The sequence below is a fragment of the Salmo salar genome, chromosome 03 (genome assembly GCF_965601325.2).
Source record: "Salmo salar chromosome 03, fSalSal1, whole genome shotgun sequence".
NCBI classification, from domain to species: domain Eukaryota; kingdom Metazoa; phylum Chordata; class Actinopteri; order Salmoniformes; family Salmonidae; genus Salmo; species Salmo salar.
The window spans coordinates 11,318,825-11,390,913 of record NC_138293.1 but is presented as its reverse complement, the minus strand read 5'-3'; the positions used below and the strand labels follow the sequence as shown (position 1 = coordinate 11,390,913).

General features: G+C 45.0%; 4 protein-coding genes across 6 annotated transcripts in view; 2 read left to right on the top strand and 2 right to left on the bottom strand.

The window, feature by feature from the left end:
* Positions 1 to 40,248: 40,248 nt before the first annotated feature.
* Positions 40,249 to 46,251, top strand: LOC106598276 (uncharacterized). Of its 2 annotated transcripts, none has more exons than XM_014189330.3 (7): positions 40,249 to 40,363; positions 41,170 to 41,372; positions 41,494 to 41,598; positions 41,684 to 41,779; positions 41,893 to 42,003; positions 42,646 to 42,769; positions 42,930 to 46,251. In XM_014189330.3, the coding sequence occupies exons 1-7, from the start codon at positions 40,333 to 40,335 to the stop codon at positions 45,743 to 45,745; spliced, it is 3,486 nt and encodes a 1,161-aa protein (XP_014044805.3). In that variant the 5' UTR covers positions 40,249 to 40,332; the 3' UTR covers positions 45,746 to 46,251. The 2 variants fall into 2 exon arrangements, with proteins under 2 accessions (XP_014044805.3, XP_014044801.3); XM_014189326.3 differs by having other exon boundaries at positions 42,876 to 46,251.
* A 339-nt stretch (positions 46,252 to 46,590) lies between these two features.
* On the bottom strand, positions 46,591 to 57,858 carry zgc:110366 (oxidoreductase ZK1290.5). Its single transcript, NM_001173792.1, is given in 8 exon segments — positions 46,591 to 47,214; positions 47,695 to 47,793; positions 48,203 to 48,262; positions 55,417 to 55,508; positions 55,621 to 55,992; positions 56,020 to 56,512; positions 56,542 to 57,039; positions 57,722 to 57,858. Coding segments are annotated over 2 exon segments (348 nt in total). The 5' UTR covers positions 57,795 to 57,858; the 3' UTR covers positions 46,591 to 47,214; positions 47,695 to 47,793; positions 48,203 to 48,262; positions 55,417 to 55,508; positions 55,621 to 55,992; positions 56,020 to 56,512; positions 56,542 to 56,764.
* A 145-nt stretch (positions 57,859 to 58,003) lies between these two features.
* Positions 58,004 to 64,400, top strand: extl2 (exostosin-like glycosyltransferase 2). Its single transcript, NM_001173745.1, is given in 6 exon segments — positions 58,004 to 58,110; positions 58,669 to 59,123; positions 59,603 to 59,673; positions 60,677 to 60,792; positions 62,613 to 63,069; positions 63,346 to 64,400. Coding segments are annotated over 5 exon segments (1,047 nt in total). The 5' UTR covers positions 58,004 to 58,105; the 3' UTR covers positions 63,013 to 63,069; positions 63,346 to 64,400.
* A 5,454-nt stretch (positions 64,401 to 69,854) lies between these two features.
* The window catches only part of LOC106598299 (vascular cell adhesion protein 1), an 11,076-nt gene continuing 8,841 nt past the window's right edge, over positions 69,855 to 72,089 (bottom strand). For both annotated transcript variants that reach the window (XM_014189350.3, XM_014189354.3), the window contains one exon: positions 69,855 to 72,089. This exon is cut by the window's right edge and continues 10 nt beyond it. In XM_014189350.3, the coding sequence (XP_014044825.3) occupies positions 71,963 to 72,089 (127 nt within the window). In that variant the 3' untranslated portion in view covers positions 69,855 to 71,962.

The window sequence follows — 72,089 nt, the reverse complement described above, 5'->3', positions numbered from 1 at the left end:
CCTTGCAGAAGGAATACTCAGTGCATTGTCTTCTACCTCAACATTCTCAAAAATGGAACTAGCCAAATCCACCACATCTCCTAGCTTGTGTAATAAAGATAATCTAACGTTTTACCTAATGATATATAAGGAGGGCATTTGCACAACATGTTTCACAACAGCACACAACAAAATTCCAGAGACATATTGAGCAACCAACTGATACCAATCACGACCACACCTAGAGACAGATGGCTGACTTAAGCCCTAGCCACACGAACTGACCACTGGTGTAAAGAACAACATTCCATGAATATCGCAAAGCACCCAGACACGAATTACCAGAAATACACACACACACACACTTAGGTGTGTTGGACTCCGAGGACAAAGGACACTGCCAAGGGCCAATGGGAAGTCGACACCACCTGGAGAGTGGACCGTCCCTCCACTCATCGACCAGTCAGGAGAGCGGACCTACTAGACTCAACGTCAACACACTGTTATTTCATTGTATAAATTGGATGTACACTATGTTTCGGGGCTCTCTCTTCTGCTAGTTCCCTAAGAGCTAAACGAAGGAGTCCGTGCACGCTCAGCCAAATATCTTTGTCTCATAATAAACTGCCTTACTATAAACTGAATCCACCTGGTACAGCGTCTTGACTTGGTCTCCTTCTCAAGTAATTGATCATCAACAAAATTGGTAGCAGAGGATGGTTTCAAACTCCTGAATTCGGTCCATTAATGGTTGATGTAAGAGGAGACAAGTCCAGGACTATCTTGTAAGGACGGGTGACCTGTCCGCAGGAGTCATCGGCGATTCTGCTTGCCCCGGGAAACTGATCAACGAGCTCGATTAAAAGAAAGGTAAGCAGAGCCTGTTAAAACAAAATCTGCATATTGTATTATAGTCTTTATACAAAATTTGATCAGTAGTACTGGGCGTGAGTATGAATTACTGTTAATATTGTATAAAATTGTATAAACAAATGTCAAGGCTGAGTACAAGGATATTTGGTGTTTAAATGACTGGATTGTGATATCAAGTCGCGTAGGTATACTGGGACTAGTCAAAGTAGCGCTCGACTAGGTAGCGTCAGTAACACTGGGATTGAACACGATTAGAACCAAGTAGCGTTGGTAAAACTGGGATTGGTTACGATTAATCAAGTAGCGTCAGTAAGATTGGGATTGGGTAGGATGAGCCGAGTCGCGTTAGGATAACTGGGATCGGCAACCGAATAGCGTCAGTAAACTGGGATTGGTAAAACGTATCTGTGAGTTTCTGTCCGGCTGAAGTGGCGTTTAGTTGGAGACATTAATATACAGTCAGATACATTGGAATAGTGCATTCCGTGAAATTGGGGCGGACTGAAGTGACTCTCAGTCCGGAGCGTCAATACACAGTAGGGTGCATAGAAAATTTACCTGGAAATATCCGTGAGATTGGGACAACTGAAGTAGTCATCAGTTAGGAGCGCCAATATACAGTCGGATAATTTGGAATATTGAGGTGTTGATTGAGCGTTTCACAGGTCTCTTTTTAATCAATATAATTTTATTTGTATAATTTTTAAGAATTACTGAGTGAATTGTGGTCAGCCGCCGTGCTGTTGGTATTGTCCTGGGTTATTTCAACAATACAATTAACGAACTGTCAATAAAGGTTGAAGTGGTTATTATTCTGCTTCTGTAATATAGGCAGTTTATTAAATTAAAGTAAATTTATAGTTGTAGGAACTTTGTCTACGAGGGTGGGGCACCAGAGATAAGTCTGTGTCAGCACCGTGAATACATCGCTGGTTTTGACCAACGACGGGCTAAGAATACAAAGATAGAGGGACATTAGTGTGGGTAATAAAATGGCAACCATTCCACCAACCAAATTTAAATTTAGCGAATATTTAGATCAGAAGATACAGGATAGGGCGGGGGGAAAGGAACATTATAAAGGAATAAGGAAAGTGTGGGAGGAAGTAAAGTTGAGATGGACACAGGCAGGTTATTTTAGCGGAGGGGCCCCGACAAAGGGACAATTGGTAGTGATGGAGGAAGGTTTGAAGGAAGCAGTTGAGAAGGGAAAGGAAAGTGAAAAGGACAGAAACAGGAACCACCTGTTTAAAAAGGAAGGGACCAAGAACAGAGAAAAGACAGAGGCAGAGTTGAGAATAGGGACCTGGGCAATAGAGGAGACTAGAAAGGCACTCCCATATAAGAAACCAGACATGATGGGGATAGTGACGACAGCCACGACTGACATAAACACAGAACCGACCAAGGGTGCTGACGTCGACGTGGCGTCTGCTCCACTATACCCAGAGGTACCAAATGAGGTAACCCAGCCACCCCCTCCTTATTCAATAGGACTCTCCCAAGGGGGAAAATCTCGCAATCCCTTCCTATCAGACCCTTCCCTTGTTCCTCCCGCAATACAGGCGCCGGTATTTTCAGTACAGGGTGGACAGTTAAAAGGAACTGTGAGCCTGGGAATACAGGAAGGACATCTTGTGTGTGAAGAACTGGCCACCGACAACCAACATACAGAGAGACACGAAGGTAAGGGGGGAAGTGCTCCGACATCCCTTTCCAGTATGGGAGGAGGTGCCGGGTTTTCCTCTACCCCTAACCCCGACTATTACACTAGGCGACCTTCTCCTACCCCACCGTCCTGCGGAGGGGGCTGGTCATCTCAGGGAAGCCTACCTTGTGAGGACGATGAGGGAGGGACCAGACACACCCCAATCAGCATGAACATTGTCAACCAGCAGAGACAGGTAAACGAGTCCATCACCATGGCTAAAACACTACTGGAAAAAGCGGACAGGGATGGAGGTGCTTTTCATGTAGAAGGAGTGATGACAGGGAAAGTGACAGACCTACTACAACCGGTCAGAAGATCAGTCCGCCTGGAAGAATTGAGAGAGAGAGAGAGAGGAGTGACATCAAGGGAACAATGGGACCATAGAGGGGGTTATGGATCTGCCATGCAGCTGCCACTCAGGCCCGCTGCAGACCCTCGATATGAAGAATACCAGCCATGGAAGATGACAGACTTGACCACCCTCATGGAACAACTCCCCAGCCTGCACGGAGGAGCCTCGGCATGGCTGCTGCAGCTCCAGACCCTCACCTCAGGACTACGCATATGCCTAGGAGACATAAAAGCACTACTGGCCAGAGCAACGGACCATGGCACAATGGCATCTCTCATAAAAGAGGCAGATCTGAACAGCGCGCCCCCCTCTGCACCACTGGGGGACATACGACAGGTGCTGTGTGAGGTGTTGCGTCGGGCGTATCCCACTGAAAGGAACCATGCTACCCTGTCCTTTTTCACTATCACTCCAGGAGAGCAACCAGCAGCCTACCTGGACAGGGCCAAGACCACGTGGAGGACTGTCCATGAAGAACCATATGACCACACGGAAACCTCACTCAGCATGTGGAAAGAAATGGTAGTGAATGGCTGCCCTGGAGAAGTTAAAGTGAAACTCAGAAACACCGTAGGGTTGATGGCACTTCCTCTACAGCAATTCAACTCACACGCCCATCACCACCTCACCCAATTCTACAAGGAAAAAGGGGGAGCGGACACACAGGTCCAGTCCCTTCAAGTCCAGCTACTGAAGCTACAATTGAAAGAGGCCCAAAAAGGTGAAAAGCCCAAGAAACAGATGGTGGTGGAGAACCCGGAAGAACTATCACAGGTTATAGAGAAAAAAGTGACCCAAATGATGCAGCAGCAGTGGCAGCAAGATAACCCCGTTACCATGGGAGTTCCCCAAGTGGCGCAACATATGAACCAACCCATGCCCATGACCGCCCCAACAACCTACCCGCCGCCTCAGTTGAGTTATCCAACGTCATGGATGGCTCAACTAGGATACCAAACACCTTGGAAAGGAGGTCAACCCCGTTGGGGGGGCATGAACTGTTATAATTGCAGACAACATGGGCACATGGCTCGCAACTGCCCTCATCCGTTAACACCTGCGAGGCAAAACTGGATGGCAAACAGGGGGGGCTCACCAGGGAGAGGAAGAGGTGGACCCCGCCCACAAAGGTACCCAGGACCCCATACACACCCTGCTTACAATCACCCCAACCCTGACCCGAGCCAGCACACACCAAACTTCCAGGGCATGGCGGACGAGTACGCCCCATGGCAATGAAGGTGCCCACCACCACCGGACGGGGAGGAAGGGCAGCTCTTTCCACTTCACACAGAACCTACTGTTCTGTGTGAAATTGAAAGGGTACCCCATAAATTTCTAGTTGATACAGGTTGTACATATTCGGCTATCCGAACCCGTCAGCAACTATCTTCGGAATTCATCCAGGTGGTGGGGGTGTCAGGAAACCCCGAAGCTCAAAAGAGAACCGTCCCCTTACACTTCTCATGGGGCCTATCAAAACTCAAACATCAGTTTCTATACTGCCCCAACTGCCCCATCAACCTGTTGGGACGAGACCTCTTGTGTAAACTACAGTGCTCTATATATTTGACTAACAACGGCGTGGAGGTCTCCACCTGCCCCATTCTCTCCACCACAAGCAAACCAGTGAAGGTCCTCATGTTACCTATCCTACCGGCCCCTGTCCTATCTGCGACTCAAGAAATGTATTGGTTGAAGTGTATTCCAACGGGAATAGGAACTCCACGCATCCAGTTCCAGTTCAACCAGCTGAAATCACAGATCTACACGTTACACCCATACAAGACTCCACAGGCAGAGGTGCACTGCACCCTCAATGTCACAGACAACGACGACAATCCATACACTGATGACTGGGATGAGAACATGATGCCACTCAAGCCATCAATCAGGTGCTGCACGATAGTATGTGGACAAGAGGGGGTAGCAGCCCCTGTCATCTTGCAACCTCACTTGAAGTCTTGGTACCTGTTGGGCGAGGAGTCCGCTCCTCACGTCACACTCACTGTTGGAAATGGTTTCGAGGCAAGAAGCCTGGGACCAATGATCAGACGAGCCTCCAAACTCCAGTGGGAGCCCACCCATACGGCCGGCATACACAAAGCCACAACTGAAAACATGTGGAGATTCCTTGATATTGACACAGAAGAGCTCTGCCACCCAGAACGGCTAACCCTTCCAAGACACCATGGTAAGCCATATACCGACCACCCATCCACCGCAGCGCTGATCTCGACGGTGGATGAAAAGATATGGACCACCTCCCCATTTGACGTAGGACAGCTCCAGGTAGCACCGGTTACCATCACTCTTGTGGACCCTGAGCAACAGCCTGTTTTCCGGACCCAGTATCGCTTGAAACCCGAACAAATCATCGGTATCAAGCCTACCATTGAAGGCCTACTAGGAGCGAGAGTCATCTACAAAACTATATCCTCATGGAACACTCCCATTCTACCAGTGCTAAAGGCAGGAGGTGAAACTCACCGGATGGTCCAAGACTTCCGAGCAGTAAATGACGTTACTGTACCCATTGATCTTCCTGTCCCAGATCCTCACATCACATTGAGCAACCTGTCTCCCAAACACCAGTATTTCACAGTGGTGGACTTGGCAAACGCATTTTTCAGCATCCCACTGGATATGGCTTCCCAACCACTCTTTGCATTTACGTATGAACACCAGCAGTACACGTACTCGGTTCTCCCACAGGGATACAGGTGCTCACCTGGGATCTTCAATCACATCCTAAAAAAACACCTGGGCGAATTGAAAATTCCCGATGGAGTGGTTCTCATCCAGTATGTGGACGACCTCCTCCTAGCCGCTCCTACATCTGATCTCTGCCTACAAATGACAAAAACTCTGCTGGACTTCCTAGCAACCAAGGGATACAAGGTGAAAATGTGCAAAGTCCAATCCTGTCGCAGAACCGTACTCTTCCTTGGAAGAGAGATATCAGGTGAGGGAGCGGGACTCTCCAAAGCACACAGAGACTCTATCTTACATCACCCACGCCCCATCAATGTTTCGGGTATGCTGTCATTTTTGGGCCTGACAGGGTATAGCCGTACACATATCCCTGAATACACAGCAAGAACCGAGCCTATGAGAGAAATGGTGCGTCTGGCTGGTGCGAGAAACCTGCACGCCTCTTTGGCTTGGACACCTGAAGCTTCTGAGGCATTTGCACTCCTAAAAACAGACCAATCCGTGGCCGCAGCTCTCACTGCACCTGACTACAAAAACAAGTTCCATCTGGATGTTTCTGAAAAGGAAGGATTCACATCGTCCATCCTATTTCAGAAAAAAGAGGGGGAGAGGAGAGTGTTGATGTACCACTCCTCAAAACTGGACCACATCGAAATAGGTCAAACTACATGTTCCAGGTACGTGGCAGCAGTGGCAAAAGCCATAGAAAAAACAGCCCATCTAGTGATGTGTCATCCATTGGAAATTCACACCCACCATGGAGTGGCAGCGTACCTGATGAGCAAGGAATTCACGTTCAGTTCTGAAAGAAAAAACAAAATACAGAACAAATGCACCCAATCACACATCAAATTTGTCAACACCGACAAGAACATGGCAGATGCACTTAACGCAGAGGAAGGCTTACCCCACTCATGCGCCGAAAGAGCAGCACAAGAACTGAAGCTGAGACCTGACCTGGAGAACAAACCACACCAAAACCCTGATCTATGGCTGTACACAGACGGATGTTGCTATAGAGGGGAAGAAGGAAACATAGCAGCGTACGCTGTGGTGCAACAACTACCGGATGGGTCACATGTCACCCTGGAAGCAGCCGTTATTCCGCAACCTGCATCTGCACAGCTGGCTGAGATCATAGGCTTAACACAAGCATTGAAAAGGGCAGAAGGAAAAACTGTAAACATATACACCGACTCAGCCTATGCTCATGGGGTAGTCCATATCGACGGACCACAATGGTTGAGACGAAATTTCACCACCACAGGGAAACTCCCCATCAAACACAAGGCACAAATGGAAAGACTGATTAAGTCAGTCGCACTGCCTGAAAAGGTAGCCATAATGAAGTGCAAAGGACACCAACAGTTGAAAAACAGAATTAGTGAGGGAAACGACGAAGCCGACAAAGCAGCTAAGAAAGCCGGCGGGTACACTCCCAGACAAATGGTGTTACGACCAGAAACATCTCAACCTGAACTCACCCCACACGACATCAGAGAGTTGCAACTAGCAGCCGGACCTTACGAACACTCAGTATGGGCACAAAAGGGGGCCACTAAAGGACCTGACGAACTATGGAGGTGCCATGACGGCAGATTGGTGGCCCCCGCAAACCTGTGCCAAGAACTCATACGAGAGGCCCATGGGCCTACACATTAGGGGAAACTGAAGACTTTACAGAAAGTGTCCTACATCTGGTGGCACCCCCATCTGAAAGACTTGACTGACCTATTCTGCGACGAGTGTAGCATATGTGGAAGTTACAACCCCAAGAAGCCCTATCAAACGCCTATGGGTTTTTTTCCAGTCCCTAGCGCCTGTTTCCAGGACATTAGCATAGATTACACAGACATGGGGCCAGATAACGTGGTTGGTGGAAAAAGGTACCTTTTAGTAATGGTAGACAGGTTTTCAAGGTGGGTGGAGGCAATACCAATGGCACGAGAGGATGCCAAGTCAGTCATAAAGTGGCTGCAAACCGAACTCATACCAAGGTATGGGGTTCCAAGACAGATCCGATCCGACAACGGGTCCCATTTCAGTAACAAGCACCTGAGACAGGTGGAGGAGAGAATCGGGATTGTACACAAATTTGGGTCAGTGTACAGGCCCCAATCTCAGGGCCTCGTGGAACGCGCTAATCAAACCCTCAAGGCTAAAATAGCAAAGGTATGTGCAGGTTCGAAGTTGACATGGGTTGAAGCCCTGCCCCTGGCGTTGATGGCTATGAGAGCCTCTCCAGGTACAGGCACCCATCTCTCTCCTCATGAGATAATGACTGGTAGAGTCATGCCTGGTCCACCAAGGGAGGGAGGTCATATGCCCACCCTTGATGTACAACAAATTGTAATGTCTGATTATGTGAAAAAACTGACGGAACTTTCTGCAGCTCTCTCCACACAGATCCGCAAGGTCCAAGAGGGGGAGCTGTTGGGAGACTCGCCACCACTGAAGGTAAAAGTTGGGGACTGGGTGAGGGTCAAAGTCCACAAGAGAAAGTGGCTGGAACCCAGGTGGACTGGACCGTACGAAGTGAAGGAAGTTACTTCACACTCTGTCCAGGTCAAAGGTAAATCAGGAGCACCTTGGCACCACCTTACACACTGCACTCCAGCCCCAACCCCTTCCAGAACTTTGACTGAAACCAGGGCCGACTTTATTCGACCCCAACCACTGATCCCTTAGACGAGGGAAATGGGGCCACAGCTCCCTTTTCCACGTCCTAAGGCACCAAGCCCAGGGACGGGGTATCTTCCTCCCTGGGAGCGGCTGGGGATATCAGCTCCCCTGTTTGTTATTTTTATAATTATTACTGGAGTATCCTTAGGAACTCTCACATGGATAGTGCAACAACTTACTCACCCACCCACAGTCAACAGTACCCTACCTTCCACAAACCACAGGATTCACAAACGCTCCACTGACTACACTGACAAATCATGTACTCCAACACAAGTTAGGAGCACCACCCTATGTCTAGCCATAAACACCACCACTACAGTGACATTGCCATGGGGGCTTCTGGGACGTTCTAGAAATGGGTGGGCTAGTGCAATGGAGTTTACTGACAAAATATGGTATATGACCTTAGGGGGCTATAGCGAGTGGTCCTGGAAAAATCTAGTGTCCGAATCTGGTCCAGACTGGTCCGCTTGGTCTGAGGGGGACGATGTCGGGGGTTGGCGCAGGGTCCTGACATTATCTACAACTACAACGGGGTTGAAATTTATTGTTCGGCCAAGGAAAAGCATAGGCTGTCGGCAGTTTGTACTCGCTCCATATGTACCAAACTCCCTAGACTGGAATCTGCGGATTTGCTTAACTAATTTATCTAGCCCACAAGCAATCACGGTGAAGGACAACATTTCATCTCCTGAGGCAGCGCCTAGGAAGGGTGGAGCATGGGGTCCAGTTACTTTGGCTACCTCCCCGCCAACTATGGATGATACCATCCAGATAGCTACCGGTATCTCCGGGTTCTCTAACAACTGGCTCCTGCTAACTGAGGAAGCAGCTAATACCACCCGTCAGAACTTTGTGGTTTGCATGGGGCCAAGACCATTGCTCCGCATTGTGCCTGCCCCTATCTCCCCGACATGTCTGATTCCATTAATGTCACAAGACAATCTAGATGCAAATTGTTCTGACTGGGACGTGGTTTACCCAATCGCGCTATCCTCCGTCATGAAGCCGTTATTTTCTTATGTTGTTGCTAAGGCCAGCTTTACCTGCGTCAACCTAACTGGGGGTAAAGCTTGGGTAGGGGATATCCAGGACGGATGGTGTCTAGACGTTTTTACTGTTTACGGATCATTCAAACCCCTCTCTAGAGCAGATGTGTGGTGGTGGTGTGGGGGTAATCGCTTGTTTGATAGATTGCCTGATAATACTACTGGCCTCTGTGGCCTAATTAACCTCTTGTTGCCTATTTCTGTCTACCCCATGGGTGTTTGGGATCTTCTTGCTCGTATCCAATCCCTGGGAACCGAGGTTGGGCCATTTAAGTCAAAACGCGCAGCGGCCCAACCTGCCGGGGACTCCACCTACATTGACGCTATCGGGGTCCCCAGGGGGGTTCCCGACGAATACAAGTTGGTAGACCAAGTGGTTGCTGGGTTTGAATCCTCTATTTGCTGGTGGTGCACAATTAACAAAAATATTGATAGAATAAATTACATCCATTTTAATGTTCAGAAATTGGGTAATTGGACTCAACTGGGATTTGAAGCTATCCACGGCCAATTGAAAGCAACTTTGCTCATGGCTTTCCAAAATCGTATTGCTGTAGATATGCTATTGGCAGAAAAGGGTAACGTATGTACTATCTTCGGGGAACAGTGCTGCACCTTCATTCCTAATAATACTGCTCCTGACGGTAGTTTCACGCTTGCCTTGGTGGGTCTCCGTACTCTCAACGGCAAGATGAAGCGGCACTCGGGGGTGGATACCTCTATGTGGGATTCTTGGATGGATGCGTTCGGTAAATATAAAATGCTGGTATCGTCAGTACTGGTCTCTATTTCCGTCTTTGTCGCAATACTCGTTCTTTGTGGATGCTGTTGCATTCCATGCGCTCGTACTCTTGCTACTAGGCTGATCACCACCGCTATTGACCCTGGTCAGGCTGATAGGGGCCTAATGTTTCCTTTGCTTCAGGTGGAAGACACTGAACCCGAGTATGCATTCGAATAGTTTAGTTTTCACGCCTGCCACGCGGGAGGCCCGGGTTCGGATCTCAGCCCATGCACAATGGGACTAAAATGTAAGAAGATACAGGTGGAGTTAATTTTAAATTAACAGGGAAGGTGCACATTAAACACAGTTGTGTATAATGGCAGGGTATTCCTAACAAACAGAGTGGGCCGGTTTGCAGACAAACTGAAGGGGTTTTAAGGTTTTAAGTAATCTTGGGTCAAATTGGTTAAATAGTACGTTAAAATATGGGGTTTCATAGATTGAAGTACAGTATTGTATCCAAGGGTAGCGCATGTTCAATTAAGTTTAAAACTAATGATTGGGGGGAGTACAATGGAAGTATAAGCATTTTTAGGTTTTGTTTGTAGTTAACTTTTGGGTTTCTGAATCGGTGTAGTATGAGGAAATGCTGACCAAATGGTTATTTTATGGAATATTGAGCGCTTAGCTCTTTGGGGAAAAATTCCTAGGGACAGGATATATTAAAGGGGTAGACACACATGACATTTTAAAGTTTTATTTTCTGAGTTTTAATTAAACACGTGAAATTCTTTTGATAGGGAATGTTCTGGGAACTTGAGATACAAAATGTAGATAAGGTTATTAGCTTTTATTTGTCTAATGTAGTAAGAAAGAACAAACGGTTCTGAAAAGGGGGTATGACTTTTTGACCCCACTGGTGACTTTTCCTTTTGTGGTCTGATCAGCCGCAATGAAAAGCCATTGGATGATGAATTTAAGGTCATTTGGGATACTGACTTTAAGGAAATTTGGAGAACTGATAATTATGATGAAGTTAAAGTTCTTAGACACAATTGATAATTTGAACCAATGAGAAGACAAATTGACGAAAAGGGTACAATAATTTTTCTTTGGGGAGTAATTTAGATTAGTCATTTTGATCTGATAATGTTACGTGAATATCATTTGGTAAAAAGGGGTGTTTAAAAATAACAAATAAGCATAGCAAATGGTTAGAAGTGTTCCCAACTTACTTGGTGGACAAGAATATGGGTTAAAAAAAAAAAAAAAAAAAATGAAGACAAGATATTATCCCTAGTGTTGATACTGGGATCTATCTCTTTAAATGATGGATGACATTTTAGCTAATTAGGTAGAGCCTATAGAATGCCAGAGTTAGAGATACCAGAACAGGTAGACATAGAAGTGAAGAAATACTAGCAGAACACATGAGAAGACTGTTAACCAAACCCGTATGTCCAAGATTTTGTGTCCAACAGGTGAATTACAGGAGAAGGTGATTCACTCAATCCAACCAGGAGACTGGGTGTAGATCCAGTCCCTGAGGAGAAAAGCAGGGAAGCAGTCCCGTTGGGAAGGCCCATACCAGGTTCTGTTAAACCATTGCCTTTGCCATTAGAAAAGCTGAGAGAGTCACTTGTGTCCACGTTACCCACTGCAAGGAGGTATGTACTCATATGACCACTGTTGATCACACACAGAGTTAGGAGAAGAACCGATACCAACAGGGTGCGGGGGTTACCTCCTTAACGAAGATTCCCTATCCCGACCGTTCATCACTGTGTGTGCTCCTAGAGGTGTGAGTATGGGGTGGTACCAAGCAGAGAGACTAAGGGCAGGAGGGGGTTGACGGTTTTTGGGAAGAGTAGAGACTCTAAGCTGCATCATAGTCTAATCTTTCTGATACATTCAGATCCAACACCTACGGGTACTAAACATAGGTTACCATTGTCATTGAGAAGAAGTAAAAGATAAACTATATAAATACACTGATGAGTGACGTACAGAATAAGGAATCAAAGAACATCAAGATGTAGAATTTAAGGTAAACATTAAACAATTTCCTGGGGAAGCAGACAACTTTACAGGAATTGGGGTTGGCCAGATTGAAGTACTCAGCCAACCCACCTCGGTTCACCTAAATTCCGGATGAATACCAGTGTTATAGATACAAAAATGGCACCGAGAATTAAGATGATTTTAATGGCTGGAAAGGTAATTGTTAATATGACTGACTTAGGTTTGAAAGCACAGGAGAAAATGTGTAACCTCATAGCACCTATAACTGATGAAGGGTGGGCTAGTACCAGCAAAGGACGCATACGACAGAAATTACCACAAAGGGTGGTTAGGAATTGCGCCCTGGGGTTATTGGTCTAACCAGTTCGAGTTAGTCATCAGAGGCCAGTTATAGGAGGCTAAAGTAGGCACAGGAGGAGTTTTGACCAGGATGGGAGTAGCTTTACAAGATGGATGCTATTGGCATCCTCAGGGAAGTTCCAGATGAATACAAAGCTATGAATCAAATATGTGAAGGCTTTAACACTACATTATTTTGGTAGTTGACAATAAATAATAATGTGGATTGAATTAATGACATATTTTAATCAACAGAGATTCATGAATGAAACAGGGGATGCAGTAAAGAGGTTCTCTGACCAATTATCCGCCACCTCCCTCATGACCTGGTAAAATAGACTGACTCTCGATAGGTTACGGGCAAAGAGGATGGTGTAGGTAGAATGATTAGGTTCATTGCTGTACGTACATTTTTGATAACACAGATCATGTTTGGGAAATGGAAAAGTGTTGCAAGAACTGTATTATGGGCTGCTTTCACCTGTATGAGTGTGATTGGGTTGTGTGGTTGTTGTTTGGTCCCGTGTGCAAGAGGTTTAATCACCAGAACTCTAGAGAGATGATAACGGAGCAGATGGTGAGCTACGGACCGAGTCAAAGTTCAGATCAATGAGATGACAAGTACCTACCGCCGAGCAAGGTGGAGGATTCATTCAAATATGAGGAGCACATGTTAGATGAGACCATCTATTGGGATGCATGAATTAGTTTGAATTTGTGTGAAATTTCTGAATCCAATCAAAATAGATGTGTTATAATGTATGTGAAATATCTAGCAAAACGGGTGGATTGTAATGGAAATGATATGATTTTAATCCCTATTGAGACTTGACAAGCTATCTGCTGAGGTGAGACGTGAAGAGGGGGACTCACAAAAATGTGTCTCTGACTTCCGTTTGTTTGTTTTCACTCCCGCTGTGCCGCAGATTGTTCTTTTTTGTCACGTCTTGCAGACGTGAAGAGGGGGATTTGTAATAAAGATAATCTAACGTTTTACCTAATGATATATAAGGAGGGCATTTGCACAACATGTTTCACAACAGCACACAACAAAATTCCAGAGACATATTGAGCAACCAGCTGATACCAATCACGACCACACCTAGAGACAGATGGCTGACTTAAGCCCTAGCCACACGAACTGACCACTGGTGTAAAGAACAACATTCCATGAATATCGCAAAGCACCCAGACACGAATTACCAGAAATACACACACACACACACTTAGGTGTGTTGGACTCCGAGGACAAAGGACACTGCCAAGGGCCAATGGGAAGTCGACACCACCTGGAGAGTGGACCGTCCCTCCACTCATCGACCAGTCAGGAGAGCGGACCTACTAGACTCAACGTCAACACACTGTTATTTCATTGTATAAATTGGATGTACACTATGTTTCGGGGCTCTCTCTTCTGCTAGTTCCCTAAGAGCTAAACGAAGGAGTCCGTGCACGCTCAGCCAAATATCTTTGTCTCATAATAAACTGCCTTACTATAAACTGAATCCACCTGGTACAGCGTCTTGACTTGGTCTCCTTCTCAAGTAATTGATCATCAACAAAATTGGTAGCAGAGGATGGTTTCAAACTCCTGAATTCGGTCCATTAATGGTTGATGTAAGAGGAGACAAGTCCAGGACTATCTTGTAAGGACGGGTGACCTGTCCGCAGGAGTCATCGGCGATTCTGCTTGCCCCGGGAAACTGATCAACGAGCTCGATTAAAAGAAAGGTAAGCAGAGCCTGTTAAAACAAAATCTGCATATTGTATTATAGTCTTTATACAAAATTTGATCAGTAGTACTGGGCGTGAGTATGAATTACTGTTAATATTGTATAAAATTGTATAAACAAATGTCAAGGCTGAGTACAAGGATATTTGGTGTTTAAATGACTGGATTGTGATATCAAGTCGCGTAGGTATACTGGGACTAGTCAAAGTAGCGCTCGACTAGGTAGCGTCAGTAACACTGGGATTGAACACGATTAGAACCAAGTAGCGTTGGTAAAACTGGGATTGGTTACGATTAATCAAGTAGCGTCAGTAAGATTGGGATTGGGTAGGATGAGCCGAGTCGCGTTAGGATAACTGGGATCGGCAACCGAATAGCGTCAGTAAACTGGGATTGGTAAAACGTATCTGTGAGTTTCTGTCCGGCTGAAGTGGCGTTTAGTTGGAGACATTAATATACAGTCAGATACATTGGAATAGTGCATTCCGTGAAATTGGGGCGGACTGAAGTGACTCTCAGTCCGGAGCGTCAATACACAGTAGGGTGCATAGAAAATTTACCTGGAAATATCCGTGAGATTGGGACAACTGAAGTAGTCATCAGTTAGGAGCGCCAATATACAGTCGGATAATTTGGAATATTGAGGTGTTGATTGAGCGTTTCACAGGTCTCTTTTTAATCAATATAATTTTATTTGTATAATTTTTAAGAATTACTGAGTGAATTGTGGTCAGCCGCCGTGCTGTTGGTATTGTCCTGGGTTATTTCAACAATACAATTAACGAACTGTCAATAAAGGTTGAAGTGGTTATTATTCTGCTTCTGTAATATAGGCAGTTTATTAAATTAAAGTAAATTTATAGTTGTAGGAACTTTGTCTACGAGGGTGGGGCACCAGAGATAAGTCTGTGTCAGCACCGTGAATACATCGCTGGTTTTGACCAACGACGGGCTAAGAATACAAAGATAGAGGGACATTAGTGTGGGTAATAAAATGGCAACCATTCCACCAACCAAATTTAAATTTAGCGAATATTTAGATCAGAAGATACAGGATAGGGCGGGGGGAAAGGAACATTATAAAGGAATAAGGAAAGTGTGGGAGGAAGTAAAGTTGAGATGGACACAGGCAGGTTATTTTAGCGGAGGGGCCCCGACAAAGGGACAATTGGTAGTGATGGAGGAAGGTTTGAAGGAAGCAGTTGAGAAGGGAAAGGAAAGTGAAAAGGACAGAAACAGGAACCACCTGTTTAAAAAGGAAGGGACCAAGAACAGAGAAAAGACAGAGGCAGAGTTGAGAATAGGGACCTGGGCAATAGAGGAGACTAGAAAGGCACTCCCATATAAGAAACCAGACATGATGGGGATAGTGACGACAGCCACGACTGACATAAACACAGAACCGACCAAGGGTGCTGACGTCGACGTGGCGTCTGCTCCACTATACCCAGAGGTACCAAATGAGGTAACCCAGCCACCCCCTCCTTATTCAATAGGACTCTCCCAAGGGGGAAAATCTCGCAATCCCTTCCTATCAGACCCTTCCCTTGTTCCTCCCGCAATACAGGCGCCGGTATTTTCAGTACAGGGTGGACAGTTAAAAGGAACTGTGAGCCTGGGAATACAGGAAGGACATCTTGTGTGTGAAGAACTGGCCACCGACAACCAACATACAGAGAGACACGAAGGTAAGGGGGGAAGTGCTCCGACATCCCTTTCCAGTATGGGAGGAGGTGCCGGGTTTTCCTCTACCCCTAACCCCGACTATTACACTAGGCGACCTTCTCCTACCCCACCGTCCTGCGGAGGGGGCTGGTCATCTCAGGGAAGCCTACCTTGTGAGGACGATGAGGGAGGGACCAGACACACCCCAATCAGCATGAACATTGTCAACCAGCAGAGACAGGTAAACGAGTCCATCACCATGGCTAAAACACTACTGGAAAAAGCGGACAGGGATGGAGGTGCTTTTCATGTAGAAGGAGTGATGACAGGGAAAGTGACAGACCTACTACAACCGGTCAGAAGATCAGTCCGCCTGGAAGAATTGAGAGAGAGAGAGAGAGGAGTGACATCAAGGGAACAATGGGACCATAGAGGGGGTTATGGATCTGCCATGCAGCTGCCACTCAGGCCCGCTGCAGACCCTCGATATGAAGAATACCAGCCATGGAAGATGACAGACTTGACCACCCTCATGGAACAACTCCCCAGCCTGCACGGAGGAGCCTCGGCATGGCTGCTGCAGCTCCAGACCCTCACCTCAGGACTACGCATATGCCTAGGAGACATAAAAGCACTACTGGCCAGAGCAACGGACCATGGCACAATGGCATCTCTCATAAAAGAGGCAGATCTGAACAGCGCGCCCCCCTCTGCACCACTGGGGGACATACGACAGGTGCTGTGTGAGGTGTTGCGTCGGGCGTATCCCACTGAAAGGAACCATGCTACCCTGTCCTTTTTCACTATCACTCCAGGAGAGCAACCAGCAGCCTACCTGGACAGGGCCAAGACCACGTGGAGGACTGTCCATGAAGAACCATATGACCACACGGAAACTACACTCAGCATGTGGAAAGAAATGGTAGTGAATGGCTGCCCTGGAGAAGTTAAAGTGAAACTCAGAAACACCGTAGGGTTGATGGCACTTCCTCTACAGCAATTCAACTCACACGCCCATCACCACCTCACCCAATTCTACAAGGAAAAAGGGGGAGCGGACACACAGGTCCAGTCCCTTCAAGTCCAGCTACTGAAGCTACAATTGAAAGAGGCCCAAAAAGGTGAAAAGCCCAAGAAACAGATGGTGGTGGAGAACCCGGAAGAACTATCACAGGTTATAGAGAAAAAAGTGACCCAAATGATGCAGCAGCAGTGGCAGCAAGATAACCCCGTTACCATGGGAGTTCCCCAAGTGGCGCAACATATGAACCAACCCATGCCCATGACCGCCCCAACAACCTACCCGCCGCCTCAGTTGAGTTATCCAACGTCATGGATGGCTCAACTAGGATACCAAACACCTTGGAAAGGAGGTCAACCCCGTTGGGGGGGCATGAACTGTTATAATTGCAGACAACATGGGCACATGGCTCGCAACTGCCCTCATCCGTTAACACCTGCGAGGCAAAACTGGATGGCAAACAGGGGGGGCTCACCAGGGAGAGGAAGAGGTGGACCCCGCCCACAAAGGTACCCAGGACCCCATACACACCCTGCTTACAATCACCCCAACCCTGACCCGAGCCAGCACACACCAAACTTCCAGGGCATGGCGGACGAGTACGCCCCATGGCAATGAAGGTGCCCACCACCACCGGACGGGGAGGAAGGGCAGCTCTTTCCACTTCACACAGAACCTACTGTTCTGTGTGAAATTGAAAGGGTACCCCATAAATTTCTAGTTGATACAGGTTGTACATATTCGGCTATCCGAACCCGTCAGCAACTATCTTCGGAATTCATCCAGGTGGTGGGGGTGTCAGGAAACCCCGAAGCTCAAAAGAGAACCGTCCCCTTACACTTCTCATGGGGCCTATCAAAACTCAAACATCAGTTTCTATACTGCCCCAACTGCCCCATCAACCTGTTGGGACGAGACCTCTTGTGTAAACTACAGTGCTCTATATATTTGACTAACAACGGCGTGGAGGTCTCCACCTGCCCCATTCTCTCCACCACAAGCAAACCAGTGAAGGTCCTCATGTTACCTATCCTACCGGCCCCTGTCCTATCTGCGACTCAAGAAATGTATTGGTTGAAGTGTATTCCAACGGGAATAGGAACTCCACGCATCCAGTTCCAGTTCAACCAGCTGAAATCACAGATCTACACGTTACACCCATACAAGACTCCACAGGCAGAGGTGCACTGCACCCTCAATGTCACAGACAACGACGACAATCCATACACTGATGACTGGGATGAGAACATGATGCCACTCAAGCCATCAATCAGGTGCTGCACGATAGTATGTGGACAAGAGGGGGTAGCAGCCCCTGTCATCTTGCAACCTCACTTGAAGTCTTGGTACCTGTTGGGCGAGGAGTCCGCTCCTCACGTCACACTCACTGTTGGAAATGGTTTCGAGGCAAGAAGCCTGGGACCAATGATCAGACGAGCCTCCAAACTCCAGTGGGAGCCCACCCATACGGCCGGCATACACAAAGCCACAACTGAAAACATGTGGAGATTCCTTGATATTGACACAGAAGAGCTCTGCCACCCAGAACGGCTAACCCTTCCAAGACACCATGGTAAGCCATATACCGACCACCCATCCACCGCAGCGCTGATCTCGACGGTGGATGAAAAGATATGGACCACCTCCCCATTTGACGTAGGACAGCTCCAGGTAGCACCGGTTACCATCACTCTTGTGGACCCTGAGCAACAGCCTGTTTTCCGGACCCAGTATCGCTTGAAACCCGAACAAATCATCGGTATCAAGCCTACCATTGAAGGCCTACTAGGAGCGAGAGTCATCTACAAAACTATATCCTCATGGAACACTCCCATTCTACCAGTGCTAAAGGCAGGAGGTGAAACTCACCGGATGGTCCAAGACTTCCGAGCAGTAAATGACGTTACTGTACCCATTGATCTTCCTGTCCCAGATCCTCACATCACATTGAGCAACCTGTCTCCCAAACACCAGTATTTCACAGTGGTGGACTTGGCAAACGCATTTTTCAGCATCCCACTGGATATGGCTTCCCAACCACTCTTTGCATTTACGTATGAACACCAGCAGTACACGTACTCGGTTCTCCCACAGGGATACAGGTGCTCACCTGGGATCTTCAATCACATCCTAAAAAAACACCTGGGCGAATTGAAAATTCCCGATGGAGTGGTTCTCATCCAGTATGTGGACGACCTCCTCCTAGCCGCTCCTACATCTGATCTCTGCCTACAAATGACAAAAACTCTGCTGGACTTCCTAGCAACCAAGGGATACAAGGTGAAAATGTGCAAAGTCCAATCCTGTCGCAGAACCGTACTCTTCCTTGGAAGAGAGATATCAGGTGAGGGAGCGGGACTCTCCAAAGCACACAGAGACTCTATCTTACATCACCCACGCCCCATCAATGTTTCGGGTATGCTGTCATTTTTGGGCCTGACAGGGTATAGCCGTACACATATCCCTGAATACACAGCAAGAACCGAGCCTATGAGAGAAATGGTGCGTCTGGCTGGTGCGAGAAACCTGCACGCCTCTTTGGCTTGGACACCTGAAGCTTCTGAGGCATTTGCACTCCTAAAAACAGACCTATCCGTGGCCGCAGCTCTCACTGCACCTGACTACAAAAAACAAGTTCCATCTGGATGTTTCTGAAAAGGAAGGATTCACATCGTCCATCCTATTTCAGAAAAAAGAGGGGGAGAGGAGAGTGTTGATGTACCACTCCTCAAAACTGGACCACATCGAAATAGGTCAAACTACATGTTCCAGGTACGTGGCAGCAGTGGCAAAAGCCATAGAAAAAACAGCCCATCTAGTGATGTGTCATCCATTGGAAATTCACACCCACCATGGAGTGGCAGCGTACCTGATGAGCAAGGAATTCACGTTCAGTTCTGAAAGAAAAAACAAAATACAGAACAAATGCACCCAATCACACATCAAATTTGTCAACACCGACAAGAACATGGCAGATGCACTTAACGCAGAGGAAGGCTTACCCCACTCATGCGCCGAAAGAGCAGCACAAGAACTGAAGCTGAGACCTGACCTGGAGAACAAACCACACCAAAACCCTGATCTATGGCTGTACACAGACGGATGTTGCTATAGAGGGGAAGAAGGAAACATAGCAGCGTACGCTGTGGTGCAACAACTACCGGATGGGTCACATGTCACCCTGGAAGCAGCCGTTATTCCGCAACCTGCATCTGCACAGCTGGCTGAGATCATAGGCTTAACACAAGCATTGAAAAGGGCAGAAGGAAAAACTGTAAACATATACACCGACTCAGCCTATGCTCATGGGGTAGTCCATATCGACGGACCACAATGGTTGAGACGAAATTTCACCACCACAGGGAAACTCCCCATCAAACACAAGGCACAAATGGAAAGACTGATTAAGTCAGTCGCACTGCCTGAAAAGGTAGCCATAATGAAGTGCAAAGGACACCAACAGTTGAAAAACAGAATTAGTGAGGGAAACGACGAAGCCGACAAAGCAGCTAAGAAAGCCGGCGGGTACACTCCCAGACAAATGGTGTTACGACCAGAAACATCTCAACCTGAACTCACCCCACACGACATCAGAGAGTTGCAACTAGCAGCCGGACCTTACGAACACTCAGTATGGGCACAAAAGGGGGCCACTAAAGGACCTGACGAACTATGGAGGTGCCATGACGGCAGATTGGTGGCCCCCGCAAACCTGTGCCAAGAACTCATACGAGAGGCCCATGGGCCTACACATTAGGGGAAACTGAAGACTTTACAGAAAGTGTCCTACATCTGGTGGCACCCCCATCTGAAAGACTTGACTGACCTATTCTGCGACGAGTGTAGCATATGTGGAAGTTACAACCCCAAGAAGCCCTATCAAACGCCTATGGGTTTTTTTCCAGTCCCTAGCGCCTGTTTCCAGGACATTAGCATAGATTACACAGACATGGGGCCAGATAACGTGGTTGGTGGAAAAAGGTACCTTTTAGTAATGGTAGACAGGTTTTCAAGGTGGGTGGAGGCAATACCAATGGCACGAGAGGATGCCAAGTCAGTCATAAAGTGGCTGCAAACCGAACTCATACCAAGGTATGGGGTTCCAAGACAGATCCGATCCGACAACGGGTCCCATTTCAGTAACAAGCACCTGAGACAGGTGGAGGAGAGAATCGGGATTGTACACAAATTTGGGTCAGTGTACAGGCCCCAATCTCAGGGCCTCGTGGAACGCGCTAATCAAACCCTCAAGGCTAAAATAGCAAAGGTATGTGCAGGTTCGAAGTTGACATGGGTTGAAGCCCTGCCCCTGGCGTTGATGGCTATGAGAGCCTCTCCAGGTACAGGCACCCATCTCTCTCCTCATGAGATAATGACTGGTAGAGTCATGCCTGGTCCACCAAGGGAGGGAGGTCATATGCCCACCCTTGATGTACAACAAATTGTAATGTCTGATTATGTGAAAAAACTGACGGAACTTTCTGCAGCTCTCTCCACACAGATCCGCAAGGTCCAAGAGGGGGAGCTGTTGGGAGACTCGCCACCACTGAAGGTAAAAGTTGGGGACTGGGTGAGGGTCAAAGTCCACAAGAGAAAGTGGCTGGAACCCAGGTGGACTGGACCGTACGAAGTGAAGGAAGTTACTTCACACTCTGTCCAGGTCAAAGGTAAATCAGGAGCACCTTGGCACCACCTTACACACTGCACTCCAGCCCCAACCCCTTCCAGAACTTTGACTGAAACCAGGGCCGACTTTATTCGACCCCAACCACTGATCCCTTAGACGAGGGAAATGGGGCCACAGCTCCCTTTTCCACGTCCTAAGGCACCAAGCCCAGGGACGGGGTATCTTCCTCCCTGGGAGCGGCTGGGGATATCAGCTCCCCTGTTTGTTATTTTTATAATTATTACTGGAGTATCCTTAGGAACTCTCACATGGATAGTGCAACAACTTACTCACCCACCCACAGTCAACAGTACCCTACCTTCCACAAACCACAGGATTCACAAACGCTCCACTGACTACACTGACAAATCATGTACTCCAACACAAGTTAGGAGCACCACCCTATGTCTAGCCATAAACACCACCACTACAGTGACATTGCCATGGGGGCTTCTGGGACGTTCTAGAAATGGGTGGGCTAGTGCAATGGAGTTTACTGACAAAATATGGTATATGACCTTAGGGGGCTATAGCGAGTGGTCCTGGAAAAATCTAGTGTCCGAATCTGGTCCAGACTGGTCCGCTTGGTCTGAGGGGGACGATGTCGGGGGTTGGCGCAGGGTCCTGACATTATCTACAACTACAACGGGGTTGAAATTTATTGTTCGGCCAAGGAAAAGCATAGGCTGTCGGCAGTTTGTACTCGCTCCATATGTACCAAACTCCCTAGACTGGAATCTGCGGATTTGCTTAACTAATTTATCTAGCCCACAAGCAATCACGGTGAAGGACAACATTTCATCTCCTGAGGCAGCGCCTAGGAAGGGTGGAGCATGGGGTCCAGTTACTTTGGCTACCTCCCCGCCAACTATGGATGATACCATCCAGATAGCTACCGGTATCTCCGGGTTCTCTAACAACTGGCTCCTGCTAACTGAGGAAGCAGCTAATACCACCCGTCAGAACTTTGTGGTTTGCATGGGGCCAAGACCATTGCTCCGCATTGTGCCTGCCCCTATCTCCCCGACATGTCTGATTCCATTAATGTCACAAGACAATCTAGATGCAAATTGTTCTGACTGGGACGTGGTTTACCCAATCGCGCTATCCTCCGTCATGAAGCCGTTATTTTCTTATGTTGTTGCTAAGGCCAGCTTTACCTGCGTCAACCTAACTGGGGGTAAAGCTTGGGTAGGGGATATCCAGGACGGATGGTGTCTAGACGTTTTTACTGTTTACGGATCATTCAAACCCCTCTCTAGAGCAGATGTGTGGTGGTGGTGTGGGGGTAATCGCTTGTTTGATAGATTGCCTGATAATACTACTGGCCTCTGTGGCCTAATTAACCTCTTGTTGCCTATTTCTGTCTACCCCATGGGTGTTTGGGATCTTCTTGCTCGTATCCAATCCCTGGGAACCGAGGTTGGGCCATTTAAGTCAAAACGCGCAGCGGCCCAACCTGCCGGGGACTCCACCTACATTGACGCTATCGGGGTCCCCAGGGGGGTTCCCGACGAATACAAGTTGGTAGACCAAGTGGTTGCTGGGTTTGAATCCTCTATTTGCTGGTGGTGCACAATTAACAAAAATATTGATAGAATAAATTACATCCATTTTAATGTTCAGAAATTGGGTAATTGGACTCAACTGGGATTTGAAGCTATCCACGGCCAATTGAAAGCAACTTTGCTCATGGCTTTCCAAAATCGTATTGCTGTAGATATGCTATTGGCAGAAAAGGGTAACGTATGTACTATCTTCGGGGAACAGTGCTGCACCTTCATTCCTAATAATACTGCTCCTGACGGTAGTTTCACGCTTGCCTTGGTGGGTCTCCGTACTCTCAACGGCAAGATGAAGCGGCACTCGGGGGTGGATACCTCTATGTGGGATTCTTGGATGGATGCGTTCGGTAAATATAAAATGCTGGTATCGTCAGTACTGGTCTCTATTTCCGTCTTTGTCGCAATACTCGTTCTTTGTGGATGCTGTTGCATTCCATGCGCTCGTACTCTTGCTACTAGGCTGATCACCACCGCTATTGACCCTGGTCAGGCTGATAGGGGCCTAATGTTTCCTTTGCTTCAGGTGGAAGACACTGAACCCGAGTATGCATTCGAATAGTTTAGTTTTCACGCCTGCCACGCGGGAGGCCCGGGTTCGGATCTCAGCCCATGCACAATGGGACTAAAATGTAAGAAGATACAGGTGGAGTTAATTTTAAATTAACAGGGAAGGTGCACATTAAACACAGTTGTGTATAATGGCAGGGTATTCCTAACAAACAGAGTGGGCCGGTTTGCAGACAAACTGAAGGGGTTTTAAGGTTTTAAGTAATCTTGGGTCAAATTGGTTAAATAGTACGTTAAAATATGGGGTTTCATAGATTGAAGTACAGTATTGTATCCAAGGGTAGCGCATGTTCAATTAAGTTTAAAACTAATGATTGGGGGGAGTACAATGGAAGTATAAGCATTTTTAGGTTTTGTTTGTAGTTAACTTTTGGGTTTCTGAATCGGTGTAGTATGAGGAAATGCTGACCAAATGGTTATTTTATGGAATATTGAGCGCTTAGCTCTTTGGGGAAAAATTCCTAGGGACAGGATATATTAAAGGGGTAGACACACATGACATTTTAAAGTTTTATTTTCTGAGTTTTAATTAAACACGTGAAATTCTTTTGATAGGGAATGTTCTGGGAACTTGAGATACAAAATGTAGATAAGGTTATTAGCTTTTATTTGTCTAATGTAGTAAGAAAGAACAAACGGTTCTGAAAAGGGGGTATGACTTTTTGACCCCACTGGTGACTTTTCCTTTTGTGGTCTGATCAGCCGCAATGAAAAGCCATTGGATGATGAATTTAAGGTCATTTGGGATACTGACTTTAAGGAAATTTGGAGAACTGATAATTATGATGAAGTTAAAGTTCTTAGACACAATTGATAATTTGAACCAATGAGAAGACAAATTGACGAAAAGGGTACAATAATTTTTCTTTGGGGAGTAATTTAGATTAGTCATTTTGATCTGATAATGTTACGTGAATATCATTTGGTAAAAAGGGGTGTTTAAAAATAACAAATAAGCATAGCAAATGGTTAGAAGTGTTCCCAACTTACTTGGTGGACAAGAATATGGGTTAAAAAAAAATAAAAAAAAAATGAAGACAAGATATTATCCCTAGTGTTGATACTGGGATCTATCTCTTTAAATGATGGATGACATTTTAGCTAATTAGGTAGAGCCTATAGAATGCCAGAGTTAGAGATACCAGAACAGGTAGACATAGAAGTGAAGAAATACTAGCAGAACACATGAGAAGACTGTTAACCAAACCCGTATGTCCAAGATTTTGTGTCCAACAGGTGAATTACAGGAGAAGGTGATTCACTCAATCCAACCAGGAGACTGGGTGTAGATCCAGTCCCTGAGGAGAAAAGCAGGGAAGCAGTCCCGTTGGGAAGGCCCATACCAGGTTCTGTTAAACCATTGCCTTTGCCATTAGAAAAGCTGAGAGAGTCACTTGTGTCCACGTTACCCACTGCAAGGAGGTATGTACTCATATGACCACTGTTGATCACACACAGAGTTAGGAGAAGAACCGATACCAACAGGGTGCGGGGGTTACCTCCTTAACGAAGATTCCCTATCCCGACCGTTCATCACTGTGTGTGCTCCTAGAGGTGTGAGTATGGGGTGGTACCAAGCAGAGAGACTAAGGGCAGGAGGGGGTTGACGGTTTTTGGGAAGAGTAGAGACTCTAAGCTGCATCATAGTCTAATCTTTCTGATACATTCAGATCCAACACCTACGGGTACTAAACATAGGTTACCATTGTCATTGAGAAGAAGTAAAAGATAAACTATATAAATACACTGATGAGTGACGTACAGAATAAGGAATCAAAGAACATCAAGATGTAGAATTTAAGGTAAACATTAAACAATTTCCTGGGGAAGCAGACAACTTTACAGGAATTGGGGTTGGCCAGATTGAAGTACTCAGCCAACCCACCTCGGTTCACCTAAATTCCGGATGAATACCAGTGTTATAGATACAAAAATGGCACCGAGAATTAAGATGATTTTAATGGCTGGAAAGGTAATTGTTAATATGACTGACTTAGGTTTGAAAGCACAGGAGAAAATGTGTAACCTCATAGCACCTATAACTGATGAAGGGTGGGCTAGTACCAGCAAAGGACGCATACGACAGAAATTACCACAAAGGGTGGTTAGGAATTGCGCCCTGGGGTTATTGGTCTAACCAGTTCGAGTTAGTCATCAGAGGCCAGTTATAGGAGGCTAAAGTAGGCACAGGAGGAGTTTTGACCAGGATGGGAGTAGCTTTACAAGATGGATGCTATTGGCATCCTCAGGGAAGTTCCAGATGAATACAAAGCTATGAATCAAATATGTGAAGGCTTTAACACTACATTATTTTGGTAGTTGACAATAAATAATAATGTGGATTGAATTAATGACATATTTTAATCAACAGAGATTCATGAATGAAACAGGGGATGCAGTAAAGAGGTTCTCTGACCAATTATCCGCCACCTCCCTCATGACCTGGTAAAATAGACTGACTCTCGATAGGTTACGGGCAAAGAGGATGGTGTAGGTAGAATGATTAGGTTCATTGCTGTACGTACATTTTTGATAACACAGATCATGTTTGGGAAATGGAAAAGTGTTGCAAGAACTGTATTATGGGCTGCTTTCACCTGTATGAGTGTGATTGGGTTGTGTGGTTGTTGTTTGGTCCCGTGTGCAAGAGGTTTAATCACCAGAACTCTAGAGAGATGATAACGGAGCAGATGGTGAGCTACGGACCGAGTCAAAGTTCAGATCAATGAGATGACAAGTACCTACCGCCGAGCAAGGTGGAGGATTCATTCAAATATGAGGAGCACATGTTAGATGAGACCATCTATTGGGATGCATGAATTAGTTTGAATTTGTGTGAAATTTCTGAATCCAATCAAAATAGATGTGTTATAATGTATGTGAAATATCTAGCAAAACGGGTGGATTGTAATGGAAATGATATGATTTTAATCCCTATTGAGACTTGACAAGCTATCTGCTGAGGTGAGACGTGAAGAGGGGGACTCACAAAAATGTGTCTCTGACTTCCGTTTGTTTGTTTTCACTCCCGCTGTGCCGCAGATTGTTCTTTTTTGTCACGTCTTGCAGACGTGAAGAGGGGGATTTGTAATAAAGATAATCTAACGTTTTACCTAATGATATATAAGGAGGGCATTTGCACAACATGTTTCACAACAGCACACAACAAAATTCCAGAGACATATTGAGCAACCAACTGATACCAATCACGACCACACCTAGAGACAGATGGCAGACTTAAGCCCTAGCCACACGAACTGACCACTGGTGTAAAGAACAACATTCCATGAATATCGCAAAGCACCCAGACACGAATTACCAGAAATACACACACACACACACACACTTAGGTGTGTTGGACTCCGAGGACAAAGGACACTGCCAAGGGCCAATGGGAAGTCGACACCACCTGGAGAGTGGACCGTCCCTCCACTCATCGACCAGTCAGGAGAGCGGACCTACTAGACTCAACGTCAACACACTGTTATTTCATTGTATAAATTGGATGTACACTATGTTTCGGGGCTCTCTCTTCTGCTAGTTCCCTAAGAGCTAAACGAAGGAGTCCGTGCACGCTCAGCCAAATATCTTTGTCTCATTATAAACTGCCTTACTATAAACTGAATCCACCTGGTACAGCGTCTTGACTTGGTCTCCTTCTCAAGTAATTGATCATCAACACTTGCGAGATTGTGCCCTCGTTAAAACACAAGCAGGAAAAACATGGGGAAATGCTTGAACCAATTTATCTGTAGTTTTGATTTGTGGGTTGTCCACTACCTCTAACACAGGAGTGACGTTACCACCAGCGATATCATACCTAGTAGCAATGTGACTCTCTTACTGGCAGTGTGAAACGCCCTGATACAGTGGATCCACTTAGTGTCAGACTTGGTAATGGTACAGGTACTGTTTTTGTCTCTATCCCCTGTAATATGACATGTGAGCCACAAAACGTTTCAGAGACCAGGGTAAAGCATCAGTAACAATTACTGACTGCGCCGCCCCGGTGTCTCGTAAGATTTGAATGGGCTTTTGATCAGCTTGTTCTCCAGTTAAGGAAACACAACCGGCAGATATAAAACGGAGCATAGGATCCGGTTGCTCAAATGCTGAATCAATAACTCGGTCCAACGGACGAGCCATAGACTTGACTAAACCCACACTTTTCATTTTTGGGGACGGTGACAGGGACTGTTTTGGTTTATTTTTCAAAATCGGACAGTCCGCAATCACGTGACCCTTTTGGTGATAGTAAAAACATTCACTGATTTCGTGCGAATGCTTAGGGTCGTTGGAGGAAAAGCGACCCGAACGACGTAATCAGTCGGCCTTCAAAACGAGGCGCACCAAAGACAGTCTTGTGTGTCAAAGCGTACTCATCTGCCAACACTGCTGCCTGAGCCACTTTCTGTTCATTTAAATGAACTACAATTCTTTCAGGGAAGTTGCTTTTAAAATCCTGCAACAGCATCAACTCCAGAATATCAGCAAAGGTGTTTGTTTAATCGATGGTGTTCAGCCAGCAAAGCTGAACACCATCGATTTTTATCAGACTCTTTATCCCTTGCAAACTCAACAAATGTACGGTGAGAGGTTTTTGTGGTTCCTGAAGCGCTGCCTATAAGCTTCAGGCACCAACTCATAAGCCCGCAACACAGTAGTTTTAACTGTATCATACTTTAAACTGTCTTCCAGGGAGAGAGCAGCTACTACTTCCTGGGCTTTCCCAGACAACTTACATTGTAACAGGAGCTGCAAAACCTCGAGTGGCCAATGCAGCGCAGCGGCCACACGCTCAAACGCAGAGAAATGGGAATCGACTTCCGACTCCCGGAATGGAGGGACTAAAGCTATATTTTTACTCACATCGAAGTGGGCTTGATGTTGAACAGGTTGTGGAGTCGCACTGGAGCCAGCATCTAGCTCCAGTTGTCGGATCCTCACCTTGTCGATTTCCATTCTCCTCATTTCTAGATCAAACTTAATCTGTCTATCTTTTTGCTCCATTTCTAAACGGGTCAGCCTCACCTTCAGCCTAGCGGTCCTGTCTGAATGACCCGAAGCAGAAGATAAAGGGTCAAATCGGGGCAATGTAAAGGGGGTACGAGCAACCCCTTCCTCCGCACCGTCCTCCGACTTGGCATCGGAAGGTCTACCCATCTCCTCTCCTGAAGCCTCATCTTTCAACAAGAAAATTAGTTTTCTCGTTAAACCCTCCCTGACTTGCACCAAAAGCTCAGCCTTTAACAACAATACACTGTGTTTAGGCTACTTAATGTATTGTGACACAGCCCACCCCCTCATTCCAAAAACACTTAAATTATAGTAACTGTTCCAAATTGTGGCCAAGTAATGTTTTTATAATATTGGATTTTTAAGCCAATACATAAATAGAAATGTTGACCAAGAACGAATAGAATGGGCAGCAGGAGAACGAAGGGTGAAAACAACAAAACAAACAGTAAACCCAACCACACCCAACATTTATCAGCCTCCCCCTAGCCCACTCAAGTCTCCTCTGCATGGTTTCCATTCTGCAAGATGACAGTTTGGTGAAAATAGAGACCATGGATGGGACTGAGATTCCTGTTCAAACAGTGCCATAGTACTAACGTTAATATTCCTGGTTTATGTCTGAAGTAAATTTCTACATCATAGGTTTAGATTAAATATTAATATTTCAAAGGGTATTCAAAATTAATATCTATGCTGTTGTAGATATTAGCAAAGTTTTTACAGGGTTGTCTTATGTCAAATGAGCTTTGTAAATGTTTTCATGCTAATCACGAGCTAGCGCGGCTAAGGCTAGGTAGCATTGAAATTATAGCTAGCCAGTCAGCCTGCCAAATGTTTTAGACCTTCAGTTGTTGTTTTGCCTAAAAATACAAAAATATGTTTGACGTCAGAACTCCTCGATAATAAGTCCTCTTTATGTAGCTAGCAGGGCTGTAAAAATATTACAAGATGGCGCCGTTCACTGTGGCTATGGCCGGGGTGTGCGGCTAAGGAACGTTAACAAGCGAACTAGTAACTCATTTATCAATCCAGCCATTTAAATACCAGCATTCATTACAACAAAAATATATATTCTACATATACTACCTAAATATAAAATACTCCCTTGGCCTAATCAGATTTACAATATTAGGCCTAAGTTACTTGCACTGCTGTCTCAGTGTCTGAGCCTACAACATAGCTGCATAGCACTACACAAATCCGTCCTCTGTGTTAGCTAGCAGATCAACTTTATGATTAAGTAATAATAGTATTTAAAAAGAATCAACCTTGTCAACGTGGACTGAAGGGCATCAAGTCCAGGATTATTCGAGAGCAGAAGCTGAGTGCAGGCATTTAGGGTCTGTTTGCCAATCGGATAAGGAAGTTCCTTCTTGCCATCTTCAATTGTGGTGTTGCATCAAACTGACTGAACACCGATTTAATGAAAGGAGGAGCTAGGGAAATTGGCTGGTAAAATTAGCATATTAAAGAACGCGTTAAATTAGCGTGTGTAGGTGTATATTTAGCAGCTGTAGGTGTTAATTTGATGTGTGCGGGACCGCTTGCAGCCGTTTATTTAGCACATTTGCACGCGCTTATTTGACGCGTGTAGGCGTTCATTTAGCACGTGAAGACATTAATTTAACATGTGCACACGTTCATTTAGCGCCTGCACCTGCTTACTTTACAAACGCAGCATAAAAAATATCGCATTTTGGCCACGTGCTTTAAGACCCAAACGGTGTTCCATAGAGAAGCGTCTGTGGCGCATGTCCTGGCTCTTCTTCTCCCACACATCCATCCTTTGGTAGGATTCACGGAGTAACACAGCAATGTTGTTAAGGAGAGCAAACAGTGACCCACTTGCTAAGAGAATTGTTGTTGTTGTCAGACAAACCAGATTAAGGACATGTGCATAGCACCAAACATGCACTTGATTGGGGGTAGAGAGTTGAGAAGCCCTTATATTTGCCCTGCATATTGGATGCTCCATCCGTAGCATTGCCAATGCACTTGCTCATGTCTAATTTGAGTTTGTCCAGTTGTTGACAGATGGAGTGGATAAAGTACTGTCCAGTGGACGCCTCACACTTCACTACAGCCACAAGCCTCTCTTGTACAACATCTGTCACATATCTCACAATGACAGAGCACTGGTCTTGAGAAGTTATGTCCTGAGTTGTGTCGATCTGGACAGAGAACATTCCAGCTTGCTCAATTTCACTTGACATGGTCTCTTGGGTAATGCTCTGAATTGTGTGAATGATGGTGTTGACTGTATTTTTTGAGAGGTGTGTGTGATTAGAGAACCTCTGCATCTTGCCCCAGACTGATGTAGGTTCTTGCTTTTCTCAATGCATTTGGTGAGATGTTCTTTCAAACAGACGTCATACTTTCCCAGCAGTATTATCTCCAAGAAATTACTGTGATCGATACTGGTGTCCTCTAATGTATATGCAGCCTCAGACTGCATCCCCCTGTAACTGAGCCCCATCTTGCCAATGACTTTCACTGTCTACTACACGTTCCAGCACCTGCCTTCTCCTGCGTACCTGCTCTCTGTGGGCAGACACCTGACTGCCACTGAGCAGACTTTGAATGTCTGCTTGGGAGGACCTTAAAGGGTATGCCTCAGCACTACTTCTGTGCATGTTGCTCTTCTCATGCTCTTCTACCCCTTGGTGAACATGTTTCCAATCCGTCATTCCACTCATAAAAATACTGCTGTCAGTAGGCTTCACAAATGCCATACAAATTGACTTGAGTCTCTTGAAAAGTTGGTGTGGCATCCTGGCCTTCCCTGACTCTCTTCCACTGAAACTGGACTGGGCCTATCATCAACCAGGATATGAATAAAATATAAATTAACTAATAAAGGCCCAATTCTGAAAAATGACAAAAACACAGCAGCAGCCCCACAATTTCATATCAAGTGAATGAATGACGACAACTGTGACGATCGTCAAAAGGAGTAGACCAAGGTGCAGCGTGGAAAGTGCTCATATTTATAGTAACTCAGAACACTAAATCAAAATAACAAAACAACGGAAAACGAACGTCACGTTCTGCAGGCTTTACTGAGCAGTACAAAAACAAGATCCCACAACTGAAGGTGGGGGGGAAAAAGGGCTGCCTAAGTATGATTCCCAATCAGAGACAACGATAAGACAGCTGCCTCTGATTAGGAACCACGCTCAGCTAAACACAAAGAAATAGAAAACATAGAATGGAATAGAAATTCCAACAACCTAGATTGCCCACCCCATATCACACCCTGACCTAACCAAACTAGAGGAAATAAAACGGCTTTACTCGCCGTTCACACCGGACTGTTGGCATGATGATGAGTTTCAATGCGTTGTCTAGTCAGAGGTGAAGTGGTAGGAACCGTGGCGATGAGGATCATAGCTAGCAAATCACTGTAGCCATATTCTCCCGGACAAAATATACATTTGAGAGGGAAACGACTTGATTTGGTTTTACAATATGTATATTATTTGCAACCAATGGCTGTATAGACATGAAATAAAATTTGCTAATTAACGTTTGGATATGTCTAATGCAATTTAGCGTTTATCAAATAAATGCTTATTTTAGCTAAGTAAAATTATATGACAGTAAATCACTGATACTCAAGTGATTGCCATTTACCACAAAATCCGCACAGGACGGCGAAATCTAGGCATTCGGAGCTTTGCTAGGCATCAAATTTGAGTTTTTCCACTAGCTGGTTTGAACACCCACTTACTGTATGTCTTTACCTCAATTCTTTCTTTCTGGTACATTTACACAACAGTAGCTGACCAATAGTATTTGCATTTCACTCATAAATTCTGATATAACATGTTGTATTTAACACATTTAGGCACATATCTACTGCTTCGGCTGCACTGTCTTTGGCTTCGCTGACCTCTCCGTCTACTCTTTTACCTGCAAACCAGGTTGTGTTATCTTCCTCTTGCTGGTCTAGCACTTCGATGTTAGCGTCGGTGGCACTGGTACTAGTACTACTACTACCGAAGAAGTCCGTTTTTTTTACATTTACTTGCATTTCAGTGAAGGCTTTTGACTGTGTGTGAGCGAGACAAAGGGGGCGGGACTAAGGGTTGCATAGACGTTCCTTTGGAATAGACCAACGGGCCTGAGGGAAAGGGGGGGGGGGGGCGGGGGGGTTGGCCCGTGTCGCTCAACCTTCTGTTAACTTTTTTATTAGTGGTAAAACATTTTAGAAGGCAGGTGGCCCACCGGCCCAGAGGTTGACCAGCCGGTGGCCAGTCCGCTACTGCCGGCCACTCCAAGCTTTGGAGAGCCCAAGGTTACCATCCACCCCAAGGTTACCGTTTCCCCTTCAAGCTTTGGAGAGCCCAAGGTTACCGTCCACCCCAAGCTTTAGAGAGCCCAAGGTTACCGTCTACCCCAAGGTTACCGTCTACCCCAAGGTTACCGTCTACCCCAAGGTTACCGTCTACCCCAAGGTTACCGTCCACCCCAAGCTTTAGAGAGCCCAAAGTTACCGGCCACTCAAAAACAAAATCAGGAAAATAAACAAAGATACAAAACACAGGTGAATCTACCTCCCCCATTTTTTTAAATCTGCCCAAAAATGTCGGATGCAAATCCACCTCCAGGCTGTGGCTTACGGTTTTATAATATAGACATTCACCAATAAATACACTATACACACATTACTTGAACATACACATCATCATACCTTTGATGAGAAGTTTAAGAGATTGTCTCTGCATTTTGCCTTGTTTATTATTCATGAACTTAATGAGTTAAATAACGTATGATATACAGGCTAATGATTCTGCCTGCCTTTCAGTAGGAACTAAGTGATTTATCTCTTCCACTGACTCCAGTTATTAACGGGCCTCCCTTTTGTCTGAAATTACACTTGTCATCATCATCCCCACGTGTGATTAATGTCACTAGAGCTATGGTTTTACCCCCTCATCTTACTTCATCAGACAGGCACTGACACTTAAAACTGGTCTGAGACCTGCTCCGTTTCTAAGTCCATTTGTTTTAATGAGTTAACCACTGTAGCAGAGTTAATCATGAAAGCCAAAATGATACTTTTACCTAAAGTAAATTTACAGAAAGAACACTGACATTCTTTCAGACATATCCAGAAACCTATAGAGTTTGATTAACTTGTTGTCCACAAGCCTTACTGAGAGAAAGTGTCAGACATTCTTTTTACGAGTGATTTCCCAGCTGTTCCAAGAGCTGTAACTCTTTCCTGCAGCGATCAGGAAAGACAGTTCAATGTGTGCCGCCGTCCCTGGGAGGTGTACTCAAGACACAGTGGGGACAGCCAGGAAGGGCCTGAGGACACCCAGCAGCACTGCGCCCATCAAGTGTGCTCAGACTTAGTGGGGCCAGCCAAGAAGGGCCTGAAGAGACGAAACAGGCTGCAGAGGTGGAGACATAATAGGAAGTATGTCAACTGAAGATTAAGGAAATCTGATGTCGAGGTGTGGGAAATTGTAAGCCCAGAATAACATAATTATTTAAATTCAAGTGCAAAGAGTTAAATAAAGAACCAAATAATATATATGGAGATAAGTAAACGATATCTTGATCTGAAATTTAAGAGGTGCAACTACATTTTGAAGAAGATTAATTATATGAATTTAAAAATTAAATAGTTGCTTTTAATGTGGAATCTCATTTAAACATTCAAATTTAAGCAGGTTTTGGAACAAATCCAATTGCCATTATACATGTCTCCTGAATGCCATATCAATGTGTAAAAAGAAAATAGAACGGACATGTATTAATGCCATAAGAAATGTGAATGGAGAAACTGTTACTGATGAGAATAGGAAAGGAAAAGCTGTAAGAAACAAACGTATAAGACAATTGACTAATGAAATGTATGAATTCCTAAAAGCTGTTAGCAATCTACCTGTATGTTATTTATCAATTCTTTATTTTACAAGGCAAGTCAGTTAAGAACAAATTCTCAATTTCAATGACAGCCTAGGAACAGTGGGTTCACTGCCTTGGTCAGGGGCAGAACGACAGATTTTTACCTCGTCAACTCAGGGATTCGATCTTGCAACCTTTCGGTTACAAGTCCAACGCTCTAACCACTAGGCTACCTGCCGCCCCAATGATGTGATTGACTTACCTCTGCCTTGTTTTACACCTTAATTAAAAGCAATCTAAACTCAGCAAAAAAAGAAACGTCCCTTTTTCAGGACCCTGTCTTTCAAAGATAATTCGTAAAAATCCAAATAACTTCACAGATCTTCATTGTAAAGGGTTCAAACACTGTTTCCCATGCTTGTTCAATGAACCATAAACAATTAATGAACATGCACCTGTGGAACGGTCGTTAAGACACTAACAGCTTACAGACGGTAGGCAATTAAGGTCACAGTTATGAAAACTTAGGACACTAAAGAGGCCTTTCTACTGACTCTGGAAAAACACCAAAAGAAAGATGCCCAGGGTCCCTGCTCATCTGCGTGAATGTGCCTAATAGGTTGACTACACCACGAGCGTTGCAAAATACATTTTGAAATCTATATTGTTCAATTATTGCACCCACACTGCTTGCACGCGTCAACGAGTGTCTGCGTTGCCATGGGCTAAAATAGAAATCAGTTCTATTTGTGACGCAGATTGCGCTGCAAGTCCTGCCTCTCCCATCTCCTCATTGGTTTATAGAAGCAGGTACCCACGTGCCATCTCCTCATTGGGTATACCCACGTGGGTGACTGAAAGACGAACTAGGTCGGTGGCGGTAATGCACCTAATTTATGAAAGTTGCCAATTGCAATATAAAGTCAATAGGAAGAAAAAGCATGGCAGGAGGAGAGATGACTAGAAACGATTCGGTTTACCGTTTTATGTGTGGATTATTTGTCGGAGTAGAGGACCTTGTGCATTTCAGGTAAAATAACAACTCAATGTTTATATCCCAGGACAAATTAGCTAGCAACAGCAAGCGCGCTAAATAGGACAAATTAGCTAGCAAGTGCAAGCATTTAATGCATTTCGACCTGTCCCCAAATTATTGTAATTGGTTCAGTGTTTGTTTTGATATTTTAACCTGCGTGTAGTGATCGCGTTTTGTGAAAAAATACATTTATGCATGATGATGCACGTGTGCATCCGGTTTGGTTTCCGTGTTAGGCATGCTGCAAGGAGGCTTGAGGACTGCAGATGTGGCCAGTGCAATAAATTGCAATGGCCGTACTGTGAGACACCTAAGACAGCGCTACAGGGAGACAGGACGGACAGCTGATCATCCTCGCAGTGGCAGACCACGTGTAACAACACCTGCACAGGATCGGTACATCCAAACATCACACCGGCGGGACAGATACAGGATGGCAACAACAAATGCTCGAGTTACACCAGGAACGCACAATCCCTCCATCAGTGCTCAGACTGTCCGCAATAGGCTGAGCGAGGCTGGACTGAGGGCTTGTAGGCCTGTTGTAAGGCAGGTCCTCACCAGATATCACCAGCAAAAAACTTCGCCGATGGGCACAAACCCACCGTCGCTGGACCAGAAAGGGCTGGCAAAAAGTTATCTTAACTGACGAGTCGCGGTTTTGTCTCACCAGGGGTGAATGTCGGATTCGCATTTATCGTTGAAGGAATGAGCGTTACACCGAGGCCTGTACTCTGGAGCGGGATCTATTTGGAGGTGGAGGGTCTGTCATGGTCTTGGGCAGTGTGTCACAGCATCATCGGACTGAGCTTGTTGTCATTGCAGGCAATCTCAAAGCTGTACATTACAGGGATGACATCTTCCTCCTTCATGTAGTACCCTTCCTGCTGGCTCATCCTGACATGACCCTCCAGCATGACAATGCCACCAGCCATACTGCTCGTTCTGTGCGTGATTTCCTGCAAGACAGGAATGTCAGAGTTCTGCCATGGCCAGTGAAGAGCCCGGATCTCAATCCCATTGAGCACGTCTGGGACCTGTTGGATCGGAGGGTGAGGGCTAGGGAAATTCCCCGCAGAAATGTCTGGGAACTTGCAGATGCCTTGGTGGAAGAGTGGGGTAACATCTCACAGCAAACCTGGCAAATCTGGTGCAGTCCATGAAGAGGAGATGCACTGCGGTACTTAATGCAGCTGGAGGCCACACCAGACACTGACTGTTACTTTTGATTTTGACCCACCCCCCTTTGTTCAGGGATACATTATTCCATTTCTGTTAGTCACATGTCTGTGGAACTTGTTCAGTTTATGTCTGTTGAATCTTATGTTCATACAAATATTTACACATGTTAAGTTTGCTGAAAATAAACGCAGTTGACAGTGAGAGGACGTTTCTTTTTTTGCTGAGTTTATGCACATCCTTTTACCATGGGGTGATTACAATGCTTGACAGTAAACAAAAACAGACAGTGTCATGGCACCTTTTGGACTTCAAATCCAGTCACACCTCATACCTTTTTCCCTCCTTGCACACACAGACCATGATCCAGTACACATGAACCAGAGAAGGAATGGATCATTAGTAAATGTATTGAATTTGTATAATATGAAATGCTTTTCTTCTTGATGAAAGTTATACACACAACATGTATTTGTGCCATTAGGATTAATAAGGCTCTTTTAAAAGAGACATGATAGTGTAAATGTTTATATATGTTCATGTACTGTATATAACGTCATTGATTGATTCATTAGTTAGTTATGTCATAATACAGACACACAGGCCTACATGCATGAGACACACACACACACACACTAAAAGGGTAGAACAATTAGTGACAATTACCCATAACCAAGAGAAGGCTCTCACCTCACTCCAGAAATGTGACTCTTAGTCGAATGCATCCTGACTTCTACAGCAAGCCAACAGATAGCCGTGTCTATTTGTTTGTGGCGTCCTGTCTTTGTCCGCTCTGCTGCCCTGCCTAGAGAGAAATAAATCGTCCATTATGGACGACATTAAAGTGTCGGTGACAAGCATATGTCAGCAGTGACGCATTAATCAATCTTAATGGCCACCGCTGCTGTTGCACTAATGATTATTTCTGGAACTCTAATGACTGGAACACTCCTAGACTGCAGGGTTCTGCAGTTATGTCTCCCTGCTATACAAGAGCTGAGACTGGCTGTTTAACCTTGTATTAGTTAGAGATATTTTATTAATTAGAGATTATTTTATTAGTTAGCATATATTGTAAGAAATTACTCATAAGTGTGAATTGCAAGATGTGTGGCTCTCTCTCTCTCTCTCTCTCTGACTTTATCCTCCCTCTTTCTCCTTAACCCCCCCCCCCCCCCCCCCTCACCCCCTCTAAAAAAGACCCTGGTTGTGGATCCTTGTGAGTTCCTAAGGTTGCGATCCTCTTTTCCTTTTAGGAAGACAAGAAGTTCAGTCTATGTAGTGTGGTAAGTGTGATTTGAATGTACCTGAAAGTACATGACAGTTTGATAGTTGGCATGATAGTTCTGCAAAAACATGTTAATTAATACTCCAACCTGTGTGTCCTAACAAGTAAAGCTCTACTGCCACCTAGTGGCTGTGTTAACACATACCCGTACACAACCAATACAGAAATATCTAGCAATACAATAACAATACACACATAATCCAAAAAGAAAGAACCAGAAATGTAAACATATCTGAGACTGGATTATAAATATGTACAGTATGTGAAAGGTGCGTATAGACAGTATATGAATAGAAAAGGTGTGTACAGACAGTATATGAATATAGAGGTGTGTGTATAGACCAAGGCTCTCCAACCCTGTTCCTGGAGAGCTACCGTTCTTGTAGGTTTTTGCTCCAATCCTAATGTAGTGCACCTGATTCTAATAATTACCTAGTTGATGATAAGAATCAGGTTAGTTACAACTGGAGTTGGAGTGAAAACCTACAGTGGGTAAAATAGAATGTGACCAGTGTTCAATGACTATGTACATAGGGCAGGAGTCTCTATGGTGAAGGGTAGGTAGAGTACCGGGTGGTAGCCCACTGGTGACAGTGTCTAAGGGGCAGGGTACGCAAACAAAGATTATTTATTATATTGACAAGATAGTTGACTGACCGTTCCCACTGTGCACAGACGTCAATTCAACATCTATTCCACGTGGGTTCAACATAATTTCATTAAAATTACATGAAGACAACGTTGATTCAACCAGATGTGTGCCCAGTGGGTTCTAAAAATGGAAATACAAGGCAAAATCAGGTGGGAACATTCTAGCCAATGAGAGAGAGAGAGCAGATAAGTGCGTGAACAACTGACACAACTCTGATATAAAACATTTTTTCTCAAAGTTGCCGGAATGCCACGTGTGTCCACTTATATCATTACATTTTACACAGCCTAATCATTACGAAACTTCTGTTCAATCAAATAAGCCTCACATAGCAAATTAGCAATTACATTTATTGTTGTAGACCAAATTCGACACTCATAGATTCCCATACAAAAAAAAATCCCCATTTGGTCTGCTTAATGCGGTATTGTAGCGCGCACAGCTTTTTTGGCATGGAGTTGAACATCTTACTTCCCCTTTGACTCAAATCAAAGAACAGTGAAGAGAATATGGCCTATTCATTGTTCTTTGATTTGGGTGTACCGGTGTGTGTTAAAACAGCCATTAGGTGACAGTAAAGCTTTAGTTGTTAGGCAACATGAGAGCAGTGTTTCTTAATCCTGGTCCTTGGGACCCCAAAGGGGTGCATATTTTGCTAGGGCAAAAAACTAAAATGTGCACCCCTTTGTGTCCCAAAGACCAGGATCAAGAAACTGCAGTAGACAGATCAGGGCCACGTTCAGTTGCCAAAGGTTCTCTAACGTTGCAGATAGAAATGTCATGAATAGAGCCTACATGATTTCTTGTTCCATGTCGGAGAGGCATGTTTGTTCTATATAACATATTTGTATCTGAACTGTCCAAAACGTGTCCTGCTGAACGCGCCCCAGAGTATGAATGAACATACAGTATCATAATCAAACGTCAATGTCATTGTGGTGTCAAGGTACTTTCGCAGGCAGGTAGCCTAGCGGTTAACAGCGTTGAGCCTGTAATTGAACGGTTGCTGGTTTGAGTCCCTGAGCCGACTGGGTGAAAAATCTGTCGATGTGCCCTTGAGCAAGGCACTTAACCCTAATTTATCCTGTAAATGACTAAAATGTACATTTAAATCACACTACAGGCCTGAGGCTACTGAAATACAACATTTCTTTAGTTACCTTGTTTACACTGTTCTTTTGTCTTCTATGGCTGACACTTGTACACGTGAATTACGAAAGACACAATCATGTGTGAATGTCTGTGTGTGGCTGGGATAGGTAACTTCTCTGCAGAATCGTTGCAATATTGTGTTTTGTGGTTATTGGTCTGAAAAGGTCTTTATTCTACTTTTTCCCTCATTAATTATCAACTACATTCATTACTTAATGAACTACATTTATTTATTATAACAAGTGACTAGAAATTTCAGTTTTTTGTCTTGTTCCTCTTCTTTGGGGTTTTATGACTGTGTGCAAACCAAACCAGAGACGGTTTAGAAAGCTTATTCAAATGTACGCTTTTATTTTGAAGGATTTCTTATTTGAATACCGGAAGTGACGTTTAAAAAAGGAAGGAAGAAAGAAGTAAACGCATCCACGAACAAAGATCACATTTTATTTTGAATCCAAGTATACTGGCACTGAAAGCTCGAAATGCGAAAACACCATATCCTGATTGAAGAAGGTATGGTTGCTGTGGCCTTCTCTTTGGTGTTGTCAACATTTCTCGGCTAGTTAGCTATTGTATTGAATTAAACACGTGAGGGACTGTAGCTAGCTAGACAAGCTATTAGACAGTTTAGCCACACGTTGTAAAAGATGTGCCACAAAGTAATTGCATTTTCAAATGGAAATAGCACTTGTTTTCTATGTAATATAGTAGCTCGTTTTCAAGTAATGACATATGAAATAAATATATATACTTTGCTAAAACATTGGAAGCTATAGAATAACAAGGATACTTGTCAGTGTTATCAAACAGGACAGGGTTTTTGTTATCCAAATAACTGAATGTGTCTGCTGTAGGTCCCCCTATCATCTCTGTTATCCAGCTAACTGAATGTGTCTGCTGTAGGTCTCCCTCTCCCCGTATCATCTCTGTTATCCAGCTAACTGAATGTGTCTGCTGTAGGTCCCCCTATCATCTCTGTTATCCAGCTAACTGAATGTGTCTGCTGTAGGTCCCCCTATCATCTCTGTTATCCAGCTAACTGAATGTGTCTGCTGTAGGTCTCCCTCTCCCCCTATCATCTCTGTTATCCAGCTAACTGAATGTGTCTGCTGTAGGTCTCCCTATCATCTCTGTTATCCAGCTAACTGAATGTGTCTGCTGTAGGTCTCCCTATCATCTCTGTTATCCAGCTAACTGAATGTGTCTGCTGTAGGTCTCCCTCTCCCCCTATCATCTCTGTTATCCAGCTAACTGAATGTGTCTGCTGTAGGTCCCCCTATCATCTCTGTTATCCAGCTAACTGAATGTGTCTGCTGTAGGTCTCCCTCTCCCCCTATCATCTCTGCGTCTGTTAGTTCCTCCACTGCGGCTGGTGTCTGCAGCTCTATGGCAAGTTGTTCAGCAGAGAGACGTAATGGACTACGGGTTGGTGGAGGAGTTTGTCACCACTGTGTTGGAGATAGTTCCTGATATGATGAGTTACAGGGAGAGAGTCCAACTCATCATGGGCCTGCGAGCACAGGTGAGAGATGGTGCTGATGGGTGGAGACGAGGGAGCCTCCAGAGTTCCTCAACTCTCATCTCGTGATGTCAGTTTTTTGTTGTTGTTGGCCCACCCACCAGTCTAACTTTTACTTCATCAGCTGGTTCTGGAGTTGTGTCGCTCTGATCACCTAGCCAACCCTGAGACTATCCAGCCACACCTGAACAGGATGAAGACCTGTATCATCACTCATAGGGACAAGGAGGTTAGTACTACCCAGTAACAGATCAAGACTTGTAACGCTGCTACTTAGTTGAATTTATTGACTGAGCTATCCATACTTGCTGTAGATTTCTGATCCTGTGATGGAGGCATCAGAATTAACTTTCCGGAAGCTGATTCAAACTCTGCTGGAAGACCCAATTGAGAAACGACACTTCTTTCAGGTCAGTGTTGTAACTAAAAGCTGCTGATAACTAAGGGGTGATTTATTTTACAAGGCAGGTGTAAATAATTGTCTAAATCAAAAAGTACTGAATATCCTCTACTTGTTTCTTAGAATATTTTTCCAGAGGAATTTGGCCCAAAGTATGACTCGGCACTGCAGACTCTGGTGTGGGAGTTCCTCTCCAGGCTGGAGAAGCTGCTTCCAGCACCAACCCTTCAACAGGTACCATGCTAACATCTTAATACCTTCATCAGGGACCATGCTACCATCTTATTACCTTCATCAGGGACCATGCTAACATCTTATTACCTTCATCAGGGACCATGCTAACATCTTATTACCTTCAACAGGGACCATGCTAACATCTTATTACCTTCATCAGGGACCATGCTAACATCTTATTACCTTCAACAGGGACCATGCTAACATCTTATTACCTTCATCAGGGACCATGCTAACATCTTATTGCCCTTCATCAGGGACCATGCTAACATCTTATTACCTTCAACAGGGACCAGGCTAACATCTTATTACCTTCAACAGGGACCAGGCTAACATCTTATTACCTTCAACAGGGACCAGGCTAACATCTTGTTACCTTCATCAGGGACCATGCTAACATCTTATTACCTTCATCAGGGACCATGCTAACATCTTATTACCTTCATCAGGGACCATGCTAACATCTTATTGCCCTTCATCAGGGACCATGCTAACATCTTATTACCTTCAACAGGGACCATGCTAACATCTTATTACCTTCAGCAGCATACTGTCATAAAAGGTGTTTAACAATTGCATATGTTATAATATAAAATGGGATACATTGGTCTTTTTAAAAGCCTTTCTCTCTCTTCCCATTAGACTGCATCTTGGTTCCTACCTGACCCCTCTGTCCTGGAGGAGTGTGTGCAGTGTGTATCCCACCCTCAGCCTTTGAAGACCCTTCTCCAGCATCACAACACATGTGGACATGTAGACACCAATGGTAGGAGAAATAGGCTTTGGACAGTAAATAATGTTATCAGAAAGCCAATAACATTTCCATGTTTGGCTTTAATGGTTTAATTTTGACTTTCTTCAACTGTCCCTAGCTCTGTCTTCCGGCGACAATCAGATCCTCGCTTCAATGTCTCTCTCTTCCTTAGTGATAGATGAAGCCTTCACTGACCAAGCTGACTCAGAGGTCCAATCAGAACCTGAGCAGGAATGTATGAGCCCTGTCTCATCTGACAATGAGCCAAAGATGGCCTCTTTGTTGGAACACAGGGAGAGTGAACTGTTGCCTTTGAATAAAGAGGTGAAGCCTGCTTTTTTGGAGGTAGCGTGTAGACATAAGAAAACAACAGCGAAAAACATAGAACACAAAGAGATGAAAAATAATACATCTTTTCACCACCTTCACACTGACAGTGGGCTGAAAATCCAAGGAAAACCCCACAGCAGCCAACAGGAAGTGCAGGACATTTCTAGTTTATCTACTTCCTGTCGTCTCCGTCAGCCAACAGTGCTGCTACACAGACTTGACATTACTGATATGCTGTTACCTGTGTCGGAGGTCTCTGCAACACCGCGGAGAGAGAGGCTTCAGATTGACAAAGTGGGACAGAGAAGAGGACAGGTCATATCACAAAAGAGTGAGAGGAATATCAATGAAGAGCCCTCTGATGGTCAACCTCAGTATTCTCTGGCCCCTGACCCATCCCCTACCTCAGGGCAGCCTAAAAGAAGCAAGCGTGTCAAAATATGCTCCTTGTGTAGAAAGACTTTCAGCGAAGCAAAGGATTTGACTGCACACATGAGATCTCACAATGAGCAGAGCCCTTCCAAGTGCACCCAGTGTGGACAAGACTTTGAACACCATGAGGACTTACAGAAACATCAGCAGAATGTGTGTGAGGAGGCAGCTCAACCAGAAGAGGACAACATGTCTACGCCATCTTTTAAGGAGGATAACATGTCTATGACATCTGTGGAGGATGATTGGACAGAGATATCCCACCACCATGACACTTTACCTGAGAACAAAAGAGGTCCCTATGTTCATCACACTCCAAAAGCCTTCCAGCCTTCCAAAGCCAGACAAATATGCCATGTGTGTCACAAGACTCTTTGTAATGTATTTATGCTGAGAAGGCACCTGAAATCCGTTCATGGTCTGCTCCCCTACAAGTGCTACAACTGTGAGGCAAGTTTTGGGAATAACCCTAGTTTGAAGAAACACGTAAAAGAGTGCTTGAAGACGAAGAAACACCACCCTTGCTCTCTGTGCGGTGTGACCTTTGAGCCAAATGAGTGTTCGGAGGGGAACCAACAGCAGTTCATAGCTGCAGTAGAAAATGGTACAGAGATACCCCAGACCTCCAGTTCTACACCACAGAATGCAACAGCCTTCAGCGCTCTGCCCATTCTGATACAGTCCTCCAGTAATTACAGAACATGTCTTTTGTGTAATGAAACTTTCGATACTGCAGCGAACTTGAGAATACACATAAAATGTCAACATGATGTACATCCTTACCCATGCATCAATTGTGGGGAAAGTTTCCCAAGCATATCGGATCTGCGGATACACAAGTGTTCAGGTCAAAACATTCCAGACTCCAGAAAGTGTCCGGGGTGCAGGAATAGGACCTCTCAATCCACACCGCAGCAGTTAAAGACAAGTCAGGAAGTGAACCTTAGACACCAGACAGATAGGCCACTAGTTGCAGCAGAAAACGAGATGGCGATCCCGCAGTCCTGCAACACAGATGTTGACTACTCAAATGACTTGCAGCGATGCCAGCCAAAGGAGTGTGAGATTAACTTTCAGAGAGGACAGCAAGACTGGAGTGAGGAGGTTGATCCAAACCAGCATCCAGGGGAGGTTGATCCAAACCGGCATCCAGGGGAGGTTGATCCAAACCAGCATCCAGGGGAGGTTGATCCAGGGGAGGTTGATCCAAACCGGCATCCAGGGGAGGTTGATCCAAACCGGCATCCAGGGGAGGTTGATCCAGGGGAGGTTGATCCAAACCGGCATCCAGGGGAGGTTGATCCAAACCAGCATCCAGGGGAGGTTGATCCAAACCAGCATCCAGGGGAGGTTGATCCAAACCAGCATCCAGAGGAGGTTGATCCAGCACATAGAAACAGTTGTCTGGTTCCAAGGGAGGATGGGACAGAGACTCCCCAGAGCCATAGCACGTCACCCAAGAACCCAACAACTTCCAAAGCTCCTCCCACTGGCGTGATTTTAAATTCTCGAACATGTCTCGTGTGCTATAAGACATTCTTTAACAGAGCAAGCTTGCTTCAACATCTGAGACGTCACTCACAGGGTCAGGGACCCCACACATGCTCCATATGTTCAAGGAGCTTTGGTCGAGCTTTCGATTTGACAAGACATCAGGCCAGGAAAACAGGTTGTGGGTCAATGCACCGTAATCTCGTTGTACATGAGAATGCTCCTACAGAAGTTAAACCGGTCTTCTCTTGCCCCCATTGTCAGGAATGGTTCACGAGCGAAAATAAACTGGAAACACACATGCTATGTCACACAGGGGAAGGGTTCACATGTAGGTTTTGCGGCAAGATGTTTGCTAAACAATATAAATTATACATCCATGTTCGTTCGCATATTGACAGACCTCATCTATGTGATGCATGTGGTAAGGATTTCAGAACTAAGTATGCATTGAAAGTACACACACGTGTACACACAGGAGAACGACCATTCTCTTGCCCAGATTGTGGCAAAAGATGTTCTTCGAAGGGTAATCTGAAGGCCCACCAACAGAGTCATACAGGAGAACGTCCATTTGCGTGCCCTCTCTGTAAAGTACGCTGTCGCATTAAGTCGCAACTAAAAGTACACATTTTAACTCACACAGGGGAGAGGCCTCATAAGTGTTTGGCTTGTGGGAAGACTTTTCAACTGAAACTTTTGTTGAGAAAACATCAGCTAGCTTCATGTTCTTAGTTGTCTTTGATTTCTAGGATGTAGACGTTTAAGTATTTGATTTCATTCGTCGAGATTCGCCACATTACTGGCTCATAACTGGGAATAGGTTCTAATCCAGACTATAGCCTTCACCTTTTGCTACAGTAAGGTCATTTTGAGCACGTTATTCTCTGTTGAAGAAAATGTTAAATATGCAGGATGATTTTATTTCACTACTTTTATTTTATTTATTTTTTTTATAAAAAAAAGTTGTTTAAATTCATGTCAGCTTACTAATACCCATCAAACTGTGCATTTCTGGAGAACCTTTTTAGGTAGTGCAATAGAATTTCTCGCAGTACAACACTGAATCACCATTCAGTCTGATTTATAATATACTAATACTGACATTCCAGAGATAGATACTGACCATCCATTTTCATTGCATACACAACAGCTGAAATTACAAAGCCACAGTTTCCAAGCAGCCTATTGTGAAAACCCTTTAAATGTATGTTAAAAATAAACGGTGCAATTATTACGAATGGTGGTTGTTCTCCCCCTTTGTTCCTCCAAGTGTTTCAGCGATCTTATTCAAAGAGCACCATGGCATACCCAGCTATGTTTAGCTAGAAAGTTTTTACCCATGTGAGCACCCAATATATAGTTTTCTTTAAGTTCAGGATGTTTTTGTTCACTTACACCCCAAGAAAAATAATCCATGCAGTGTTCATGATTTTATGATGCCCTTCTGTCTTTCTCAGAGTATAGATTAAAATAAAAATGCAAATGTAATCATTGCAGAACACATTACGGTACCTTGAGAATTAAATTATCAAAGAAACTGATAAATTGAGATGAATAAAACCACATTTCAGCCGAACTCAGTGTTCCTGTCTTTTTTTAAATTCATTTGACATGATCGGTTAATTACAATTAATATCCTGGAGGAAGGATCCTTTTTTACAATTAAAATAATCTTAACCTTGATATTCCCAGAAAGTCTGTTCTGGAATATTTTGTTTTGTTTACTTTGCTCCAGTTTAGCATTAGCAATAGTTGAGTACAAAAATGGCATTGATCTAAGCAGCATAGCCTCCCTAAAATCCCATCAACCATTTGGGTGACGTATTCCTTTAAGGACCAGTGGATTAAGGAAATGTTGTGTCTAGGCATACAGTAATGGTTGATTTTATATAAATCAATGACGTTAACAAGTATCCCACCAGTCACATCAACTAGGAGGATAGGCACTAATATCTCAAAGTAAGGCAGTTGGGTGAGGCTAGCAGCAACTATGGTTTCACAATTCAGGTTAAAGCACCAGAGTCACCCACCATTTCTATTCACAGCCATAAACACACACAGATCTAATTTCTAAAAGTTTTGTTTAGTATTTAAGATGTTAATCCTTTCCAGAGTGGGTAGCTGAGATGAATGAGCTTCATGTCACTGTGGAGTCTCCTGACGCGGTCCACATCCTCATCTGAGAGGGAGAACCCAAAGACCTGAGGAGACACACTTATGAGTGACATCACTCTCAGAGAACAGTCCTCCCCAGATCTCAAGAGATTTCAATGGTATTTTAAATTGAGGCACGGCCATTCATTTTCTGCTTAGTTACCTCTTAACTAAGCAGCCATTCACATACTGAACAGAGTACATACACAAACTAAAACAAGCCAAGATATAGGGGCAGCCAAATATACACACGAAATCAGATGAAAGGGTTTGTGAAGCAAAAGGAGAAAAGTGAATACGTTGTAAGCAAATATGAGAAATGATAATCAAAGATCGGACATCGAACCTGAATCGGGGATACATTTTGTAGGGTGGAAGACAAGAAAGGAAGAGTGGGGGGATGTGAAAGAGTGGCTGAGAATGATTTAGTTAGTAAATAAAGTTAGCTGAGCTTCAGCTCTTTACTATTCTATCCATAGAGGCAAGGCATGCTTGTGAGAAGCAGTGATGGTGAACACATGATGCACCTGTCACTCCACACATGTGGGATCCCAGCTCACGTGTCTCCCATCATGCAACTTGCCCAGTGCCGCCATGTCTTTCCCCTCCAGTTGGAACCCAAAGACCTAGGAGTGGGAGGAGCCAGGGCCAGCAGGGGGGAGGGAAAGGTGGAGGGGTGGAAGTTGAGTGGACAAACATGGTGGTTTGATAGAGATGATACGTGTCCTTTCAGCTGGGGCAGGACTCTGACAGGATCCATTCTTGAGCTTGTGATTATCATTTGACATTTATTGAGTCTTAAAGTAACAGTACACCCAAATGTCCCTTTTCAGCCTTCACAGACTCACGTTGGCATTGATTACCCCAAAACAATGGGGTTCTCTTAGAGCCTATTTCAACTCAAAGTTAGACGATTTGGGTGAACTTTCATTTTAATATTAGATTGATCTAGATCTACTTCAACACATGCTCAAACAGAACTCAACTAAAACATGCACACAATTCCCTTCTGTCTTGTAAATAAATCCAACTCACTTGACAGTTTTCCAGGATCCTCTCGTTTTTGGTGGACTTGGGAATGGTGACAACCCCATTCTGAGAGGGAAGGGGGACAAAGCATTAAAGACTTGCATTTTCAGTGTCTTAATGTAAGTGTATAATTATGACAGTGTAATAAGGAATACCTTTTTCATAAGAATGAGTAACTGTATGGAACTTTGAAAAGTAATCAACACTCTCAAACATCCCCTTACCAATCATATCCAGTCGCATAGGCGCCTGAGCAATGTAGCAAGCAATGTAGCAATCTATGGATTTCACATGACTGGGAATACAAATAAGCATATTTTGGTCACAGATACCTGAAAGAAAAAGTAGGGTGTGGATCAGAAAACCATCTGCTATCTGGTGTGACCACTATTTGCTTCATGCAGCATGACACATCTCCTTCCCATTGAGTTGATCAAGCTGTTGATTGTGGAATGTTGACCCAATCCTCTTCAATGGCTGTGTGAAGTTGCTGGATATTGTCGGGAACTGGAACACGCTGTCGTAAACGTTGATCCAAAGCATTCCAAACATGATCAATGGGTGACTTGTTTGGTGAGTATGCCATGGAAGAACTGGGACATTTGCAGCTTCCAGAAATTGTATACAGAACCATGAGACATGGGGCTGTGCATTATCATGCTGAAACATGAGGTGATGGCGGCGGATGAACAGCACGACAATGGGCCTCAGGATCTCGTCATGGTATCTCTGTGCATTCAAACTGCCATTGCAAAAAAATGCAATTGTGTTCAATGTCCGTAGCTTATTCCTGCCCATACCATAACTCCACGCCACCATGGGGCACTCTGTTCACAACGTTGACATCAGCAAACCGCTCGCACCACACAACGTTATAAACGTGGTCTGCGGTTGTGAGGCTGGTTGGATGTACTGCTAAATTCTATTTAAAAAAGAACGTTGGAGGCGGCTTATGGTATATAAATTAACACTCCATTCTCTGGCAACAGCTCTGGTGGACATTCCTGCAGTCAGCATGCCAATTGTTAGCTCCCTCAAAACTTGAGACATCTGTGGCATTGTGTTATGTGGCCTTACTGTCCCCAGCACAAGGTGTACCTGTGTAATGATCATACTGTTTTATCAGCATATTGATATGCCACACCTGTCAGGTGGATGGATTATCTTGGCAAAGATAAATAAGCTTTTTGTGCATATGGAACATTTCTGGGATCTTTTATTTCAGCTTGTGAAACATGGGACCAACACTTTACATGTTGTGCTTATTTTTATTCAGTGTAACTGATGGGATACACAAGCTACATTCCTTGCCAAATGAGGACTCAAAATGGACTGGTTGATTGAAGTTGAAATATGTGTTCCAACAACAAGCTGCAGTTTTGCAATAATTGTATTGCTTAAAAAAATGTTCCACTTAGGCTACTTTGCAAACTGCTAGTGTTATAACCCCCCCACCCCCCACCTTAAACATAGACAGGTTCCACACTGAAAATATGCAAAAACAGTTTTCTAAAGACATACATATTTTCATCAGAATCATTAAGCCTGGGCCTACTCAACAAACAGGTGTTGTGGCCGTAATTCATCACCATGCAGTATTCAAATGTGGAATTGTCCATTTAGAAAGAACAGGCAGGAAACTAAATCAAACATCTGTATATTGAAAAGACTGATTTTGATTTATAACCCTGGAAAAAAAAGTATATTTCAACTCGCCAAATTGAGCCCCCGTATTCTCTTTGAGAATAACTGTTCTAGACCTGAGATCCGCATCACTTCACACTGGCAACTTTTTATATATTGGGAAAATATTCTGTTCCGTTTTATTCTGTTATATTACATCATGATTTTTACTATAAAATATGTATGTCTTGACTGTGATAAGGGACTATCCTGACTGTGATAAGGGATAAGAGCGTCTTGTCTTAAACAAAACGATGCCATTACACAGCCATAGGTTTCTACAGGCGCCACCGCTGAGGATACTGCCTTTATGAAGATTGTATTCCACGATATAATGTAACCAGTTGAAATTACGCTTTCAATAAATCAATATGAAATTACATTTTTTTTTTTTTTTTTGACAATATTTATGGGACAATTTAGCAATTAGGATTTGTTATAGCTCGTTGTCCTCCTGTGTCTAGCTAGCTAAAATTGGCCCTTTCCTAAATTAGCCATTGATGGAGATCGGAATTTGGCCTTGTGGTTTTACTTAATTCTCACTGTTGGCCAAAGACAAGCACACTTGATTCAACTTGTAAACGAATCATCAAGCCCTCACTGAGTTGAATCAGGTATGTTTGTCAAGGGCTACAACAAAACTGTGTACTGTTGCGGGTACTGGAGGACCAGGGTTGGGCTGTTGGGGGGGTACTGGAGGACCAGGTTTGGGCTGTTGGGGGGTACTGGAGGACCAAGGTTGGGCTGTTGGGGGGGTACTGGAGAACCAGGGTTGGGCTGTTGGGGGGGGTACTGGAGAACCAGGGTTGGGCTGTTGGGGGGGGGGGGTACTGGAGAACCAGGGTTGGGCTGTTGGGGGGGGGGGGTACTGGAGGACCAGGGTTGGGCTGTTGGGGGGGTACTGGAGGACCAGGGTTGGGCTGTTGGGGGGGTACTGGAGGACCAGGGTTGGGCTGTTGGGGGGGTACTGGAGGACCAGGGTTGGGCTGTTGGGGGGGTACTGGAGGACCAGGGTTGGGCTGTTGGGGGGGGTACTGGAGGACCAGGGTTGGGCTGTTGGGGGGGTACTGGAGGACCAGGGTTGGGCTGTTGGGGGGGTACGGAGGACCAGGGTTGGGCTGTTGGGGGGGTACTGGAGGACCAGGGTTGGGCTGTTGGGGGGGTACTGAGGACCAGGGTTGGGCTGTTGGGGGGGTACTGGAGGACCAGGGTTGGGCTGTTGGGGGGTACTGGAGGAACAGGGTTGGGCTGTTGGGGGGGTACTGGAGGACCAGGGTTGGGCTGTTGGGGGGGTACTGGAGGACCAGGGTTGGGCTGTTGGGGGGTACTGAGAACCAGGGTTGGGCTGTTGGGGGGGTACTGGAGGACCAGGGTTGGGCTGTTGGGGGGTACTGGAGGACCAGGGTTTGTAAAAGGACAGAAGAAAAAGGATATCAAAGTGAAACAGTTCTCTAAAGACACGAGACAATAATACAAGAAACAACACTTCTGTAGCTTGTCAACTATGTGTCTGTCTATCCCTGTTCTCTCCCCTCTGCACAGGCCATACAAACGCTTCACACCGCGTGGCCGCTGCCACTCTAACCTGGTGGTCCCAGCGCGCACGACCCACGTGGAGTTCCAGGTCTCCGGCAGCCTCTGGAACTGCCGGTCTGCAGCCAACAAGGCTGAGTTCATCACAGCCTATGCTACCCTCCAGTCCCTAGACTTCCTGGCGCTGACGGAAACATGGATTACCACAGATAACACTGCTACTCCTACTGCTCTCTCTTCGTCTGCCCACGTGTTCTCGCATACCCCTAGAGCATCGAGCCAGCGGGGTGGTGGTACTGGAATCCTCATCTCTCCCAAGTGGACATTCTCTCTTTCTCCCCTGACCCATCTGTCTATCGCCTCCTTTGAATTCCATGCTGTCACAGTTACCAGCCATTTCAAGCTTAACATCCTTATCATTTATCGCCCTTCAGGTTCCCTTGGAGAGTTCATCAATGAGCTTGACGCCTTGATAAGTTCCTTTCCTGAGGATGGCTCACCTCTCACAGTTCTGGGTGACTTTAACCTCCCCACGTCTACCTTTGACTCGTTCCTCTCTGCCTCCTTCTTTCCACTCCTCTCCTCTTTTGACCTCACCCTCTCACCTTCCCCCCCTACTCACAAGGCAGGCAATACGCTTGACCTCATCTTTACTAGATGCTGTTCTTCCACTAATCTCATTGCAACTCCCCTCCAAATCTCCGACCACTACCTTGTATCCTTTTCCCTCTTGCTCTCATCCAACACTTCTCACTCTGCCCCTACTCGGATGGTATTGCGCCGTCCCAACCTTCCCTCTCTCTCTCCCGCTACTCTCTCCTCTTCCATCCTATCATCTCTTCCCTCTGCTCAAACCTTCTCCAACCTATCTCCTGATTCTGCCTCCTCAACCCTCCTCTCCTCCCTTTCTGCATCCTTTGATTTTCTCTGTCCCCTATCCTCCAGGCCGGCTCGGTCCTCCCCTCCTGCTCCGTGGCTCGACGACTCACTACGAGCTCACAGAACAGGGCTCCGGGCAGCCGAGCGGAAATGGAGGAAAACTCGCCTCCCTGCGGACCTGGCATCCTTTCACTCCCTCCTCTCTACATTCTCCTCTTCTGTCTCTGCTGCTAAAGCCACTTTCTACCACTCTAAATTCCAAGCATCTGCCTCTAACCCTAGGAAGCTCTTTGCTACCTTCTCCTCCCTCCTGAATCCTCCTCCCCCTCCACCCCCCCCTCCTCCCTCTCTGCGGATGACTTCGTCAACCATTTTGAAAAGAAGGTTGACGATATCCGATCCTCGTTTGCTAAGTCAAATGACACCGCTGGTCCTGCTCACACTGCCCTACCCTGTGCTTTGACCTCTTTCTCCCCTCTCTCTCCAGATGAAATCTCGCGTCTTGTGACGGCCGGCCGCCCAACAACCTGCCCACTTGACCCTATCCCCTCCTCTCTTCTCCAGACCATTTCCGGAGACCTTCTCCCCTACCTCACCTCGCTCATCAACTCATCCTTGACCGCTGGTTACGTCCCTTCCGTCTTCAAGAGAGCGAGAGTTGCACCCCTTCTGAAAAAACCTACACTCGATCCCTCCGATGTCAACAACTACAGACCAGTATCCCTTCTTTCTTTTCTCTCCAAAACTCTTGAACGTGCCGTCCTTGGCCAGCTCTCCTGCTATCTCTCTCAGAATGACTTTCTTGATCCTAATCAGTCAGGTTTCAAGACTGGGCATTCAACTGAGACTGCTCTTCTCTGTGTCACGGAGGCTCTCCGCAATGCTAAAGCTAACTCTCTCTCCTCTGCTCTCATCCTTCTAGACCTATCTGCTGCCTTTGATACTGTAAACCATCAGATCCTCCTCTCCACCCTCTCCGAGTTGGGCATCTCCGGCGCGGCCCACGCTTGGATTGCGTCCTACCTGACAGGTCGCTCCTACCAGGTGGCGTGGCGAGAATCTGTCTCCGCACCATGCGCTCTCACCACTGGTGTCCCCCAGGGCTCTGTTCTAGGCCCTCTCCTATTCTCGCTATACACCAAGTCACTTGGCTCTGTCATATCCTCACATGGTCTCTCCTATCATTGCTATGCAGACGACACACAATTAATGTTCTCCTTTCCCCCTTCTGATAACCAGGCGGCGAATCGCATCTCTGCATGTCTGTCAGACATATCAGTGTGGATGACGGATCACCACCTCAAGCTGAACCTCGGCAAGACGGAGCTGCTCTTCCTCCCGGGGAAGGACTGCCCGTTCCATGATCTCGCCATCACGGTTGACAACTCCCTTGTGTCCTCCTCCCAGAGTGCTAAGAACCTTGGCGTGATCCTGGACAACACCCTGTCGTTCTCCACTAACATCAAGGTGGTGACCCGATCCTGTAGGTTCATGCTCTACAACATTCGCAGAGTACGACCCTGCCTCACACAGGAAGCGGCGCAGGTCCTAATCCAGGCACTTGTCATCTCCCGTCTAGATTACTGCAACTCGCTGTTGGCTGGGCTCCCTGCCTGTGCCATTAAACCCCTACAACTCATCCAGAACGCCGCAGCCCGTCTGGTGTTCAACCTTCCCAAGTTCTCTCACGTCACCCCGCTCCTCCGCTCTCTCCACTGGCTTCCAGTTGAAGCTCGCATCCGCTACAAGACCATGGTGATTGCCTACGGAGCTGTGAAGGGAACGGCACCTCCATACCTTCAGGCTCTGATCAGGCCCTACACCCAAACAAGGGCACTGCGTTCATCCACCTCTGGCCTGCTGGCCCCCCTACCTCTGAGGAAGCACAGTTCCCGCTCAGCCCAGTCAAAACTGTTCGCTGCTCTGGCACCCCAATGGTGGAACAAGCTCCCTCACGACGCCAGGACAGCGGAGTCAGTCACCACCTTCCGGAGACACCTGAAGCCCCACCTCTTTAAGGAATACCTAGGATAGGATAAAGTAATCCTTCTAACCCCCCCCCCCCCCTTAAAAGATTTAGATGCACTATTGTAAAGTGGTTGTTCCACTGGATATCATAAGTTGAATGCACCAATTTGTAAGTCGCTCTGGATAAGAGCGTCTGCTAAATGACTTAAATGTAAATGTAAAACACTGTGTCTAGGTCATGTAACTGTCTGTTACATGCAATGCGCGTCGTGGACTTCACTGGACAGAGGTTGCGATAAAACAAAAGCTGTGGTTGAATTTATTCACTCTTATTTTATTCCACTGTCTTATTGTCTCGGCCTTGAGGCCTATATATCACGGTTGCAAGGCATATGAACTAACAGGTAATGGAGCAAATTACGCAATTATCACAACACACATGTTGTAATATGGCTTTTTATATGGCTTGGCTTTCCCAGTGATTTTACCCACGCACTGACACTGAATTCCACTGATATCATATGGTATTGTGTGTAGTAAATGTAATAAATGTTGAATTCAGGCTAACAACAAAATGTGGAAAAGGTCAAGGGGTGTGAATACTTTCTTAAGGCACTGTAGGTGGGCATCAGGAGAGTTGGGGGTACCTGTACGCTCCACCGGATGCAGATCTGAGAGGGCGTGCGTGCGTACTTGTGTGCCAGCTGGAGGATGGTGGGGTGGCTGAGAGCTTGCCCCTTGGCCAGGGGGCAATAGCCCACGAACACGATGCCCTCCTGGCGACAGTACTCCACCAGCTCCTCTGGCTGCTGGAACGGGTGGTACTCCACCTGAGAGGTGGGAAAGTGACATCACTCGGTCTGTCCTTTCCTGTCCCTTATAACTGGAGAGCCAATGTAGGTAATAGATCGTGTCCCACAGACACACTGGCCGCATTCCATTCCAAATATCAATCGCCTACCCTCTCTGCCCTCATTCAGTCCCCGACACAGATCTAAGATGACTAGGTGGTCACTGTACAGGAAGCTACAACTCGTTTTATCGATGTTGCAATCACCCATCCAGTCCCTTCAGATCCTTCAGGGAGTGAACTAGGGCAGGAGTGAACTAGGGCAGGAGAGACTGTGGGATGAAACGCAGCCCAATGCATCACTCACCTGGTTGACGTGAGGTACCACACTACAGTCCTCCTTCAGCTCCTTCAGGTGGGAGACGAGGAAGTTACTCACGCCGATGGCACGACACACCCCTGCCTCGCGTTCACCGAGACAGAAACAGAGGGCTCTGGATAAGAGACCTATGCAGCATCCTATAGGCTTATAACACGGTGTGTGACTATAAGAAATCATTTTCTGTGTCACCTTCATTATACAGCTCCTCCAAGGCCCTCCAGGTCTCCACCCTGACCTCCCTATTGGACCTTCCTGGGACCATGGCGTCTGGCCAGTGCATCAGGTACAAATCTGAGAGACAGAGGAGGGAGTGAGGGGAGAGGTATAAGGGAAAAAAGAGGATTGATACAATTAGAGGGAGAGCAAGGAGATGTAGACATTCCACCACGCCAAGGAGATGTAGACATTCCACCACGCCAAGGAGATGTAGACATTCCACCACGCCAAGGAGATGTAGACATTCCACCACGCCAAGGAGATGTAGACATTCCACCACGCCAAGGAGATGTAGACATTCCACCACTCCAAGGAGATGTAGACATTCCACCACTCCCAGGAGATGTAGACATTCCACCACTCCCAGGAGATGTAGACATTCCACCACGCCAAGGAGATGTAGACATTCCACCACACCAAGGAGACGGTAGACATTCCACCACGCCAAGGAGATGTAGACATTCCACCACTCCAAGGAGATGTAGACATTCCACCACGCCAAGGAGACGGTAGACATTCCACCACGCCAAGGAGACGTAGACATTCCACCACGCCAAGGAGACGTAGACATTCCACCACGCCAAGGTGATGTAGACATTCCACCACGCCAAGGAGATGTAGACATTCCACCACGCCAAGGAGACGGTAGACATTCCACCACGCCAAGGTGACGGTAGACATTCCACCACGCCAAGGAGACGTAGACATTCCACCACGCCAAGGAGACGGTAGACATTCCACCACGCCAAGGAGATGTAGACATTCCACCACACCAAGGAGACGGTAGACATTCCACCACGCCAAGGAGATGTAGACATTCCACCACTCCAAGGAGATGTAGACATTCCACCACGCCAAGGAGACGGTAGACATTCCACCACGCCAAGGAGACGGTAGACATTCCACCAAGGTGGGTGAGAGTGAAAAGAGAGGAAAGCATTTGTTTTTTTTTACCTATAGTGGACAAGCTTTGGTTTGAGTAGGGGGAGATAATCTTGTTGTGGACGTTGTCTCTTGCAAATGAGAACCGGTTTCAATTGACCTGGTATACGTTTCCCTTATCTATTAGATCAAAAAGGACTGAATACTTTTTATCTATCAGATAAGTAAAAAGTACTCAGACCATATTGTCTTGAGCCTTACCAAGGTATTCCACCCCTAGGCGGGAACACGAGTCACGGCAGGCCTTTTTGGCAGAGGTATAGCCGTATTCTCCGGGCCACAGTTTGGTTGTAAGCCATAGGTCTTGCCGCGGTACTCCGCTCTCCTGCACTGCTTTACTCAGCTGCTCCTCACAGCCGTAACGCTTCGCTGTGTCGATGTGCCGCATGCCACACTCGCGGAGTGCGTACAACACGGCATCATGTGAATACCCGCCGTCATGCGATGTTCCTTGGGAAGAAAAGAAAGACATCACTTTCCCTGATTTAGAATTACTGGTATGAATTTCAAACTTCTTCCTTTCAATGGGGCCATCTCAATAGTCTGAGATGGTTCACTCTCCTTAGAATCTTCTCCTTCATCTGCACTCCTTTAACAACATAAGATGAAAGCAATTTGGAGGACAGGCCTACCAGTCCAGCTCTTTCACAGAGCAGAAAAGGAAAAGGAACAGGGGAACCAGAGAGGATGCCTCTGGACTACTGTGTCGCCTGTCTCTTCATTCACACTGATTACTGATCTACAAAACCTTTTTGGTTAGACACTATTGAGAAGCCCACTACTTTCACACTGGTCTGTGGTGTTTTCATATTCAGTTCAGTTCAAAAGTTTGAGGTTGTGTTCTTGATGGAATTCATGCTAGAACAGTCAGTCCTCTATGTAGGCTAGTTTGACACAATGTGGCGATGTTTCAGCAGAAATTCATCAGAGTAATTCCATACGGTATGTGTGTGTATATATATATATATTATATGGATTAACGGACTACTCCTGAGCACAGTAGTAAACATTGTTGCAAAATCGTCACCTTATGCAAATAACATTACATTTCTCTTTAAAAGGTTGCACTTGATGTAAAATAAAGGAAGCTTTGAACATTGTTATCATAGATTTTTTTAAATTTTTATCTTACCCAGTCCAAGAATTGGAATTTGCAGGCCATTAGAAAGAGAAACTTTAGGACAAGTCGTTACAATAGAATTCATGTTTGTTCAACTGTGACTTAAAACCAACTAATGCGTTGTATTATATTCACTAGGACGTTTCCAGGGTGCCGCTAGTATCCAATTTTCCAAATACGTCGTAAAACTTAAAGTCTCTCACTTTGCGCCGAAAACCATCGCCATAAAGCAGTACAGTTGTGCGTCATTGTAGTTTTCCTGACTTTGCCTACAAATACTTTCCTGCAAGTCTACGTTGCGTCAATCAACAGAAGTCTGTGTGGAATGGGAAAAGAGGGAGAAAAATAAAGTAGATGAATTAATTGTTTTGGAACGTGCGTTATAACGATACAACAATGAGGTAGGTAGCTTAGTGTTTTTCCCCACTGTTGTATTGTTAAGTGGCCTAGTCTATTGTAGGCCGAGGTTTGTAACCCATTTTCATTAGGCTACTTTAAAAGTCACTAACGCCGTTAAAGTACAGTTTAATGAAGTTAACTTTTTGATGATGCCATAGCCTAATAGGCCCAATCAAATGAATTCTGCATATGCACGCGCGCAACATGTTGTCGTCGATTATTATCATGGAGGGTGTTGTGATGGGAATGTCCTGGCTTACAATGTATGCGCTTGACAAATAGTCCATCTTTTTAAAAAGCCTATTCTGTGAAATAGTTTCTTAGTGCCCAAGCCTAGTCTGTAAAATATGGCTCCTCCAATCGACCCCTAGCTCCTGCACGCTAAACACTGAAGATCTGTGTGGATTAGCAATATGGCGAAAATTCCCCCTGACCTATTTCCATATTGTTTGTCTATCTAATCCTCTCAGATCTCCACAAGTGCATAGGGAGTATGGGCTAGGGGTTGATTTGGGAATCAGTATATATGTCCATTGTTGTCTTCTTTCTCCTGAGTGCAGAGTTCTTATCCGTGGCTGCAAAGGTCTTCGGCGGTCTTATCTCGTTGCTCCCATACTACTCCTTCTCCTGGTTGGTGCTGCTTTGACTGCCCTCCTCCCTTCCATCGAGGACCGGGGCCATGTCGGGGCCATGGGAGCCCTTCGCCATAGAGCCATCGCCGGCAGCAATGCCAACGCCATTCCCGGGCGCCAAACGGAAGAGGAGGACGCCACCGCATTTACCATAGTCATACAGACGTATAACCGCACCGACGTCCTGCTGAAACTGCTCAACCATTACCAGGCGGTGCCACACCTGCGGCGGGTCATCATCGTGTGGAACAACATTGGGGAGCGGACCCCCCAAGAGCTCTGGGACGCCCTGGGGCCCCATCCCATCCCCGTGGTGTTCAAAGAGCAGAGCGTCAACCGCATGCGCAACCGCCTGCAGCCGTTTGCTGAGATCGATACCGACGGTGAGGTGTGTGTGTGTGTGTGTGTGTGTGTGTGTGTGTGTGTGTGTGTGAGTGAGTGAGTGAGAGAGAGAGAGAGAGGGTCAGACAGACAGACATGTCTTTCCAAAGTGTCTACCTCACTTAGCCGTTCAACCGAAGATAGATACTGACTGTGATGTGTGGGGTGTGAAAGAGAGACACAGACAGACCAGTGGAGGCTGCTGAGGGGAGGACCGCTCATAATAATGGCATCAAACACATCGAGGATGTGGTTTCCATGTGGTTGATACCATTCCATTGACTCCATTCCAGCCATTATTATGGCCGTCCTTTCCTTCAGCAGCCTCCACTGAGACACAGACTGACAGACACTTTCCTCGTCTCCTTTCCTCAGCTACGTCGCAAAATTGGCCAGTCGAGTATACAGGCACAACAACACTGTGTATTGGAAGTATTTAATCATTTAATGGTAATAGTCTGTGTTTAACTTATCTCCTCAGCTGTGTTGATGCTGGATGATGACACGTTGGTCAGCGTTCCAGATATCAGTTTTGCCTTCTCTGTGTGGAAGGTATGTACTTCCAACAATACACATTGAAATCAAATCAAATGTTATTAGTCACATGCGCCGAATACAACAGGTGTAGTAGACCTTACAGTGAAATGCTGAATACAACAGGTGTAGTAGACCTTACAGTGAAATGCTGAATACAACAGGTGTAGTAGACCTTACAGTGAAATGCTGAATACAACAGGTGTAGTAGACCTTACAGTGAAATGCTGAATACAACAGGTGTAGTAGACCTTACAGTGAAATGCTGAATACAACAGGTGTAGTAGACCTTACAGTGAAATGCTGAATACAACAGGTGTAGTAGACCTTACAGTGAAATGCTTAATTACAAGCCCCTAACCAACAATGCGTTTAAAAAAAATATGAATAGAAATAAAAGTAACAAGTAATTTAAAGAGCAACAGTAAAAACAATAGCGTAACTTTATACAAGGGGGTACCGGTGCAGATTCAATGTGCGGGGGCCCCGGTTAGTCGAGGTAATTGAGATAATATGTACAATTAGGTGGAGTTATTAAAGTGACTATGCATAGATAATAACAGAGCAGCAGCAGCGTAAAAGAGGGGGGTGGGGGTGGGCAATGCAAATAGTCTGGGTAGCCATTTGATTAGATGTTCAGGAGTCTTATGGCTTGGGGGTAGAAGCTGTTTAGAAGCCTCTTGGACCTAGACTTGGCACTCCAGTACCGCTTGCCGTGCGGTAGCAGAGAGAACAGTCTATGACTAGGGTGGCTGGAGTCTTTGACAATTTTTAGGGCCTTCCTCTGACACCGCCTTTTTAGGGCCTTCCTCTGAGCACTTGCCCTACCAGGCAGTGATGCAACCAGTCAGGATGCTCTCGATGGTGCAGCTGTAGAACCCTTTGAGGATCTGAGGACCCATGCCAAATCTTTTCAGACTCCTGAGGGGAATAGGTTTTGTCGTGCCCTCTTCTACATAATAGCTTATACTGTATTAGTATTGGATTGTTCCTCAATCCCCTTACTCTCATCCTCCAACAGCAATTCCCAGATCAGATAGTTGGATTTGTCCCCCGTAAACACGTTACCACGGTGACAGGGGTCTACAGCTACGGCAGCTTTGAACTCCAGGACCCAGAGATGGGAGGAGGTGACAGGTACAGTGTAGTCAAGGTATTCACACCCCTTGACTTTTTCCACATTTTGTTGTGTTGCAGCCTGAATTTAAAATGTATTAAATTGAGATTTTGTGTCACTGGCCTACACACAATACCCCATATTGTCAAAGTGGAATTATGTTTTTAGACATTTTTACAAATTAATTAATGAAAATATGAAATATTTTGCATCAATAAGTATTCAACCCCTTTGTTATGGCAAGCCTAAATAAGTTCAGGAGTAAAAATGTGACTCTCTGTGTTCAATAATAGTGTTTAACATAATTTTTTATGACTACCTCATCTCTGTACCCCACACATACAATTATCTGTAAGGTTCCTCAGTCGAGCAGTGAATTTCAAACACAGATTCAACCACAAATACCCTGCCTTGCAAACCTATCTATTGATATAAAAAGCAGACATTGAATATCTCTTTTGAGTATGGTGAAGTTATTAATTACGCACCAATACACCCAGTCACTACAAATATACAGGTGTCCTTCCTAACTCAGTTGCCAGAGAGGAAATAAACCGCTCAGGGATTTCACGATGAGACCAATGGTGATTTTTATAACAGTTACAGAGTGTAATGGCTGTGATAGGAGAAAACTGAGGATGGATTAACAACATTGTAGTTACTCCACAATTCAACCTAAATGACAGAGTGAAAAGAAGGAAGCCTGTACAGAATACAAATATTCCAAAACATGCATCCTGTTTGCAATAAGGCACTAAAGTAAAACTGCAAAAAATGTGGAAAATAAATTAACTTTCTGTCCTGAATACAAAGTGTTATGTTTGGGGCAAATCCAGCACAACACATCACTGAGTACCACTCCATATTTTCAAGCATGGTGGTGGCTGCATCATGTTATGGGTATGCTTGTCATTGGCAAGGACTAGGGAGTTGTTTTATGATAAAAAGACACAGAATAGAGCTAAGCACAGGTAAAATCCTAGAGGAAACCTGGTTCAGTCTACTTTCCACCAGACACTGGGAGACAAATTCACCTTTTGGTAAGGACAATAACCTAAAACACAAGGCCAAATATACACTGGAGTTGCTTACCAAGACTACATTGAATGTTCCTGAGTGGCCTACTGTAGTTACAGTTTTGACTTAAATCTGCGGCAAGACTTGAAAATGGTTGTCTAGCAATGATCAACAATCAATTTGAAAGAGGTTGAAGAATTTAGAAAAGAATAATGGGCAAATATTGTACAATTTTACATTTAAATTTTTTTACATTTTAGTCATTTAGCAGACGCTCTTATCCAGAGCGACTTACAGTAGTGAATGCATACATTTCATTTCATACAATTTTTTTTTTCTTTTTTTTTTTTCTGTGCTGGCCCCCCGTGGGAATCGAACCCACAACCCTGGCGTTGCAAACACCATGCTCTACCAACTGAGCTACAGGGAAGGCCAGTTCTTAGACTTATCCAGAAATAAGCACAGTTATCACTGCCAAAGGTGATTCAGGGGTGTGAATACTTTTTTCCAATAAATTAGCAAAAATGTCTAAACATATTTTCACTTTGTCATTATGGGGTATTGGGTGTAGATGGGTGAGAGAGAGAGAAAATCTATGTAATCCATGTTGAATTCAGGCTGTAACACACAAAATCTGGGAATAAGTGAAGGGGTGTGAATACTTTCTGAAGACACTATAACTGCATAACTATAACTGTAGAAGTTTGACACTGAAGGCCTAGATGTAGACGGTGTTGCTCTAAACCATGTTCATCTGTGTCTTGCGACCTGATGCGTTTTTAAAACAATCTGAATGTGGGCCCTGCTTTCCACACTGCTGCAGATACTCCATGGTGCTGATCGGCGCCGCCTTCTTCCACCACCGCTACCTGCAGCTCTTCCAGGAGCAGCCGCCCGAGGTGCACGCCCTGGTGGATGACACGCAGAACTGCGACGACATTGCCGTGAACTTTGCCGTGGCAGCGGAGCTACAGCGAGGTTCTGGGGCCATAAAAAGTAGACCCTCTGGCATCTTTGTGAAGCCCGTGGATATGCGCAACCTGGAGAGGGACGCCAGCAGCGGGTACCTAGGCATGTGGCACCGTCCCGAACACCTGCTCCAGCGCTCCTACTGCCTGAACCGGCTGGCACAGATCTACGGCACAATGCCCCTGAGGTACTCTAACATGATGCTGTGCCAGTTTGGCTTCCCAAGCTATGCCAACCACAAGGGCAGGGGCTGACTGGCACAGCGAAGCACGGACTGGCATTGACAGGTGTCGAACACAGCGGGCATTCAGGTAGGTCAATGTACAGGTGTTGGGATGTGATAGGGGATGAGGATTTGATCAGTTTTGGGTGAGGAAACAGTAGATTGCATGCCAAGGTTAATGGAATAGAATGGCGGGGTTAATACTGAAGTTAGTATTGTAAAGCTGAATTGAAGTATGCAGGATTGTGAACCAAAGCGTTAAGAGGATTAACACTTACTGTAAAATGTGAGGATTTTGGTTGGGTAACGGTTGGGTTTTTGGGATACCCTAAAGTAAGGTTCTCATTCTGTTGTCTTTTTGTAGGAGAGAGAAGGGATTCCTTATTATGATTTCATCGGGACTAGATCTCTGTGACGGTTACCTCCAGGACCAACACTGACAACACGGCAGATGGTCCAACAAGCGGTGCCTTACTAAAGATGGACTCTTTACGTTAACCTGTTCTTGACAATCTGACAGACAAGATAATCAGTATTAAACCAGAGGACTTTTGCTGTTGCCAAAATCATAGGATATTACGTGGCACTGTAAATAACTTTAGTTAGTGCAATTGCTTTTACTGCCAGCTGATGTCAGCATTGCAATATGCACATTTGCACAGGGTATGTACTGTAACTGTTCAAAAGCCAAATTTTACTTTTGCCTTTGTCAGTACTTGCACTCCCATGACAGGTTTAACTTGTCAGGTATTCAGATGTGTATATGATAAATGATTAAATAGGATGAGAGACACATACACAGGTGCTCATACAATCACAAGACAACTGAGACTATTCCTTTGATTCTGAGATGCATAGCATTGGAAGGTCAAGCGAACATTCTTTTTAAATCTACTGGTTTAAACATTATTCCGACGTCATGACTTGAATAATGGATGCTTTCTGCTCTTGCTCGGCTCAAACTTTGCGGTGTTAAACGGTACTTACTGGAATTATGTGAATGTTGCGCTGACTTTGTTCTGGTGAAAACTGGTGCTGTTTCTAGCGATTGCCTCCCTGACATGACTGTTTCAGGGTGAATATCTACAGGACTTGTAGCAAGTATCCTCTCTCTTTTACCGTTTCTGTTGCATTAAGAGCCTGAAATTGTGATGCATTGAAAAAAGCTGTCCCTCCAAACTGTTTGTCCTTCGATCAGATTTCATATTATCTCCCTTAAAATGGTTTGTCTGCCAAAAATCTACTATTGTGCATCTCAAACCGAAAAACAATGTTTCTTTTCTACATGACGTGTAGACCACTGTAACATTTATTCTCTCATTGATTTGTCTTTGTTTGCATATGCTGTTGGTAGAGCTTTGTTGCAAATCATTTGTTTGGGCTTAGTGTGCTGTGCAATAATTAAAGGTTTTAATATACTTTTTTTGTTGTTATAAAAAGGTTTATGTCAGCAGATGGACTACTATGTGAGACATATGGAGACATATGGACTACTATGTGAGACATATGGACTATTATGGAGACTTATGGAGACATGGACTATTATGGAGACATATGGACTATTATGGAGACATATGAGACATATGGACTATTATGTGAGACATATGGACTATTATGTGAGACATCCAGCTGGCTGTTTATCTGAACATTCTGTTACATTGCACTCCTATTGAACAGGCTCTGATTCTGATTAGATAGTGGTTTAATACAGCCTTATAGTATTGGTCGCGACATGTCAGTGTAAATTTGTAATTGTTTCATTAGTTACTGGAATTGATTTGGCCAAGTGCATCTGCGCTCTCTGCTTCTCAGTTTGGCAGCTGTGTGAGAGGTAGACGCCTGTGTGCTTCGCGGTTTACCGGATCTTTTTTTCCTGAAGAAACATCGCTGTGGTTCAGGCAGCAGATGATGTGCTGTCAGCCACTGACTTGTTATTCCCACTCACCGCTGTCATCAAATGGACTCATGTTAGCGACAAGATCTGACTGAGCTCAATCGTCATGAAACGCATATACAGCGATGAGTTTCTCTCTCTTTCACACACTCTTATAACGAGGAGCGCCCACAATGTGTTTTGTGTGTGGAAGTGCTTAGTAATGAGTCTAGCAAAACGAACAAATTTTATAAAACGACACGTCCTGACCAAACATCCACAGCCTGATGGTAAACCCAGGAAGTCCTTACAGGACAGGGCAGAATGTTTCAGGAAACAGTGCCTCGACAGTGGAAAAGTAAGTCAGCTAGCAAGGCATTGTTGTCTTTTTATAACAGGTGATGATCAGCAGAAATAAGGGAGTACTAACTCTCATAGTAGATGTGAGTTTCTCTTTCCAACAATCCCCTGGTTTTGTACACAGCTAATAGCTAACATTCACCAAAGCTACTGATAGTGCAACCCTGGATGAAAAATGATCAGGCCCACTGTACATCTCACTGTAGAAATGATCAGGCCTACTGTACATCTTACTGTAGAAATGATCAGGCCCACTGTACATCTTACTGTAGAAATGATCAGGCCTACTGTACATCTTACTGTAGAAATGATCAGGCCTACTGTACATCTTACAGTAGAAATGATCAAGTCCACTGTACATCTTACTGTAGAAATTATCAGGCCTACTGTACATCTTACTGTAGAAATGATCAGGCCTACTGTACATCTCACTGTAGAAATGATCAGGCCCACTGTACATCTCACTGTAGAAATGACTGTTAAACTAGTCTAGGTTGGAACTGTTGCTGTTAAAATACAATAATAATTGTTATTCTTAACTGGAATACACTGATTGAAGCAAGGTGCTTTTTGAGATAAACACACTCACATAGTTCTGGATTGTTCATCTGCAGCAGGAAGCTGTCTCCTGCCTGACTGAGGAAGCAGTAGATGTTCTGGTCCAGTTTGGCACCACATACAGTGGGGCAAAAAAAGTATTTAGTCAGCCACCAATTGTGCAAGTTCTCCCACTTAAAAAGATGAGAGAGGCCTGTAATTTTCATCATCATACCTATGTGAGTCAGGGTTCTCAACTCTGACATACAAATAACAATGAAATTAAATATCCATATAAATATCTATTAATGTTATTTTCCCCCATTAAAAACACTCTTACATATATGTCTAGGTTGGAACTGTTGCTGTTAAAATACAATAAATAATTTTTATTCTGAACTGGAATAAACGGATTAATCACATCACACAGATATAGACCAGACAAGGACAGCGTGTGTGTTTTCTGGTCTATATCTGTGTGATGTGATCAATCCGTTTATTCCAGTTCAGAATAAAAATTATTTATTTATATTCCATTTGTTTTAGGCATAAGGGCAGTGAAATGTACTGATATTTATGTATAGTTGCATGTTTTCCTACGCTTGGGTCCCAGGAAAACACAGGCTGAAAACACTTCCCAGAACACCTGGTCTTACCAGGGGCGAAAATCTGATATCAACTTTGGAGGGGACAATTACATGAAATTTTCTCAAGAGCAATTCCTGAGGGGGACACCAAAAGTAGTGCTGTAACACATAGCCTACATTGTAATATGGTAAATGTATATTGAGGAACCAAAGAAATAAGGTGTTTGCCGTACTCCTAACTACCGGTACCCAAAACTACACAACTAATCACAACAGCAATACCATTGCCTTTAACAAATCTTAGTTTAGTCACCAGTTTAAGTTGAGAGTGGGGGGTATCCATGGCATTTTCCAATTATGTTCCTATTTTACAAGTAAAAAAAATGGAGAACCTTTCATAATGTTGCCAAACAAAGACTCAACAAACTTACCTGAGACTCCCTGTCTCTGCCAGTCTGTCCCTGCATATCTGTCCCCAACTCTGCTGTCTGTGTGCCATCTGTTGCCTGCTCTGCCTAATGACATCATTGTGAAACATTTCCATTATAATTTCATTTCTTTCTTATGAACATTTTATCAACTAGTCTTTGAGATATTAGGCTACTAGGGTTCTTACTGTGCGTTTTGGTGTACTGAAAAATACTCTGTCCGTCTTTAATTTTTCTGCCATTTTTCTACCTGGCTGGCTACACACACACACACACACACACAGTGTGTAGGTTATTTACAGTAGGAGATGGGCTTCTATCATCTTATCTTTTATCATTCTATTTGGGCTTTGATCTAAAAGGTAGCTAGCAAATCCCCCGTCCCACCCGGGATTTCCGCCCCTGGGTCTTATGGACCCAAGCCTGAATAATCAAACAAAATGCTGGTTGTTTTGTTTTCTCTTTGTCCCATACTTAAACACATTCTGGAAATTCCCAGGCCTAAATTCATGATTTTAGTTCAGACCTTTTAAGATTGTAATCATCATTTCATCTCTGGGTTGAGGCACATCTGAGGAAACTGAAACATGTAACAAACCCACTCCCTGGAACTTCCAATAGACCAGGGTCATTGGGGCACACATGGAAAAATATGTTGTAATGGAAAAATAAAATGAGCATTTCCAACTAGCCCCTTCCTGTTCTAGTCTGTTTTTTATTGATTGGTGCGTAATGAATACGAACCAACCAACTTCAGAATCCATCTTTGCATTACTGTTCCACAATGCAGCCCGTATAGTCCCTCTTATTTCCTCATGTTACCTAGGTTTGAGAACATATACCATTTGGTTGCTAACAGTAGGGGGCAGTTTAGCAAAACAGCTTTTTATGTTATCTTTGTCGACCATATTGCATGGTTTACAAAATAGTGTTTGTATTGGCAGGGAAGTTCCCATTTTCAAGGGGAACAAAAAGGAAGAGACACAATGTTTCTGTTTGAACAGTTAGCCAGTTGAGTGCCTGTGCAATAGACTAGAAGACCTCACTATCCGCTTGGTTTATGACCAGTCTGAATTCTATCCAGTAGAGGAAGAACGTTCTAAACCACTGAAGTTAATTATGTATTGAAAGATGAAAGATCAGAACATCGCCGTTTTGACTCCAAAATAAATGTTCCTCTCACAAAAGACATGGGTTAGGTTTTGCAAATATGTAGTAATTTTATCTAGACTGATGCCTCTACACACAATCACCCTAACACACACACATCCTGACACACAGATCTACAGGTCACAGCAAAGACATCTGATTACTTCTGACTGGAGGACATACCTTATTAACTGTGAAGATGGGCTAACCAACACTTGTTCATTACTGGAGACGGTAAACAAACAAACCCCTTCAGACTGCACAGTGCTTCTTAGATGAGAGCTCAGCAAATAAAAAGTGCATTACTTAGTTGTATCCTTTTAAAAAACACTGTCATTGTCACCTTTAACCTGTTTGTGCCCTGAGAAGATGTGCGTAAAAACATCCCATGATTCAACGTGTGTAAAAGTATTTGGGCATTACGTCTGGTCTAAGGCTGTCGGTGGAAATATGTCTCTACTTTGATCCGTATATGTGACCTATGACCTGAGGACGGCGATGAGGTCAACCTGACTATTAATCTCTAGACCCGGAAGAGAAGTGTTACTGATAGTGGGATGCATGTTGTCCCTGCTACATCATCATTACCGAATACCCACAACACTTTCCCTACTACACTGAGCAACAATATAAACACAACCTGTATAGTGTTGGTTTCATGAGCTGAAATAAAAGATCCCAGAACACACAAAAAGCTTCTCAAATTTTGTGCACAAATTTGTTTACCTCCCTGTTAGTGAGCATTTTACCTTTACCAAGATAATCCATCCACCTGACAAGTGTGGCATATCAAGAAGCTGATTAAACAGCATGATCATTACACAGGTGCACCTTGCGTTGGGGACAAAAGGCCACTCTAAAATGTGCTGTTTTGTCACACAACACTATGCCACAGATGTCTCAAGTTTTGAGGGAACGTACAATTGGCATGCTGACTGCAGGGATGTCCACCAGAGCTGTTGGCAGATAATTGAATGTTAATCTCTACCATTAGAGAATATGGCAGTACGTTCAACCGGCCTCAAAAACGCAGACCACATGTAACCACACCAGCCCAGGACCTCCACATCCGACCTCGTCACCTGTGGGATCATCTGAGACCAGCCACCCGGACAGTTGATGAAACTGAGGAGTATTTCTGTCTGTAATTAAAGCCCTTTTGTGGAGAAAAACTCATTCTGACTGGCTGGGCCTGGCTCCTCAGTGGGTGGGCCTATGTCCTACCAGGCCCATCCATGAGTGTGTTCCTGCCCATTCCTGTGAAATCCATAGATGAGGGCCGAATTTATTTGTCAATTTAATGACTAACTCAAAAATATAACAGAAGCATCTAATTTCATGATATGTATACTGAACAAAAAGAAAAGGAAATAATTTCGATTTTACTATTTGTCCCCAGAAGATTTCCTCAGTTTTGGCTGAAAGCTATTAAAGGGGAAGCTAACCAGAGGTAATTTGGGATTGGTGTCTGTAAGCACAATGAACTCCAAACTGCTCCTCCCATTGACTGAGCCCTTGGGACAAATAAAGCATTGTACGTATGTGATAGGGATAAAAAAACGCTTTTCCGCTTTTTTTCAACAAACACACAGTCTCAAATGGAAGATTAGTCACACACTTCCCACAAGAGTTTGTGGACCATGAGTGTTTGTTTCTGAGATGGTTTCCTTGATACGGAGTGCCATATCCTCAGTCAAGTCTATTTTGTATTTGTGTGCTTTGGAGGTATGCCTGTTTCCTTGTTTCTTCCTCACCCTCCAACTCTTATCTAAACCTTGTATCTGCGTGTGTCTGTTCAAACAGGAGGCAGAGTACACCTTTTCATTGCCATCTTTATTACAATAAGTCTGTACAAAACATTATATATATATATATATATATATATATATATATATATATATATATATATATATATATATATATATATATATATTATATATATATATATAGCAATAATATACTGCTCAAAAAAATAAAGGGAACACTTAAACAACACATCCTAGATCTGAATGAAAGAAATAATCTTATTAAATACTTTTTTCTTTACATAGTTGAATGTGCTGACAACAAAATCACATAAAAAGAATATATGGAAATCCAATTTATCAACCCATGGAGGTCTGGATTTGGAGTCACACTCAAAATTAAAGTGGAAAACCACACTACAGGCTGATCCAACTTTGATGTAATGTCCTTAAAACAAGTAAAAATGAGGCTCAGTAGTGTGTGTGGCCTCCACGTGCCAGTATGACCTCCCTACAACGCCTGGGCATGCTCCTGATGAGGTGGCGGATGGTCTCCTGAGGGATCTCCTCCCAGACCTGGACTAAAGCATCCGCCAACTCCTGGACAGTCTGTGGTGCAACGTGGCGTTGGTGGATGGAGCGAGACATGATGTCCCAGATGTGCTCAATTGGATTCAGGTCTGGGGAACGGGCGGGCCAGTCCATAGCATCAATGCCTTCCTCTTGCAGGAACTGCTGACACACTCCAGCCACATGAGGTCTAGCATTGTCTTGCATTAGGAGGAACCCAGGGCCAACCGCACCAGCATATGGTCTCACAAGGGGTCTGAGGATCTCATCTCGGTACCTAATGGCAGTCAGGCTACCTCTGGCGAGCACATGAAGGGCTATGCGGCCCCCCAAAGATATGCCACCCCACACCATGACTGACCCACCGCCAAACCGGTCATGCTGGAGGATGTTGCAGGCAGCAGAACGTTCTCCACGGCGTCTCCAGACTCTGTCACGTCTGTCACGTGCTCAGTGTGAACCTGCTTTCATCTGTGAAGAGCACAGGGCGCCAGTGGCGAATTTGCCAATCTTGGTGTTCTCTGGCAAATGCCAAACGTCCTGCACGGTGTTGGGCTGTAAGCACAACCCCCACCTGTGGATGTCGGGCCCTCATACCACCCTCATGGAGTCAGTTTCTGACCGTTTGAGCAGACACATGCACATTTGTGGCCTGCTGGAGGTCATTTTGCAGGGCTCTGGCAGTGCTTCTCCTGCTCCTCCTTGCACAAAGGCGGAGGTAGCGGTCCTGCTGCTGGGTTGTTGCCCTCCTACGGCCTCCTCCACGTCTCCTGATGTACTGGCCTGTCTCCTGGTAGCGCCTCCATGCTCTGGACACTATGCTGACAGACACAGCAAACCTTCTTGCCACAGGTCGCATTGATGTACCATCCTGGATGAGCTGCACTACCTGAGCCACTTGTGTGGGTTGTAGACTACCACTAGAGTGAAAGCACCTCCAGCATTCAAAAGTGACCAAAACATCAGCCAGGAAGCATAGGAACTGAGAAGTGGTCTGTGGTCACCACCTGCAGAACCACTCCTTTATTGGGGGTGTCTTGCTAATTGCCTATAATTTCCACCTGTTGTCTATTCCATTTGCACAACATCATGTGAAATGTATTGTCAATCAGTGTTGCTTCCTAAGTGGACAGTTTGATTTCACAGAAGTGTGATTGACTTGGAGTTACATTGTGTTGTTTAAGTGTTCCCTTTATTTTTTTGAGCAGTGTATAAACTCCAGTGAAAGAAGGTCTGATGCTGCAGTGATGCAATGCCCTGGGCTGGTGGTTGACTAAGTTATTATCAGATGCTATAAGTCATATCTGTGCAATCATCAGTTACATTCACGGCTTTGTACATCCACCAGTTATGAACACGCATAACAGACAATTAGGCCTCGATACAATCTGTATCGGGGAAGTTTCATCGCTGTAGCGTGATTGAATTTTAAAAGGCAATGTTCCGAGACTTCATTCACGGTAACCGCTGCATATGTCGGCTCAATTGGAAAACATTTACATTTAAATCGCGCTAAACTTCCACGATACGGATTGAATCGAGACCATGATTTCAGTGCGTGCGTGTTTGAGCTTCACTTGACCAATAGCAACGAGAAATAGTCTCTCACTGCCGAAAGCACAGCTCTGTCCACCTCTGAGGAAAACACCCCCTCGATGCTAGAAGTGGACTGTTACAGTGCTCAATTGCAGACTGATGTTGAGACCATCTCTCTTCCCTCCACAGGGGGAGTCTAAACTGTCATTGCAAGTTCATATGAACTTGTATTTTTTGCTCTCCTCAGGAATCGCATCAGAGTCGCTGCAGCAGCGGTCATAGAAACGAAGCACACGGCAGGTATGATGACAGTCTTTGGATTG

What these genes read in the sequence shown, in the direction of transcription:
- LOC106598276 (XM_014189326.3), top strand. Translation starts at nt 40,333, where the DNA reads ATGCGAAAACACCATATCCTGATTGAAGAAG. An exon ending in CAGCACCAACCCTTCAACAG is followed by an intron (nt 42,004 to 42,645) that starts GTACCATGCTAA and finishes TCTTCCCATTAG; the next exon opens with ACTGCATCTTGGTTCCTACC. An exon ending in TGGACATGTAGACACCAATG is followed by an intron (nt 42,770 to 42,875) that starts GTAGGAGAAATA and finishes AACTGTCCCTAG; the next exon opens with CTCTGTCTTCCGGCGACAAT.